This window comes from Solanum stenotomum, chromosome 6 (genome assembly GCF_019186545.1).
Source record: "Solanum stenotomum isolate F172 chromosome 6, ASM1918654v1, whole genome shotgun sequence".
Taxonomy (NCBI): domain Eukaryota; kingdom Viridiplantae; phylum Streptophyta; class Magnoliopsida; order Solanales; family Solanaceae; genus Solanum; species Solanum stenotomum.
This window is the reverse complement of record NC_064287.1, coordinates 46,037,104-46,109,192: the sequence shown is the minus strand read 5'-3', so window position 1 is coordinate 46,109,192 and position 72,089 is coordinate 46,037,104. Positions and strand designations below refer to the sequence as shown.

The 72,089-nt window shown below is 31.3% G+C and overlaps 3 protein-coding genes and 1 long non-coding RNA gene across 6 annotated transcripts in view; 2 read left to right on the top strand and 2 right to left on the bottom strand.

The window, feature by feature from the left end:
- The window catches only part of LOC125869130 (nucleobase-ascorbate transporter 7-like), a 5,779-nt gene extending 5,723 nt beyond the window's left edge, over positions 1-56 (bottom strand). Inside the window, exon 1 of the mRNA XM_049549688.1 lies at positions 1-56. This exon is cut by the window's left edge and continues 340 nt beyond it. The gene's annotated coding sequence lies outside the window, so the exon portion shown is untranslated.
- A 24,220-nt stretch (positions 57-24,276) lies between these two features.
- Positions 24,277-47,818, top strand: LOC125867010 (protein NRT1/ PTR FAMILY 1.2-like). Of its 2 annotated transcripts, none has more exons than XM_049547426.1 (4): positions 24,277-24,387; positions 24,465-24,682; positions 26,756-27,306; positions 27,417-28,314. In XM_049547426.1, the coding sequence occupies exons 1-4, from the start codon at positions 24,297-24,299 to the stop codon at positions 28,312-28,314; spliced, it is 1,758 nt and encodes a 585-aa protein (XP_049403383.1). In that variant the 5' UTR covers positions 24,277-24,296. The 2 variants fall into 2 exon arrangements, with proteins under 2 accessions (XP_049403383.1, XP_049403382.1); XM_049547425.1 differs by lacking the exons at positions 24,465-24,682; positions 26,756-27,306; positions 27,417-28,314 and adding exons at positions 45,083-45,300; positions 46,206-46,756; positions 46,895-47,818 and having other exon boundaries at positions 24,284-24,387.
- Positions 47,819-48,984: 1,166 nt separating this feature from the next.
- LOC125867009 (protein NRT1/ PTR FAMILY 1.2-like) lies at positions 48,985-51,083 on the bottom strand. Its single transcript, XM_049547424.1, has 4 exons — positions 50,990-51,083; positions 50,699-50,916; positions 50,019-50,569; positions 48,985-49,908 (listed from the first exon to the last, which is right to left on the bottom strand). Exons 1-4 carry the CDS (start codon positions 51,081-51,083, stop codon positions 49,011-49,013), a joined length of 1,761 nt encoding a protein of 586 aa, XP_049403381.1. The 3' UTR covers positions 48,985-49,010.
- Positions 51,084-54,355: 3,272 nt separating this feature from the next.
- LOC125867057 (uncharacterized) lies at positions 54,356-58,895 on the top strand. Of its 2 annotated transcripts, XR_007446604.1 has the most exons (5): positions 54,356-54,711; positions 55,172-55,271; positions 57,953-58,078; positions 58,308-58,477; positions 58,802-58,895. It is a non-coding gene; the product is annotated as an uncharacterized LOC125867057 (long non-coding RNA). The 2 variants fall into 2 exon arrangements; XR_007446603.1 differs by lacking the exon at positions 58,802-58,895 and having other exon boundaries at positions 54,360-54,711; positions 58,308-58,760.
- The last annotated feature ends 13,194 nt before the right edge of the window (positions 58,896-72,089 follow it).

Sequence of the window (72,089 nt, the reverse complement as noted above, 5' to 3'; positions counted from 1 at the left end):
AGGACACCCCAGGTTGATATTGTGCTACAACCCCAAAATGCTAAATACACTCTTCAAGAAAACTTATACTATAAAAAAACAAAAGTAAATGTGAATATGACTTATGCTAAGCAAAACAAGAAAAAAAGAAAACGACAAAGAAAATCAAAAAGTGAGAAAGAAACCAAAGTAATCTTCCCAAGAGAATCTTTTTTTTTCTCTAACTTCAAAATATAATTACTAATTGAACATTTGGGGTTCTTAAATAAAATCCCTTTTTTCTTCTCACACGTTAAAGATAAAGTTAAAAAGCATCTCTTCTTCTCCATTTTTTCTTAATAAAGATCAGAATTTTCCAAATTTTTTTGGCACTTACATTTCAAATTTGAAGTGTAAAATAATAAAAAGAAGTACATTAGTACTCTTTGCGTCAATTTATGTGATATCTTTTGAATTTTGAGATTCAAATAACTATCTTTAACGATAATTTTTCATATATTTTGAATTATTAATTATTGCGATTTATAATATCTTATACGTAGTTTATAAATATAAAATTTTATTTCAAAAAATCTAAAATTTCAGATTAAATTTAAACTGTTTGATTATTGAAAAACTATTGGAAATGGGAGTAGTACCCTTTTATGAGTTCTTTTTTTTCTAGAAGGAAGGAATGAAAATGACAAAAGAGTAGCCAAAGTTTTATTCTACCTAGGCAGTTATTTTTCTATTTTTCTTATGAAGACAAAAGAGCAGCTGCAGAGAAAATGTGATAATTGAAAATTTGTAGAGAAAAAAGCTAAAATCTGGTAACTTGTCTGTTATCTCTAATTTGTAATTTTGTTGAGGAGTTTTTGCATGACCAATTTGGATTGAGGTGTGCAATATTTGTGTTTGCATTAGTCCTGTTTTTGTGGCATAGGCTGCAAATTGACCACTAGTAGTTTCTCATTGTTAAAAAAATAAAAAGGCTTCATGAATTAAATAGTAATTGTCAATTCTAATTTCAAGGAATTTTGTTATTAATATTTTCATCAAATCTATATTCATTTCATATGTAATTCTTTTAGTAGAAATTATAGCATTTATAGTACATATATTTCTTTTTTTTTTAAAANCTAATTTGTAATTTTGTTGAGGAGTTTTTGCATGATCAATTTGGATTGAGGTGTGCAATATTTGTGTTTGCATTAGTCTTGTTTTTGTTGCATAGGCTACAAATTGACCACTAGTAGTTTCTCATTGTTAAAAAAAATAAAAAGGCTTCATGAATTAAATAGTAATTGTCAATTCTAATTTCAAGGAATTTTGTTATTAATATTTTCATCAAATTATTTCTTGCGAAATTCAGGTTCTATATTCATTTCATATGCAATTCTTTTAATAGAAATTACAGCATTTATAGTACATATATTTCTTTTTTTTTAAATAACATTATTTATAAATAAAATTTTTAAAATTAAATGGAACCCCTAAAAGTATGGCCCAAGTGATGACTTTAGTGGTCTAAGAGGTAAGACGTCCCTGCATAAGTGATAAGTGATATGTCGATTTGAATGTCATTGAATGAAATTTTTAGTGAAAAATTATATAGTAGGATTATGCTTAATTTTGATTGATGTCGTTTAAACTTTGGAACTTTCATTATTCTATTGTGGTTGAAATATGTTTTGTGTAATTGATTATAGAAGAAAATTGTTTGTACTTTCTTTCGAATATTTTTATATGTGTAAGGTGTTAATCTAATATAATTGATCAAATGTTTCTTGAAAATGTGAAGTCATAATTCTTTATCATATGAGTAAATGTAAGTCAAAGTCAATCAAATTATAGCTGCCAATATACCATTTCGTAAAATGTCAAAATCGAACTTAAAAATACTGTATCATACCAAATTAATTTAGTATGATAATGATATAGTATCTTTTTTAAATCGAAGTTACCAAACCAAAATTTCAAATGACGTATTATGCCACCCCTAACTAAAATTACTCCCTCTACTTCAATTTATGTGGGAACTAAGTCAATTTAACTGAGGACTAATTCTTTTAGCAAAAATGAATTAGATCAACTTAATATTTTAAAATTAAAATTAAAATATTAAAAAAAATACACGAAATATATTACAAATTGCAATGTTCTTAACAAAAATAGTTTGAAGCTCAAAATATAAAAAGTATCACATAAATTGAAGCATAGGAAGTAAAACTATTTTTATAATAGTAGAATCAATGAATTAATATTTGCAACATAAAAGTCAGAAAATAAACTTTTTGCGCTAGAAAATAACATGTCATCACCATATCGTTATTTTTCCCACTATATTCATTCCATAAAAAAAATTATTATTTAAGAAAACCAGATTATCATAATTTATATTTTTATCACACTAATATCTTATTGCACACTTTATATATCATCCCAAAATTTGACATTTCGTATATATGTCCCGTGCTATGTGAATGAGAGTTTATAATTTCCAATCCAATTGTAATTAATATACATACTAAATAGATAATCACATGACAACTCTGTATGTTTAATAAAATTCTCATTGTATATTTGACTTGTGATATTTAGTTTTGAGTTGAATGTTCAAAGATTTTTAGAGAAGACAAGTAGACAGTAAATTTTCAAGTACACATTTGTATAGATTTGTGATCTTTAATTTGATAAAAATGTTCATTTGTAACTTGTAAATAAGTGATGTACTACGTGTTAAAATTTTGCCTTTAACTTTATTGGATTCTAAAATGTAGGACTGAACAATTTGGTTCTTTGACCTATCTTTTATTTTATTTTTTAATTCTAAGGTTCTTTGACCTATTTCTTGGTTGCTAAGTTCTTAGTAAGCATAACATGAATAGTTTAATGCACTTTCTCTTCATACCAAAAGTTAAAGAATCAGTAAACTTGGAGAAAAAGGAAGAGAAAAAGGGTTGAAAAAGGAGATATGAAAGTGCTTAATATAATATAAAATAAAGAGCATAAAGTAATGCATAATGTTTTTTTTTTCCTCTTTAAATTTTAATGAGGAAATAAATTATACGAGTTTGATATTTGGACGTACTAAGAGATGACATATGGAAGTTAAAGTTTAATCGGATTCACCTTAGTAGGAATGATATTGGGTGCAATATTACTCGATCAAATACCATGATTAGTATATATGCTCAAGATTTAGAGTGACGATTCAAATCAACTTAGATTTGAAATCATAACAAGATATCTAATAGACATTCAAGATTTGGAGTGACAATTCAAAATCAGCCTAGTGTGAACATCATAACAAGATTGAAAGTGCATTTGTAATTGACCAGGATAAGATTCTTCAGTAACCATTCCTGAAGAACCTGAGGTTCACTTCAATAGGCTCTCAACCACATACGTAACGGCCCAAACGTGCAGATCATGATTATACTACAAGCTTGAAGCGATAAGTCGTTAGTTAGGATTTAGATCGTAAGATATGTATCTCCTTCTCATTTATAATCCATCTAATTCTGATTACAAGCACTAAATTTTAAATTGTTAATTTAGTGAAAATTTGAGTACAAAAATCATTTTTAAGATTTCAAATTCAGATAAACGTTCAGTTTAATAAATCAACACCTTTTTGGATAACACAATTTCAAAATTTTGAAATAAAATCTAGTCCTCCTTTCCTTTCTTTTTCCTCCCTTTTCATTAAAAGCTACTCCAAGTCATATATCTTCCCTTTATACGTTTGAACATAAAAGTTTGAAGTGGAATATATTTATTTATTTACATTTACACTATGTAAATAATTTTATTTTAAAATTACTTAAATATTAAGAAAACAATTATTAAACTGGTTTGTTTCATAAAGTGGGAAAAACTTCTCTAAATCATTTCAAAATCCTCCTCAACATGCTAGTTACCAAAAACATATTTTCTTAAAAAAATTGACTGATCTTATTGATATAAAACAAAGTTCAATGACTTTGTTAGATTTTTAAGATATTAACTATTCGAGGAATATAGATAATTTCACACATAACAAGTACATTAATAAATTCAAATCACACATTTTAATTACTTTTCTCATAATTTGAATCAACTAGTTAAGCATGCAAAGTTTGTTACTTCCTAAAATATATTATGAAACATATATAAAACTAGTAGATTAAATCATAGAATTTAAGTGCATTACTAGAATTCACAAATGTACAAGTTGAATCTCCATACTCAAATCAAGTTCTAACATTTTATAATATATATAAAAAAAACAGAGACTCTATTTATATTGTAAAATGAGCTAAAATATCAATTTATAATAAGATCTTAACTTAGGTGAAAAAAATACAATATAAAAAAGTACTTACATTAAGGGAGTATTAATTGACATATATAAGCTCTTTTGTAAAGTTCAATTTATGTTTTATTTTATCAATTTAATATTTTACGTAAGTAGTAACTTTATTTCTTTTTACCGTATGTTTTATTTGGTAAATGCTACAATTATAATTATTAAAGTTATACTGTCACAGCCATGTCACTAATCTACCAGAAAGTACACGTGTCAATACTTGTATGAATGAAAAAAACTTTATTTTTCACAGGTCTCTCTGAAAAAAGCTGAAAATGCTTTTACTGTCATACTTTTTTTACTGGCACAGTGTATAATGACTAGTTAGTTCTCTTTATGTTCCAGTCACACTACACTTTGACTTTGCCATCAAACAGTATTTATCGATACGAGGGATTGCTTAGATGATAAATATTTTTTCGTGTTTATAGATTCAAATTATCAAGAAAGCAAAAAAACTCTCAGTTCATTAGGATGAGCTCAAAAGAAAAATTATTGTAGTCATTTCCGAAAGAATTTACAACTTCTAATTAATTAAGTAGGCGTTTGAACATATATTGAGTGATAGTTAAGGACCCGTTTGACCATAAAAACTTGTCACGATCCAAAAATGAATGTGATGACACTCGTCTTATCCCACCAAGACAAGTAAGCCTAAAACTCAACCATTACAATAAAATGCGGAAATTTCATAATCAACTCAAAAATACCCTCAAAATCTGATTGTCATGTGTACAAGCCTCTAAAATATTACAATTGATTCAAAAGAAAACACAAGTCTCAAATGACCTTGTTTCTAGATTAGAACAAGATCATAATTAAGAAGAAAGAAGGTCCGCTGAAATGACAAGCAACTACCTCACAAACCTCCACAAGAAGCCTCAGACAAGGAGAAGAGAAAATATCTCAAAGGACCGGGCTAGTAACCTACAAAAAAAAATGTAGTAACAAGGGGTGAGTACCAAATCACATGGTACTCAGCAAGTAAACCTCTAAACACAAGCTAAGGAGATAGAATACGACTTACATCCCAACCGAACCTCCACAACTACAACCTGCATAAAACCAGCCCAACCTAACAGTTCATAATTCACATAGCACACAACTCAACAACAACACTTAACAATTACATATCCTAAACATCAAGTTCAATGTTCATCAATCAAAGTTCCACAGAAAGGCACTCACAAGATCAGCAAAACACAATATCAAGTTCACTAATGATAAATATGTGCAATGCAATGTCAAATATAGTGATGCATGTCTGACCTAGTGATACACACCCGTTGTCTCTCAGTCCGGGACCCATGAGGGACATATCTGCCCATGCATCCATCGCGGCGCATGATACGACCCTCGATAATAGTAACCATCGCGGCGCGTGATACGTCCCTCGAAATATAATATCCATTACGGCGCGCGATACGTCCCTCGAAATGGTACATCCTCTTTAATTTCTTATTCTTTCTCAATTCACATAACACTTGTCACAATCACGTCTCAGAACAATGCAAATGACATGTTCACACAAATAATGAAGAGATGACCATTTTTATAACATTGCACAATTCACAACAACACAATCATGATACAACATCAACAATGATTCAACAAGTCTTTCAAACCATTCTCAACTCATCACACACAAACAATTAATCACCTTGGCTTTTATTACCCCTTTTTCTTCATTAGAATTAATCAATGTGGACAATTCAACCCATCACCAAGTCTCATTATCCCCAAACACATATTACAAGGAAATACAATAATTTCATACACTTAACTAAGGTTTAGAAATCCACTTGCCTCAAATAACCGAACAATCACTCCGAGACTTGAGCCTTCCCTTTTTGTTGAGCTTCCCAATCAATGCAATCTATTCAAGTACATATTCACAATAAGATTTTGAAACTAACAACACTCACATTACTATGTGTTTAGCCTTAACCTAAAAATTCGCTAGGCTTAATAATCAAGTTCGTAACTCTTGATGCCAATTAACATTTCACTATCATATATTTCCAAGTTTCAAGTCTTGGGTTAAGTCCCAATTTTTCCAATATCCTAAATCTAATGGTATTCACATAATACCTTACATCATATCTCAATATTATTAAAACTTGATTTATGAGGTAACTATAACAATAAAATAAAAGGAGAACCCTAAAGAAAATGACAAACCAGTAACTTAGATTCGCTACCCAAAACAACCATCCATCCATACTTCAAACACTATCCAATCACCCTCATTATTATAAAATTATTGTTTCATAATTGTCCTTAAATTAAATGGTCACATTAATTCTTAATTTGACACCAAGAAAAATAGTACAAGCCACGGTTACAACAATAATCAATTCACAATACAATACCCACAATTAGGGGTGTTCACGGTTTGGATAAAAATCGATTCAAACCGAAAAATCAAACCAAACTGATAAACTAAAACCGATTTTATTTGGATTTGGTTTGGTTTGATTTTAGATTTTTGAAAACCGGTAGTAATTGGTTTGGTTATGGTTTTATTCGAAAAAACTGAAGAAATAACCGAACCGAACCGAACCGATGAATTATATACATATATTTTATTAATATACATACTTAATATATTATTTTTATAAACAATTTTAAAGATCTTATATATGTTTTCATTAAAATTTCTTTATACTTTACTTATTGAAAGCAAGAATGCCCAAGGCGAACACATTTATCTTATTGATTTCATGTAATATGAGTGTCCATGACAATTCTTTGTGGGACTGAAAATGTTATTGTCTCTTCCTTCTAGGCCAATATAGTGAATTTTAAAATTTTATTGATAGTAAATTCAGTGATCGAAAGTTCGGTAATTTAAGTCATTCTAACTATTTTTGTTTTGAATGGATTGTTGTCACTTTTTTCACATGTTGAATGAATTGTTTCTTTTATTTTTGTGTATGGTTAATAACTGAATAACCGAACCAAACCGAAACCGATAACCACCAAACCGATAAATGTATATTATATTTGGTTTGGTTTTGATAATTTTAAAACCGATTAGGTTGGTTTGGTTTTGGTTTTGACCAATAACCGATCCAAACCAACCCATGAACACCCCTACCCACAATATAATACTATATTTCCTCTAAGAACCAATTCCTAATTTGCTAACGATTAATCCTAAAAAGGCACTCGTTGCCAAATCATTCTCTCATTGATAGCTATCAATTGTTGGTAAGGAATTAAGGTTTAAAAAAACGATAAAAGGCACCTATCTAATCTACAAATTCAAGAGGCAACCCATTATATGAAGCTGCTCATAATTTGATGCCGCCACCGTCCGTTCCTCCTTTCCCTTTCTATTTCTTTTCCAAATTAATTGTTTATTAAAACTGACAAAATCCACTAACTTATTTTTAATACATGGGCCTAATGGCATAGGTCTTAAATAAATGATCACTTTAGCTCATTAACTGTCAATTATCTACAATTACCCATCAATTAATTAACTCAAGTTAAACGAATAATCCAAATTTAAAAAAATCCTTTCGGGTCATTACAAAACTATTCACTTTTTTTAAGAATAAGTTTTCACTTTATTTTAAAAAAATTATTTATGATTATGAAAATTCCAAATTTAACTTGAAATTATGTTTTAAATTTGATAAACAAGATATAACTAACTTTTTGATTTACTTTGGAAGTTGTATTTAAGTACGTCTAAGTATGAACATACAAATATTCTTTGCAAAAATGATGACTAAACATAACTCCAATTTCAACTCCAACTGCATAAATTCTGAATAAAGTGAAAAATATTAAAATCTATCATCAAAATGCTTACTTGGCACTCCATTGAAAGTTGAAGTTGAAAAAGAATATTTAAAAATTAAAGTTGCATTAACAGATGCATTTCACTTGAAAATTAAAACTGTGTTTGAATATATATTTATCGATAATCTCTTTAATATATCTATTTTTACCATCTGAAAGATCAAAGTTTCAAGCATATTTATATACTATATAGTATATATATTAAAAATATTTCATGTCTGTTTGCTTAACATAAAAGCACACAGTTAGGAATCACACAAAATAAAAAGAGGAGAAAAGGAGGGACTTATAGTTCATTGTTCATGTCCCTTTTGAATTGCATTTGTGCAAGCATATGCATATCTAGCTAGCTACCTTTGATCTTTTTATTCTTTTTATCATCTCTTTTTAGCTTAAAATGTAGCTTGAAGTGGGGTTGAAATGTGCACACTTTATATGTTTGTGATTAAGGGTGATATAAATTAGTGTATGAAAAGATGATTTGTTCAATTTATTTAGATTTAAACAGAGTAAAATTTTTTTTTGAAAAGTTTCGTGAATTTACGGTTTTGCCCTTTTCGATATTGACCCCGAGTCTTTTATGTTCGAGTTTTGAAAGTTGGTTTTGAACTTTAAATTAAAAGTTGAGAATTTGGTAATTAGTTTGTGCTTTAGAAAAGCTAAGTTGCTTAAAAGTGATTTTTAGAGTCTTTTGGAGTTTTGAGTGTCGGAATGAAATTCCATCGTGTGGTCGTCTTCTTCTCCTATTTTTCGGGGCTTGTTAAAGGATTACTGAGAGGTAGTTTCTTGTCATCACGGCGGACCCTCTTTTCCTTTTCTTTATACTTTTGTTCTATTTGAGAAACAAAGGACGAGACTTGTAATTATTTCAATTCCTCACTTTATCTTTTAGTGGTTTGTACACGTGACAATCAAATTTTGGCGAATTTTTAGTAGAAATAATAAGGTTTTCGCTTTATCTTTTTCATGTTTTATTTCTTTCCGTTTTTCTTTTGTTCTTGTTGGGTTGAGGTTGGCTTGTCTTGGTGAGAATAGAGAAGTGCATCACGTCCATTTTTGGGTCGTGACAAGAGCTTAAGCTTGATCCATTGTTCCAATTAGGGCTGTTCATGGTTATGGTTAAAAAATCAAATCGAACCGCAATCCGAACCAAATTGATTAACAAAACGATATTTGGTTAGGTTTGACTTTAAATTTTGAAAAATCGATACTATTTGGTTTGGTTTTGATTTTACTAAAAAAAAACTGCAAAAATAACCAAATCGAACTGATAAATTATATATATAAATTTTATACTTATTTATATATTATTCATAAATAAAATATAAATATTTTGTTAAATTTTAAGTAACTTAAGTCTTTAACTTTACTAATTTCTTAAGCCCAACACTTAAATTTTGGCCCATCTATTACAATCATAAGTCCAAGTCCATCAAAATTCATTACTTTAGTCTTTACCTACCATACCTTTCATAAGATAGTTACACCTTCTCTTAATTGAATCACTTTGTTCGTGTAATGATAACTTTAGTATTGCTTAATTGAACCAACAATAGTTTTTTAGTGGATTGTTCATGTACTATGTGTTTGTGTCTATCAAGATATGTATGTCCTCAAAAATTTATTATCTTCAAACTGAAAAAACCAGAAAAATTGAACCAAACCGAACCAAACCGTCAATAACCAAACCGACGGTTATTTTTTTTGTTTGGTTTGGTTTGGTTTTAGATATTTAAAAAACCGACTAGGTTGGTTTGGTTTTGGTTTTAACCAATAACCGATCTAAATCGAACCACGAACACCCCTAGTTCCAATAGTTGCTTCGCAAAAACTAAGGTTCTAATAAAAATTATGTAAGTTTGGTACAAATTTACAAGTTCAGCGTGATAGACAAAATTAGCTATAACATCTCAATTGGATATGTTCTATACAAAATATTTAGATGAGATTGTCACACACTTCAACATGGGGCCAAGCATTTGGAAATTCTTTTTGATATGGGTGGCGTTGAGATTCGATCTCAGGACATTTGTTTGCTCTAATACCAGATTGAATTGTGTGACTATCTCATAAAAAAACTTAAGCTTTTAGATGAGATTGTCACACCCATAAAAAAACTTAAACTTTTAGATGAGATGGTGACACACTTCAATATAACCCTAATCTGCCAACTTGTCAACTTATATCAATGATGTAATTAGCCTATCATAAAGAAGAAGATTCTTTTTTCTTGGTTTTTTTCCATATGATGTGCTAGTAATGTTTTTTACCAAGAATTTTTTTATACTCTAAATTTCAACCCAAGATTTCTACTTAAGAAAAAAAACTGTTTCATTAATCTACTACATCATATTCTTTGCTACTGTAAAAAAATAGGCATCAAATGGAGTATACTTAAACATTCAGACTTTCTACTCTTTTTTTAAAAAGAAGGGGTTAGTACATGGGCGGCTCTAATAAATCGGTAGCCTAAAATCAAATTGAATGGAAATCTTAAATTCGAATATATATTTTTATGAAGTTTATTATAGCCAATTATTTAATCTTTCTCGAGACATAGTATTCATAATTTGTCAAACTTCTATTATTTCTTTGCTCTTTTATGAAAGTTTTTATTTTGGGATAATTGTACATAATGGAAAACTTATAATCTAAAATAAATGGAGTAGCTACTGTTTGATTTAATTGCGCCCCGTAGCGAACGTTTGCCAGCCGCTTCTCTCCCTCCAAATTCTCACTCGCCACCCTCCCTTTCTCGCTCGCTCCCTCTGTGCTCGCCTCTCTCGCTTTATACAACAGAATTGTATAAAGTGTGTTTCTGTTTGTATAAAGCGAGAGAAAATTGTATATACACATGCAAATACATATATATTCGTCCTATATGTTTTATTTAAAAAGATATATAAAAGGAAAATGACTTAGTTTTTGAAAAATCGATTAAACTTATAGTTTAAGAGAAATCGAATTTCCAAAGGGACAGAGTCGCCACTTAATTTTTTAGTAAAAATCAAGAAAAAAACTATAAGGTTTTCAAAAAATTTAAATAGATAAAATCAATTGAAAATAAAAGGGTTCGAGTTCAAATGTACATTCCGAGAAGGTGTTAGGCCCTCGGAATGCCCGCTAACTTGCGGTTGACTGACGATTTGACCAAAATGATTTTGACTAATTTTAAAATTTTAACTTAAGTAAAAGAATTCATTTATTTTAACTAATTATTTAAATTTTAACTAAGTAAAAAAAAAAGACTCATTTATTTATTAACCATTTTTTCTTTAATTTCAGCTAAGCAAATGAGCTCATTTGTTTTAACTTATTCATTTCTTGCTATTGTTACTTTTATCACTTTATTTTTTATTTTATATATTTTTTTATTGTCATTTTAATTATCTTAAAGGGAAACGAACCAAAAGGGGAATTTTTCTAAAGGGGGAAGGGCCGACTTAACTATCGACAAAACTAAAATAGAGATAAGTAACAAATAAGTTGTATATATAAGAGAGAATAAATATTTTAACCTTTGAATATAAAGAGAAACGACTATCTTCGAAAGATTAATTAAGTTAAAACCAATTCATATAAAGAATTAGTCACTAAAATAACAAATAAATATAAGAGGAGAAAGGAGAAAATTTGCACACGGGCTTTTGCCCAAATCCGAAAAAATAATAGACTTTGCAACTAACTTTGAAGATTAATTCGAGAAAAAGGGATGTAACCAAAAATAAGTCATTTAACTTAAATGTTTTGAAATCATTTAGAACGAAAAGCAAACTTTTTCAAAATGGTCAAGTAAAGAAAACTAATTAAATGAGACGAAATAAGTTATCATAATCAAAAGTGGTTCATCTTTAGGGGATTAATTAAGTTAAATAACCAAATCAAATAAAATGGGTTCGAGAATTAATACAAATAAGTAAATAATGGCAATAACGAAGAGGATGCCCAAATTTGGGCCAAATCTGATGGACTTTAGGCCCATTTTAGCCCCAAAGACCTGTGTATACCAAAGGCGTATATCGATGTATATAAGCCATATTTCGGTCCCTTTTTGTGTATATCGGAATGTATATCGAGGGTATACGACCTATCTTGACCCCTGCGACCTGCATTTATTTTTTTTGGACCTGTACATCGCTATTTCTGCCATGTATATCAGTGTATGCGGCTGTATACAGCCTGCTTTTAGCTTTCCAGAGCACATTTCTGATTTCCAGCCCCTGTAGTCAAGCTATTGATCGGCATTCCTTGCGTCATACATCAGTCCATTGGGACTCAGATTCAAATAAGGCTCGAGGAAATGCAATTAGGCCTCAATGGCCCATTTGGAATGGAAAAGAAAGGGAGGCAGTGGAGCTCGAGGAACGCACTCGAGATCACATGAAACAGCAAAAAGAAAGATTAATGCATATTTGTAACAAAGGAAACTTAGGACTAGAACTTAATCAATGAATGAGCAAAACATACCGATAACAATACCACTTGACAATTAATAAACACCGTATTATGTACTTATTAAAACCATACGTCCAAATCAATAACCAATTAACTAAACCTTTTCCATAAGCATAAATGGGTCATTGGAAGATAATTTTAGTACTAGTTCCAACGTTTAAGAGAAACAAAGACTTGTTGGCAAATGAACAACCAAATCCAACTTGAAAACAATAATTTCCCAAGGTAATATAACTACCGATCTAAATAAATAAAAATAAGACAAAGAATGAGAAGTGAAACAAATGCAACCCACATCTTAAACTAAGGGGGAGGGGCAAGAATATGCTTGCAAGAAACACTATTTAAAGACTCACAGACTCAGCAAAATTTTAATTATTTGTGACATGAATCAGATTATAAAACGAGGAAGAGGCTATGAATAAATTAAAGCAAAACGGGCAAAGTAAATACTCTTCTGAAAACTAACAGAGGCGACTTGAAGAGAAATGATTCGAAACAAAAATGATAACTATAGATGCAAAGAAATTGAGGCAGGCGACATCAACGAATTCAAACAGTAAGTAATCGTAGACTAAACATGGAAGATTTGATCAAAACAAAGCTTAAACTAAATCAACAACACATTCTATCAGCAGGATGGATAACAATTAACTATATTCAGGTGCTAAAACGATAACTCGGTATCGACATCAAAGGAATCTGCGAGCGAACAGTAGCAACATAATCGAAATGGAGAGGAATTTAACAAAGGGAAAATGGTATTACCTTTTTCCGAGCAGCTGAACCGGGACAGCTACGAGCAGAGAGTCAGCAGCAACTTCAAGACCACACCGAGATTCCGGCAAGCTTTGCAAGCGGCGACCACAAAAAGCAAAAATCTCGTCGATAGCTACTGATTTTGTATATGTATTCTTATAGTTAGTATTATTATTATTTTTTAAGCAAACTCCCCATCTCCTCCCCTTTCACAATGAATAAAGAGGAATATATAGAAGAAAATTAGGGTTCGGATTTTGGGGGGGAAATCGGATGAGAATCGGCTCCATTCGAAATTCAAATTTTAAAAAAAAAACTTTCACCATTAAAGGAATACAACTTTTCTGAAATTTTGGCCATTTCCGGAAGAGGAAGGGTAGAAGGACGGTTGGGATCGATTCCCATGTCCTTGGCGAGCAACGTGGCCCGATCCCACGCCCCCAAGGACGGTTCTTGGCTGGAAATAGCGCTGGAACAGCACTGCTGGAACAGTACTGCGTTGTTTTTGCCGTGGAGAAGATGAATTTGGGAAGTGGGGTCGCGTGTGTTGTTGTACGTATGTGTCACTGTATGTCTGATGGGTATTGTTGGAATTGAATTTGGGGCAAGGAAATGGGTGGGCTGTTGAGGTTGGGCTAATTGAATTGGCATAAGGGAAATTGGGCCAAAATTGGTTTNGCTGTTTGGTATTGTTAGTTGAAAGAATTGGCAAATGTTGATGGGTCTTTGTGGGCCGGTTTTGGTATTAAGAAATGGCCCAAAATGGGTTTAAGGTAAGGTAAGTTAGATTGGAATTAGGAAATAGTTTTACAAATTACGAATTTGGCCAAACTAATTAAGAATTTAGCCAAAATTGGATGGATACTCATGAATTTGGTCAAAACTAAATAAGACAAATTAATATTAATTAATTAACGAGCTTCTTACTCTTAACGATATAAAATAATTAAATCAATTGTAAATCAATGATTCAAAATTATAACCACAATTTAAACTAAACTAATTTAATAAAATACTTACTAAAATTAAAATCCTTTTGAAATGATTTTCGAAATGTTTATAAAATATACTAATTATATATAAAATTACATGAAACATATTTATCATTCCAAATAATATAAAAATAGACTGGAATTACTTAACATAACCTTGAAACTATTTTGAATTATATAAAGCTAATTATTTTAAATCGTTTAAAAAATTAAGAAGCTTGGGAATTAATTACTATTGAGGAGGGCCAAAATTGGGTGTCAACACTATACACTTATAATTATACAATAAAAATATTCCCCTGCCCAATTCTCTTTTGCCTTTCTCTCTTTCTCGTTTTATACAAACACAGATTATACAATATAATGTAAAATTTATGTTTGTATAATGTATAATTTATGTTTGTATAAAGCGAAAGAAAATTGTATATATACATGCAAATACATATATATTCGTCTTATACACTTATAATTATACAATACAAATATTCCCCTACCCAGTGCTCTTTTGCCTTTCTCTCTTTCTCGTTTTATACAAACACAGATTATACAAATATAATGTATAATTTATGTTTGTATAAAGTGAAAGAGAGAGCGATTTTTGAAATACAAATATTTTTGTCAACGATTTATACAAACGAGAGGCTAACAACAATTTATACAAATGGCCTGCCAGCGAAATTATACAAATCTGAAGAGGAGCCAACGAATTATACAATTGTTTCTTATTTATATATGTATAGTGAAACAGACATAGCTTTCAATTGTATATGTATAGCGAATTATACATATATATGTTTGCTATGTAGCGCAATTATGCAAACTTTGTTATAGCATACAAATATGATTTTTTTGTTTGCTATATGTGAAAGTTGCTCTTTTATTTTCTACAAGTAATATTCAATATATTTTTAAAAAACTACTTATAACCTATTATTTTTAAAAAAATGAGGCCCTCAAATTTTGGGGCCTAAAAGACAATTGTTTTTTTTTTCCAAAGTTGTAGAGCCGCCCCTGGGTTAGTATATGTCAATATTAAAATCAAACTAATCATGTCACGTAGATGCGGTTATTCTTTATCGTTGTGGCATACACCATAATATTTTTCAGTCGAAATGTCAACATTTAAAGAAGTGAATAACACGATGAGTGATACAAGAAAAACCAAATTACAAAAAGAAATAGCTAGAAAGAAAACATACTTTATTTAGGCATAATACATAAATATGCTCTTTAACTTGACTTCAACTGATATTTATGACTTCTAATGTTGGGTGTATACAACTAGATACTTAAACTTATATAGAATTAAACAAGTAGACACACACGTCTTATGCGAAATAATACACGTAGAACATATGTAGAAAACTCCGTGGAAAGAATGTGTTTATTTGTTTAATTTTATATAAATTTAAGTATTTACTTTTGCACACATCACACTCAAAGTTGAAAGGTATAGATGTCAGTTGAAATCAAGTAACACATTTATATATGATGTCCATTATTTATTGATACTATAGTAGGCTAGTGTGACTAAAAATGATAACTTTGTTTCTTGAATAAGAAGTTATGTTAATGTTTGTAGTGCATTTGAAGAATAAATAAGAAGTAATGTTAATGTTTGTAGTGCATTTGAAGAAGAAAAGTACTTATTTTCAAAACTGTTTTTCTTTCTTCTATTCTTATTTTCAAATCTGATGCCAATTCAAATACTCTGCATCACGTAAAGAATAAAGAAATTAAAAGTTTGAAGTTTAATTTATTAATAGAAAATGGTCAAAATTACTTCTGAACTATGCGAAATAGAGTATTTATACCCTTCATTATATTTTGAGATAAAAAATACCTCCATGGGACTAAACCCCCACCTAAGCGTTAACAAGGATTTACTTAAAAAAAAACTAGACCTTTAGCAACGATAAAAGTTGCCACAAAATTCCAAAATATTGTCACTAAAGTTTTTAAGTGATTTTTAGCAGCGACTAAAGATGTCATAGCCATTCAATAGTAAAAACTATTTTTTCAACAAAAAAAATGATAATTAATTTTCGATTGCAACCTAATTTTTCTAAAATAAACAACATGTACTATCAATATTAAAAACATCCAATATTATTAGGAAAATCATCAAAATTACTTCTCAACTCAAATTCCCTACTACATAATGCATTATTGTACATTTTATGCATTTACATATGACATAAAAATAAAACATATAGTGTCTTCAAACTCCTCTTTGATCGATATTATTTATAATTTTTCAAAAACAATGAAGAAAAAAAACACAAAATCATAATTTAATGCTCAAAATCAATGAAAATTTTAGTGGTGATACTCTGGGCTTTTGTGGCGACTTTTGTCACCGCGAAAAGTCTAGTTTTTTAAAAGTGAATCCTAGTTAGCAACACTTAGGTAGAGGGATTAAGTCCCACATGGCTAGCCACATCATTAAATTTTTTGGCTATTAACTCTTTAGGGCATTTGTTGTCTCTTAGAATAACGGCATAAACATTTTTTTATCCCAAAATGTAATAAAGGATATAAATGGTCTGTTTCGCATAATTCAGAAACAATTTATAACTCTTTTCCGTTTTATTTATATTGACATGTAAAGAGCCGCTACAAAATCACCAATTTATTCCAAGATCATTTAATTTATAATTGTTCTAATTAGATTCAATGCTCAAATATGTAATCTATATATCATATAAAGCCTAATGTAGGCAAGGATGATGTGGCACCTCTCTAAGGCCACCATTGCTATTTATCTTTTTTCTCATTTTTTGACATTTTTCTCTATTTTTTCTTATTTTTTAATCAAAGAACTAATCATATTCTATCCTATTTATTAAGTTTCATTAAATTTTATAACAACCATATTAATTTATTATGGCACAATCGGCTTTGCCTCGCTGCATATATACTTTCTTTTAGTATTCCTTACAGCTATTCTCTAATCACCCGAAAGCAGTGGCGAGGCGGACATTGAGCAGAAAGACTGACTTAAGACTTTATTATTCACACCTCTTTATGGCCTAGAATATTATTTATCTTTAGTCTTCCCTTCTTTCTTTCTTTTATTTTTTTAAAATCCTTTCATTATTTTCATTATTAATTTGTTTAATTATAAAAGTTTATATATATATATATATATATATTAATTATTGTATTGTAAAAGTAAATTACTTAATTTATTATAATTTTTTTTATTAATGTAGAAACATTAACATCAAAAAAACTCTCCACATTCTTTTTTGTATTTTTTGTCTCACTTCTAATCATGAAATGATAATTTTTTTATTTTTTTAAAAAAATATTTTTCACTTTATTTTTTTAATTTATTCACAAGGAGTTATTACCCATGACTTGCCCCTCTTTAATTTTTACACTTAATAATATTCATAACTCCCATAATATTTTTGTCCATAACCTCCAAACTTAAATTTGTAAGTTTATGATGTCTTATGGTATTCCTCTATTTTGCCTATAAATTCATATTAGTTTCATGAAGACTCACATTCAAATTTATCTTTTCTCTTCTTCATCATATTTGTTTGGTTTGTAACAAAATATAAGTACATGAAAGTAAGAAATATTTCATTGCAATTTTTTATTTTTTTCATTTCCTCTATTTTGTATATATAAATTCATATTTATTTTCATGAAGATTCACATACAAAATTATAATTTCTCTTCTTCATCACATTTGTTTGTGAATTAACTAACAAGTAACAAAAAAGAAGTACATGAAGGTAAGATATATTTTATTCTCAAGTCTTTCTCTTTATTTTTATGTACTTAGACATGCTTTCTTAATATTTTATTTATGTTTGTATTATCATCCATCAAGCAAGTATGATTAAAAAAAATGCCTCTGTAATTCTTAACAATGTGTTGTCTGTGCAATTGCTCTTTCTAATAGTTAATTTTCTGGATATAATATAGTTTGATTATAATATTTGTTAGATTTCAAGAAATGATGATTATTTAGTATTGTTAGTACTATTTAAAAAAACATATACAAATATACTACATATAGTTTAAATTTCTTTATTTCTTTTGATATAATTATTTTTAATTGGCATATGATATTTTTTTATTCAGTTGGTCGCATATAATGAAGAGTTTGACATATGGAGCAAAATATGGTGGCGGATCTACTTGCAAAGTAAGATGGTAGAAGGAAAAAAAATGAAGCATAATTAGAGATTATTTTTGCTAGATTTTTTTTTTTCACTTTGACTTGTATTAGTAACTTAGTTACTTTTGCTAGAATTTTTTAAATTTTGGGTTGTATAAATAATTTAGCTAAATGTATTGTCAACGCTAATCATGATCCTTTACTATTCTACTTTTTCTTTGTTATGAAGCAAAATTAATATAATTATCACATTTCAGCAACAAAAAACTATGATGATTGGGAGTTTCATTTTTATTATACTTGCAAAAAATGTAATTGAAAAATAAAATATTAGTTTCATGATGCCATTTTATTTTTTGCGTATGTAACAATCTGTTTTCGTCATCATCCTTTTTGGTTTGAAATGTATTTATAATTTTTATGCAGTCACCGATTATTATAATTTCTTTGTTCATTTTTTGTATTTTCACCCCTTATTTTTATTTATTTATTTTACAAGTAAAATCAATGCGTAATTAGTAATACATTTAATGTCTAATAAAATTATAAATTTAAATTATTTATAACTCATGTCTCTTCATCTTACTTGTAACTTCTAATATTAAATATTATTCATAACTATTGTATGTTTCATTTTTCATAATTCTTAATAATATTTAATTAATGTTTAAAAAATTATAATAAACAAATGTAATAATAAAGACATAATAAAAATTTCAATTTTGTTTTTATGAAATCAGAGTTTGTATAGAAAATTAGTACTCCTACAAAAGATAGAGGAAGTTAAAACATATAAAATATTTACAACGTAATACAATATATTATTTTTCAACATATTACCTCTTATTCCATTTACTCACCACGATGAATATTTTGTTCTACTATATACATATACAAAAAAATACATTATATTTTATATGTTTAAAAAAAAAAGAAAAAACCGTATGATATTGCAGATGAAGAGAAATATTAATATTATTTATATATTCGATACTAACCTAAATATAAATATTACATATTATTATCTTATAAATATTTTGTATAGCCGCGCGAAGCACAAATACTTTCACTAGTTGTTAATAATTCTAATATAATGAAAGATATCACTAACATGGAATAGTGGCCGATTTACTATGTCTCACAAAAATTAAATAAATTGATTATATTATCAATCAAATAAGAATCATTAGAAAAACTGATTATAATAGCAACTTTACTTTTTAAAGAACTTGAAGATTATATATACTTTATGAAAAGATATATTTTGCTTTAATTTTTTAAAAGTCGAAAGTCTATTTAATTTTATCTTTAAGCCATTAATTTATTTGAGTAGAAATATTTTGGCCAATTTTGAAAGCAAATAAGTGTAAAAGTAACAAGCCTCTATCTTTTAGTTTGAGAAACACACTTCAATATTAATTGAATTTTGTTTTATCCACGTGACTTTTTTTTGTCGATACGTCTAAGTTATGTGTTTCATTTTTAGTTGAGATTGTTATATGTGTTAGTAATGTGTTGTCACTTTTGCTACGATGGGATTCCAAGAATTATATATGCAACGTACATATACGTTAGTTTTTTCACAATTTCTAACAATATATCGGTAGGTGGGGGATGCTCACAGCTTTGTAACCCTCCTCTGTGGCTGGCTGGAAATCAAAGATGACACGAGTTATTAAATGAGCAAAGGTAAATTGACGTTTTAAAATTAAATTGTTACGATATATAGAAGCTATAATGTAAAATATGTGTATTTTTTCTAGCATGAGTTGTAACGTAATGGTGAGACTATTCCATTTTTTTATCAGATGTCTCAAATTCGAGCTTTATATATGGAGCAAAATTTTATTAGGAGTGTCACCTCCAAATGAGCCTTGTGGTGACAATTCAAATTTAGTCGATGCTTCCATATGAGCTCTAGACACTGAGCGAGAAATCAATAAAAAAACATATATATTTTAAATAATTGATTTTTAGGGAGTTGATTGTATACCATCTATGTCATGTCTTGACGGGTGAATATGAAAAAGAGATTGTAAGTGCATTTTACTTTACTATTTAATATAAATAAAGATAATAAAATATCTATTATCTACTACTATCTTATAAATGAGAATAAGCACACACCTTGTCAATCGAACCCATGACCCCAACCAAAGCTAACATAGGTGAAATCCTGAACCCCATCAACCGTTGAGCTACTCCTTTGACATATGTTCAGGGGGTTTAATTTTAAATATATACACGTACACAAAAATGAGTTAATATCTCAAAGATCACTCAATTTTGAGAATTTATCTAGCAAAGTCATTGAACTTTGTTTTGTATCAATAAAATCACTCAATTTACACTTTTGTAACAAAAAAATCACTCAATTAAACTTTTGTATCAATAAAATCACTCAATTAAACTTTTGTATCAATAAAATCACTCAATTAAACTTTTGTATCAATAAAATCACTTAACCAAATTTATCATTGAATTTTTTTGATATCACAAAATAGTATTTTTTATGGCAAGTATACATTAATGGAGTTTAATTATTATGCATTTAATTAAGCAACAAATAAAGGGCTCCTGAGTTGGATATATATCACTGGTAAAGTGTTGATTATGTGTGTTAATCCTATTAAATTAAGCGAATACATAAATAATTATGGCAGTCATGTCTCATTTGCCGTGGAAGTTTTGTAATTAAACTTCATTTTTTTACCATTGAGCTACTCCTATTAAATTGATTTAATTGTACCTTATAGCAAACTGTTGCTATTTCACCTCTCTCCTGGTGAATCTCGCTCGTCACTCTTGTTCTCTCCTTCGTCTCTCTCACTTTATACAAAAAATGCAAGTGTATAAAGTGCGTTTGTGTTTGTATAAAGCGAGAGAAAATTGTATAATATACATATATTTTCGTTCCCCTCTCTCCCCTCTCACAGATCTCGCTCGCCACTCTCCCAGATCTCGCTCTCTCACTCGTCTCTCTCACTTTATACAAAAACGCAAATGTATAAAATGCGTGAAAATTGTATATATACATATATTTTCGTTCCCCTCTCTCTCCTCTCCCAGATCTCGCTCGCTCACTCACCTCTCTCACTTTATACAATTGATCTTTTTATATATGTATACCAAAGCAGATTGTACAACTGTTTTTTTGTATATGTATAGCAAATTATACAAATATATGTTTGCTATGGAGCGCAATTATGCAAACTTTGCTATAACATACAAATATGAATTTTGTATTTGCTATATTTGAAAGTTGCTAAAAAAAAATCATGTGTAAAGCGCTGACTAATTTGTTTATCAAACTTCTCAATATTCACTGCTAGGTTAGGTTTAAGACTTTAAATTATAACCAACAAATAAGGGCTCCTGGGTGGGATATATCACGGGTAAAATATTGGTTTAGTGTGTTAATCCTATTAAATTAATAATTATCATTGAGCTACTCCTTTGACATATGCTCAGAAATTCAAGAGGCATGTTGACAAGCACACTCTTATAAATGCCTCTTGGCTTTTAAGGAGTATTTATGTCATTTCATATTAGAATAAAACAATATAATTGGACCTAAGAAAATCTTACTATAACAACTATGTATACTTTTTGTGTGTGTGGACTAAAGTGTCCTCTGAATATGTCACGTCCCCAACCATCCCCCACTATTTCTTCCTTATATGTATTTAGAATTTAACATTGTCTTTTATCAAGATAAAAAATAAAAATAAAAATAATTTTTTTATAAAATTTCAACAAATTTTAAGAAATGATTAATTATTATTATTATTCAATATTAATAAGTGGCTAAAAGCAATACTTTCGAAATTTTTTCTGTGTTAATTTATTTGTCTTTATTTTTAATTTGTTATATATTTGATAATCACATGAAAAAGATTATAAATCACAATATTAAAATTATAATAATTTGTTCATAAAGTTTCAACATTTTTTTAGAAATAATAAATTAATTATTATTGTTATTGTTAAATAAATATTAATAAGTGGCTAGAAGCAATACTTTCGAAAATTTCTTTGTGTGAATTTATTTGTCTTATTTTATTTTTTAATTTTTTTCATATATTTGATAAATTCACAAAAATGACTATAAATCAGAATAATAATAATTTAAAATATAAAATAATTTATTTTCTTGGTTGACTCTCGAATTTTTATTTATGCCACGTAAATTGGGATAAAGGGAGTAACGTATATCATGTGGATAATGCATAAGGAATATTATAGATCATAAAATATCTAAATGACTCGGGAAATTTTGTCAGTGAGAAAAATGGAGTAATATATATTATGTAAAGTTACATAAAAAATATAATAAGTTACAATAATTAATAACTTAAAATCTTTTTAAAAGTACAAATTTTTGGATGACTCCCTATTACATTTGCATCACATTAATTAAAACGAAAAAGTAATATATATTAGGCCCATGCTAGCACGGGCACCTTAAGTGCCAATTTGCACAATCATGTGCACGCGGACAAAATAAATTTGAACAATCATGTGTAGGCCGGCAAAACAAACTCCAGACCGACTCGACATCTCAAATGAAAGTAAAAAAAAAAAGCCGTCAGCGAAAAAATTGAAGGTCTCCAAGAAGATATAATCCATAGAAATTGAATAAAGGACGAATCAGTAAGTATAGTCAGGAAATTACATTGGAAGCGAAAAAAAGCAAAATTTATATTAAAAGTAGAAATCACACCGAAAGATTTTATACCTAAAAGTAGAAATCACCATGAAAGTGAAAGTAGGCAGAGTTTATACGAAATTGAACAATTCACAGTTAACTCGGGGTCAGAAAGGGTGATTTGGATAATGCAGAAAACTGAAAGAAAATATCTATGGAGAAGTGAAGGCTAAGACGGTGAAAGTTGTGGAATGTGCCCCAATTGCTTTCACTGTGATTTCTACTTTTAGGTATAAATTATTTTTTGCTGTGATTTCTACTTTTAATATAAATTTAGCCTGTTTTCGCTTCCAATGTGATTTCCTGACTATACTTGCTGATTATCCTTTGTTCGATTTCTATGGGTTACATCTTCCTGGAAACCTTCAATCTTTTCGCTGACTTTAGACGCTGCCAATTTTATTTTTTTTTACTTTCGTTTGAGATGTCGAGTCGGTCTGGAGTTTATTTTGCTGGCCTACACATGATTGTTCAAATTTATTTTGTCGGCGTGAACATGATTGTGCAAATTGGCACGATCCGCTTCTTTCTTTGTTTTTGTTCTTGTTGTGCATTTTACTTTACTTATTTAACATATATAAAGAGATAAAATATTTCAAATGATGGCAGGTGGAATAGCATGATCTCATATAAATACTTGTCAAATTTTTAACTCATCCCACTAATAAAATATGCGAAAATTTATACATGTCATACGCTTAATTGTGTCATATCTCATCTACCATCTTATATTTTATTCTGTATTTGGCACGGAATATTATTTAGTCCGAGAATTATTTTAATATAAATAATAAGATTAATTATTTTATTAAAATAATAAAAGGTGAAAAAACATATTTATCTAACTCATCTCACTAATAAAAATATGTCAAAAGTAAGATAGGATAAAATTTATACGTGTCCGCGACTTACTTAATGGTGCATAACTCACATGCCCCTTTTATAATTGCTTGTATATACGAATCAAATGCTCTAGAATTCCGCGCTGATAGCCACTAATTAGATGAACATTTAAAAATATAAATTTGAGAAAGTTTACCTCTTCAACAAGTATATTTTTATATCTATTGAATCATAACAAGATCTGTTCCAAGAGGTTAGACTGAAAGAAGAAGAAAGAAAATGGAAAACAATCCAGATAAAGAAGAGTTTTTACTGAATCACTCACAAAATTCAACAAAGGGAGGTTTAAAAACCATTCCTTTCATCATAGGTATGAGTTATAATTTCTCTTTTTTGTTTACTCTTTCTTTGTAAATTGTTTAATTGATTCCTTGTGTTGTATTGTAGTAAATGAATCATGTGAGAGATTGGCAAGTTTTGGTTTGCAACCAAATATGATAATCTACATAACAAAATTTTACAATATGGATGCTGCTCGTGCTTCAGTTTTGATTAATTTATGGTCAGCAATTTCAAATGTATTGTCTATTTTGGGAGCTTTTATTTCTGATTCTTACATTGGAAGGTTTAGGGCTGTGGCTATTGGAACCATCTCTAGTCTAATTGTAAGTTCACTTTATTTGCCATATTCTTGTTTTTCAATTTGTCCTGTTTAGCTTGCTATTTAAATGTTCTAAAGATTAAAAATTTGACATACTTAAAACTCTCTTTATGATATAATCACCCATCGGTTGCTCATTAGCGAAAGGGATGACAATGAGGCGGTACGAAGCGGGTTGAGCTTAACCCGCAAAATTTTTAATCTGCTCTGCTCCGTCGTCCGGCATAACAACTTTTTCCATTTTCAACTCGCCCTGCATAGACCCGCTCCGCATGAGCCCGCCTGACATAATTTTTTAATTATTTTTTTCTAGTTAAGCTTGATACTAAAAATAAAAGTCATAAAAATAAATTCATTTTCCATTAAGTTGTATTAATTTAATAGATAATGACGTAAAACTTTATTTTTCAGAGGTCAATTGGGAAACATGTAAAAAATTTGTTATTTATTATTGAACAATTTTCATTTATTATCGTGAATATTTTAGTAGCTTTAAATAAATTATTTTATAAATAATGCTCCATCACTCTTATACATGTAAAAAATTAAAATTGAGTTTCAACCAATATATAATCACATATACCTGCAACCCGCACCCGTGCATTAATTTTAGTAAAAATTTTAGGAATCTCATAGTGTAAGGATAAAATTACATTCTATTCCTACTCTTTTTCAATTTACAAAACCCCCTAAAATTATTGTCATACATCTCATCCTTTCGAATACATCACATTTCATACATTATATTACTAGTTTGTTGAGATTAAAAAGGAAATTAAATATAAAATTAAATGTCAGTTTCCCAAATCATGCAAATCAAATTGATATCAATCTCTCCCAAATAACAGCTCCAAACAATTCAAATTTTAAATGTTCTTCTCTCAAATCTCTCCAAAATCGTAACAGATTAAAAAAATCGACAATTTTATATAGTTATGTATCATATACAAAAGGCGAAATGGTCTGATGGATCATTATACTTGTATGCGTTTGTATTCTGGACCTTCTAACTTAACACTTTGTCAACTGAACCATTTAACTCAATGGAACTCAACATTTTAAATCCCTTTGGATTTGTGTGAACTTCAAACGCCCAATGAAAATGACATGTCATCATCCACATCAGATTTTATATGACATGTCATTTATTATTTTGAAAAAATAACTTTTCTTCTTCTTTTTCACTTCATTATTCCCTTCATTGTTACTTGAGCAACTTCTAAAACTCTTTCCTCCATTGATACCAATGAATCGCCATTAAAATACCTTAATATATCTTAATATTTACACACAATTTTACATAATACACTTCATATAATTTCATAAAGATATTCAACAATTACTTTTCACCATTCAAAACTACCATCTTGTCACTTTACCCTAAAAAAATGAAATAAACGACAAATCAAGAACAATTTTGACAACGAAAGAGGTCAGGATACTTATGAGACATATTTCTCCACAACTATGTTTATCCCATTAATTTCTGAATTTTCCTTTGCTTATTATGTTCAGTTTTTTTTTGCACAATTTTGTTTTTTAATTGGGGGAAAAGAAAACGAAAAAGAAAGAAGAGAAAAAGAAATTGGAAAGGAGCGGGGAGGGGAGAAAGAGAGAAATGAGGGTCTGGGTGGGGAAGAACAGGAAAAGTGATGGTTGAAGAGGAAAAGAAACGGGGATGGGTGGGGGAAAGAAGAAAGAAGTGAAACATTTATTTTTAATTTTTTTCTTCTTTTAATTATTTTTAATCTAAATTCTTATGTCTACACTCCTTTTGCACGTGGAATCACATATTTGTTCCAACTCATTAATTAAGTTTTCACATAAGACTGGTCAACGGTCAGAGAGATTTAAAATGTTAAGTTTCATTGAGTTAGAGAGTTCAATTGATAAAGTTCTAAGTTGAAGGTGCAAAATATAAATACATACAAGTACAAGGGTCTATTAGACCATTTCGCCTATAAAAAAAAAAAAAAAAAAACTATGAATAATATAAATTAAGCGTTATATGACTTATTCCTGTTTTCATCTCTTGACCTTGTTTAAATGTAGATGTTTATTCCTTTTATCTCAACAGGGAATGATTGTTCTTTGGCTCACAACAATAATTCCACAACTCAGGCCGTTACCCTGCGGTCAGTATCAACATGATTGTAATGGAACAACAGCAGTCCAACTTGCTGCAATTTTGTGTTCTTTTGGGCTTATTTCCATTGGTGCTGGTTTTGTTAGACCTTGTTCCATAGCATTGGGTGCCGACCAATTGGAGAACAAAGAAAATCTAGATAACGAGAGACTTATTGATAGCTATTTCAACTGGTTCTATGCCAGTGTAGGAGTTTCAATTGTTCTTGCAGTTACTGTAATTGTTTATATCCAAGATCATTTTGGTTGGCAAGTTGGGTTTGGTGTCCCTGCTTTGCTCATGGTTTTATCTGTTTCTGTTTTCTTGATCGGATCTCCTCATTATATCAAAGCAAAACCTGAAGGGAGTTTGTTCACTGGATTGTTTCAAGTAGCAGTCGCAGCCTTCAGAAAAAGACATATCAATGTTCAGTTGAATTATAATGACGACTGCTACTATAAAACACCTGAATCAAAGCTCCTCGAACCATCCACAGACTTCAGGTATACGTGCCTCCATCTTTTCCTCAATGGTATAAACATCTTCATTTACCCACAACTTCAAACTCATTTGAAATTTTGTCTTTTTTCACTCCATTCATTGTATATTGTAGGTGTTTGAATAGAGCTTGCATAATTGAAGATCCTCACATGGAGTTGAAACCTGATGGAAAAGCTTCAGATCCATGGAGTCTCTGCTCTGTGGAACAAGTCAAAATAATGAAGTGTTTTCTTACCGTTGTTCCCATGTGGTCCACCTGTATTATGCTTCTTGTGTCATTCAGTCAGCCACTTTCGATATATCAACTACTGACCGTGGATAGACATATTACCCATCAGTTTGAAATCCCAGCAGGATCATTCGGAATGATTACTGTTGTTTCTTTGACAATTTGGATTGCTTTTTACGATCGTGCATTGGTGCCTTTACTGTCAAGGTATACTGGACTGCCGACTGGGATTAGTCCATTTTCCAGAATGGGGATTGGCTTATTTCTGGGCATTCTGGCTACGGTACTTTCAGCTATAACAGAAACCATACGACGCAATAAGGCAATCAATGCAGGGTTTGAGGATGACCCAAACGCTGTGTTAAACATGTCCTCTATGTGGTTTGTACCACAGTTGGCACTATACGGGATGGCTGAGGCATTAAATGCGGTTGGACAGATTGAGTTCATATACAGTCAATTTCCAAAAACCATGTCCAGCTTTGCAGCAGCTCTTTACACTTTTGGCCTTGCGCTTGCCAACTTAATTAACAGTCTCTTGGTGAGCATGGTGGATAGTATTACCTCAACCGGAGGCAAGACAAGCTGGCTCACGACCAACATAAACAGAGGTCATCTAGATTACTACTGCTGGCTAATGACTTTCTTATGTGTGATTAACTTCCTCTATTTTTTAGCCGTTTGTCGGTTTACTGATCAGCATCACCATGATGGTAGGAGTTGCTTATTTCCTGAGGCAGAAGAGGAACACTCCGCGAATAAGCGTTTCCATGGTGCTTAATTGTAATTGAACAATGTTTGAATAAAGAATCTCAACACAAATACGTTATTATCGTTCATTTCATCAAAATTTACCACTCAAAATAGTTTTTCCAACTTTTTTTTTGGGAACCAACAAAATTTGATGAATTTTACTGTTGAAAAGATTCAGAGGCAAAGGTGAAAAGCAAGACATAAAAAACATCTCCTCCAAAGATTCAAGAAATCTCAATTCACAGATTCGAAACATAACTTGTCACTATCTTCAACTTTCTTTTATTACATAATAATACATAAATTTATGTTTGGTTGGCTTAAATGTTTTGGAAAATGTTTTCAAAATTAACTTGTATTCCTCAAATTTAAGGAAAGTGACTTTCCTTCAAAAATTAAGAAAAACATTTTTCAAAACTCTACTTCATTGTTCAATATTTTTTTTCTTAAAAAACTTTATGAGGATCTTCATAATGAGTTGGAGAACCATCACATATACTCACATCATTTTTCAATGCATATTTTCGCATTTGCAGGCCATCTTTTAGGAATTAACCAAATCCCTCGATTTTTCGTGTGTTAATATTAGCCCATGGATCTAACTCACTGGAACACCCAAAAAAAATTTCTAAAAAAACTTTATTAGGACCTCCGTAGTGATTTGGGAACCATCACGTGTACACACACCATTTTTCTAACGCATATTTTTGCATTTATATGCCATATTTTAGGAATTACCCAAATTTCTCAATTTTTCGTGTGTATTAACCCATGGATGTGGCTCACCGGAGCACCTAAAATTTTCCTGAATTCTTTTTATGAGGAACTGTGTAATGAGGTGGGGAACCATTGCGCATACTCACAACATTTTTTAACACATATTTTTGTATCTACATTCCATTTTTTTTAGAAGTTATCCAAATTTCTCAATTTTTTGTGTGTATTAGTCCATGGATCTGATTTTTCAGGGCACCCAAAAAAATTTTCTGAAAAAATTTAATAAGGAACTCCGTAATGAGTTGGTAAACCATCACACATACTCACACAATTTTATAATGCATGTTTTCACATATATAGACCTTTTTTTAGGAATTACCCAAATTCCTCAGTTTTTCATGTGTATTAGTCCATGGATCTGGCTCCTCAGAGCACCCAATTTTTTTTCCAGAAAAAACTTTATGAGAACCTTCGTAATGAGTTGGGGAACCATCATGCTTACTCACACTAATTTTTACAAATATATTTCCACAGTTACATGCCATTTTTTAGAAATTACCCAAATTTCTCAGTTTTTCGTGTGTATTAGCCAATGGATATGACTCCCTAAAGCAACCAAAACTTTTTTTTCTTAAAAACTTTATAAGCACCTCCGTAATGAGTTGGGGAACCATCATGTATACTCACATCATTTTTACGTATATTTTCGCATTTACATGTCATTTTTAGGAATTACCCAAATTTCTTGATTTTTCGTGTGTATTAGCCCATGGATCTGGCTCCCAAGAGCACCCACTAAATTTTTTTGAAAAAACTTTATGAGGACCTCTGTAATGAGTTGGGAAACCATCACATATACTCACACCATTTTTTTAACGCATATTTTCACATTTACATGCCATTTTTTAGAAATTACCAAAATTTCTTAGTCTTTTGTGTATATTAGCCCATGGATCTAACTCCCCGGAGCACCCAATTTTTTTTCTTAAAGAACTTTATAAGGACCTCCGTAATAAGTTGGGGAACCATCACGTATAGTCACACCATTTTTGAACGCATATATTCGCATTTACAGGTTATATTTTAGGAATTACCCAAATTCATTGATTTTTCATGTGTATTAGCCCATGGATATGGTTCCCCGGAGCACCAAAATATTTTGTCTGAAAAAACTTTATGATGACCTCCATAATGAGTCGGGGGACCATCACATATACTAACACCATTTTTAACACATATTTTTGCATTTACAGGTCAATTTTTAGGAATTATCCAAATTTCTCAATTTTTCGTGTGTATTAACCCATGGATGTAGCTCCATAGAGCACCCAATTTGTTTTCCATAAAAAACTTTATGAGGACCTCCTTAATGAGTTGGGGAACCATCACGTATACTCACACTATTTTTAACGCATATTTTCGCATTACAGGTTTGTTTTCTTTAATTACTCAAATTCTTTGGTTTTTCGTGTGTAGTAGCCCATGGATCTCGCTCTTTGGAGCACCCTAAATATTTTTCATAAAAAACTTTACGAGGACCTTCGTAAATGAGTTGGGGAACCATCACGTATACTCACACCATTTTTAACGCATATTTTGCATTTACAAGTAATTTTTAAGGAATTACCCATATTCATCGGTTTTTCATGTGTATTAACCCATGGATCTGGCTCTTCGGAGCACCTAAAATTATTTTTTGAAAAAACTTTATGAGGACCTTCGTAATGAGTTGGGAGACCATCACGTATACTCACATCATTTTTTAACGTATATTTTCTCATTTACAGGTAATTCTTTTAGAAATTACCCAAATTTCTCAGTTTTCGTGTGTATTAGCCTTTGGATATGGCTCTTTGGAGCACTATTTTTTTTCTGAATAAACTTTATGAGGACCTCTCAGTAACAAGTTAGGTAACCATCACGTATACTTACATCATTTTTGTTACACATATTGTCGTATTTACATGCAACTTTTTAGGAATTACCCAAATTTCTCAATTTTTTGTATGTATTAACACATAGATCTGGCTCTTTGAAGCACCAAAAAAAATTTAAATTTTTTTATAATGACCTCAGTAATGAGTTGGGGAACATCACATATACTCACACCATTTTTAACGCATATTTTTGTATTTACGTGTCATTTTTTAGGAATTATTGTTGAATTCCTCAATTTTTGTGTGTATTATCTCATTGATCTGGCTCTCCAGAGCACCCAAATTTTTTTCTGAAAAAACTTTATGATGACCTCTGTAATGAGTTGGGGAACCATCACGTACTTATACCATTGATCTGGCTCTTCGGAGCACCCTAAATATTTTGCTTAAAAAACTTTATGAGGATCTCCGTAAATCAGTTGGGGAATCATCATATATACTTATACTATTTTTAACTCATATTTTCGCATTTAGAAGTAATTTCTAAGGAATTACCCAAATTTCTTAGTTTTTCGTGTGTATTAACCCATGAATCTGACACCCTGGAGCACCCCAAAAAAATTTCTGAAAAATTTTATGAGGACCTCCGTAATGATTTGTGGAACCATCACGTATACTCACACAATTTTTAAGGCATATTTTTGCGTTTACAAGCCATTTTATAGGAATTACCCAAATTTCTCTTTTTTTCGGTGTATAGCCCATGGATATGGCTCCTCGGAGCCACCAAAAACTTTTTCTAAAAAAACTTTATGAGGATCTACGAAATGAGTTTGGGAACCATAACATATACTTACATTATTTTTAACGCATATTTTTGTATTTACATGCCATTTTTTAGGAATTACCCAAATTTCTTGATTTTTCGTGTGTATAATTAGCCCATGTATCTTGTTCTCGGGAGCACTCAAATAAATTTTTTTTATAAGGACATCCGCAATGAGTTGGGGAATCATCACGTATATTCAACCCATTTTTAACGCGTATTTTTGCATTTACATGCCATTTTGTAGGAATTACTCAAATTCCTCATTTTTTTTGTGTATTAGCCTACCTAGATTTTTTTTCCTGAAAAAACCTTATGACCTCCGTAATGAGTTGGGGAACCACCATGTAAACTCACATAATTTTTTAACGCATATTTTCGCATTTATAGGCTATTTTTTAGAAATTACCCAAATTCCTCAATTTTTCGTGTATATTACCCCATAGATCTGGCTCGTCGAAGCTCCCAAAGTTTTTTCTGAAGAAACATTATGAGGACCTCCGTAATGAATAGGGAAACCATCACGTATACTCACTTCATTGTTAACGTATATTTTCACATTTATAAGCCATTTTTTAGGAATTACCTGAATTCCTCAGTTTTTCGTGTGTATAAATCAATGGATCTGGCTCCCTGGAGTAGCCAAAAAAATTTCTGAAATTTTTTTATAGGGATATCTGTAATGAGTTTGAGAACCATAACGTACACTTACAATATTTTTAACACATATTTTTCTATTTACTTGCCATTTTTTAAGAATTACCCAAATTTGTCGATTTTTCGTGCGTATTAGGCCATGTATCTGATTCTCCGGAGCACCCCTAATTTTTTTAAAAATTTTTTTAGGACCTATGTAATGAGTAGGGATACTATCACATATACTCACACCATTTTTAATGTATATTTTTGTATTTACATGCCAATTTTTAAAAATTACACAAATTCCTCAGTTTTTCATGTGTATTATATCCATGGATTTGGCTCCCGGAGCACCCAAAATTATTTTCTGAAAAAATTTTATGAGGATCTCCGTAATGAGTTGGGGAACCATCATGTATACTCACATCACTTTTAACGCATATTTTCGCATTTATAAGTCATTTTCCAAAAAAACTTTATAAGTACCTCCATAATGAGTTGGGAAACCATCACGTATACTTATACCATTTTAACGCTTATTTTCGCATTTACAGACCATTTTATTGGAACTATCAAATTACTCAATTTTTCGTGTATATTAACCCATGGATCTAGCTCTCCGGTGTACCCAAACAAAATATGAAAAAAATTATGAGGACCTCCGTAATGAGTTGGGAACCATCACGTATAGTCACATCATTTTTAATCCATATTTTTGTATTTATATGCCAATATTCTCAATTTTTCGTGTGTATTAGCCCATGGATCTGGCTCCCAAAAGCACCTATTTTTTTTAAAAAAAACTTTATGATGATCTCTTTAATGAGTTGGGGAACCATCAAGTATACTCACATCATTTTTAACTCATTTTTTCGTATTTAGATGTCATTTTTAGGAATTACCTAAATTCTTTCATTTTTGTGTGTATTGGCCCATGGATCTGGCTCCTTGGTGCACCCAATTTTTTTTTTTTTAAAAACTTTATGATGACCTCCTTAATGAGTTGGGGAACTATCACGTATACTCACATTATTTTCTTAACACATATTTTCGTATTTACATACTATTTTTTAGGAACTATTCAAATTCTTCGATTTTTCGTATGTATTAGCCCATGGATATGGCTCCTCGGAGCACCCAAAAGAATTTTTGAAAAAAAACTTAATGAGGACCTCCGTAATAAATTGGGGAACCATCACGTATACTCACACCATTTTTTAAACGCATATTGTTGTATTTACATGTCATTTTTAGGAATTACCCAAATTTCTCAATTTTTTGTGTGTATTAGCCCATAAATCTGGCTCCCTGGGCACCAAAAAAATTCTGAAAAAACTTTATAAGGACCTCCGTAGTAAGTTGGGTAATCATCGCGTATAATCACACCATTTATTTAACGCATATTTTCGCATTTACTAGCCATTTTTTAGGAATTACCCCAATTTTTCAGTTTTTCGTATGTATTAGTCTATAGATCTGGTTCTCCGGAGAATCAAAATATTTTTTTGAAAAAACTTTATAATGATCTCCACAATGAGTTCGGGTACCATCACGTATACTTACAATATTTTTAACGCATATTTTTATATTTATATGTCATTTTTTAGGAATTATCCAAATTCGTTGGTTTTTAGTGTGTATTAGCCCATATATCTGGTTCTCTGGAGCACCCATAAGTTTTTTCTGAAAAAACATTTTGAGGACCTTCGTAATGAGTAGGAAAACCATTACATATACTCAAACCATTTTTAACACATATTTTTGTATTTACATGCCAATTTTTAGAAATTACACAAATTCCTTGATTTTTCTTATGTATTAGCCCATGGATCTGGCTCCTAAGAGCACCCACTAATTTTTTCTAGAAAAACCTTAATGAGGACTTCTGTAATGAGTTGGGGAACCATCACGTATGCTCACACCATTTTAAACGCATATTTTTGCATTTACATGCTATTTATTAGAAATTACGTAAATTTCTCAGTTTTTCGTGTGTATAAGCTTATGGATCTGGCTCCTCGGAGCACCCAAATTTTTTTCTGAAAAAACTTTAGGAGGACCCCCTTAATAGGTTTGGGAACCGTCATGTATACAATCACCATTTTTAACACATATTTTTGCATTTACAGAACATTTTTAGGAATTACCTAAATTTGTCGATTTTTCGTATGTATTATCCCATGGATCTAGCTTCTCGGAGCACCCAAAATTGTTTTCTAATTTTTTTTTAGAATCTCCGCAATCTGTTGGGGAACCATCACGTATATTCACACCACTTTTTTAATGCATATTTACGCTTATATAGGTCGTCTTTTAGGAATTACCCAAATTTCTCAGTTTTTCATGTTTTTTTAGCGGATGGATCAGGCTTCCCAGAGCACCCAAAAGTTTTTTCTGAAAAAACACTGTAAGTACCTCCGTAATGAGTTAGGGAGCCATCACGTATACTCACACCATATTTTCGCATTTACATGTCATTTTTTAGGAATTACCCAAATTTTTTGTTTCTCGTGTGTATTAGCCCATGGATTTGGCTCCTCGGAGCACCAATTTTTTTTTGAAAAAACTTTATAAGGACCTCCGTAATGAGTTGGGGAACCATCNACGAACACCCCTAGTTCCAATAGCTGCTTCGCAAAAACTAAGGTTCTAATAAAAATTATGTAAGTTTGGTACAAATTTACAAGTTCAGCGTGATAGACAAAATTAGCTATAACATCTCAATTGGATATGTTCTATACAAAATATTTAGATGAGATTGTCACACACTTCAACATGGGGCCAAGCATTTGGAAATTCTTTTTGATATGGGTGGCGTTGAGATTCGATCTCAGGACATTTGTTTGCTCTGATACCAGATTGAATTGTGTGACCATCTCATCAAAAAACTTACGCTTTTAGATGAGATTGTCACACCCATAAAAAAACTCAAACTTTTAGATGAGATGGTGACACACTTCAATATAACCCTAATCTGCCAACTTGTCAACTTATATCAATGATGTAATTAGCCTATCATAAAGAAGAGGATTCTTTTTTCTTGGTTTTTTTCCATACGATGTGCTAATAATGTTTTTTACCAAGAATTTTTTTATACTCTAAATTTCAACCCAAGATTTCTACTTAAGAAAAAAAACTGTTTCATTAATCTACTACATCATATTCTTTGCTACTGTAAAAAAATAGGCATCAAATGGAGTATACTTAAACATTCAGACTTTCTACTCTTTTTTTAAAAAGAAGGGGTTAGTACATGGGCGGCTCTAATAAATCGGTAGCCTAAAATCAAATTGAATGGAAATCTTAAATTCGAATATATATTTTTATGAAGTTTATTATAGCCAATTATTTAATCTTTTTCGAGACATAGTATTCATAATTTGTCGAACTTCTATTATTTCTTTGCTCTTTTATGAAAAGTTTTTATTTTGGGATAATTGTACAGAATGGAAAACTTATAATCTAAAATAAATGGAGTAGCTACTGTTTGATTTAATTGCGCCTCGTAGCAAACGTTTGCCAGCCGCCTCTCTCCCTCCAAATTCTCACTCGCCACCCTCCCTTTCTCACTCGCTCCCTCTGTGCTCGCCTCTCTCGCTTTATACAACAGAATTGTATAAAGTGTGTTTCTGTTTGTATAAAGCGAGAGAAAATTGTATATACACATGCAAATACATATATATTCATCCTATACACTTATAATTATACAATAAAAATATTTCCCTGCCCAATTCTCTTTTGCCTTTCTCTCTTTCTCGTTTTATACAAACACAGATTATACAATATAATGTAAAATTTATGTTTGTATAAAGCGAAAGAAAATTATATATATACATGCAAATACATATATATATTTGTCTTATACACTTATAATTATACAATACAAATATTCTCCTACCCAGTTCTCTTTTGCCTTTCTCTCTTTCTCGTTTTATACAAACACAAATTATACAAATATAATGTATAATTTATGTTTGTATAAAGCGAAAGAGAGAGCGATTTTTGAAATACAAATATTTTTGTCAACGATTTATACAAACGAGAGGCTAACAACAATTTATACAAATGGCCTGCCAGCGAAATTATACAAATCTGAAGAGGAGCCAACGACTTATACAATTGCTTCTTTTTGTATATATGTATAGCGAAATAGACATAGCTTTCAATTGTATATGTATAGCGAATTATACATATATATGTTTGCTATGCAGCGCAATTATGCAAACTTTGTTATAGCATACAAATATGATTTTTTTGTTTGCTATATGTGAAAATTGCTCTTTTATTTTCTACAAATAGTATTCAATATTTTAAAAAAAAACTACTTATAACCTATTATTTTTTTTAACAATGAGGCCCCTCAAATTTTGGGGCCTAAAAGACAATTGTTTTTTTTCCCAAAGTTGTATAGCCGCCTCTGGGTTAGTATATGTCAATATTAAAATCAAACTAATCATGTCACGTAGATGCGGTTATTCTTTACCGTTGTGGCATACACCATAATATTTTTCAGTCGAAATGTCAACATTTAAAGAAGTGAATAACACGATGAGTGATACAAGAAAAACCAAATTACAAAAAGAAATAGCTAGAAAGAAAACATACTTTATTTAGGCATAATACATAAATATGCTCTTTAACTTGACTTCAACTGATATTTATGACTTCTAATGTTGGGTGTATACAACTAGATACTTAAACTTATATAGAATTAAACAAGTAGACACACACGTCTTATGCGAAATACTACACGTAGAACATATGTAGAAAACCCTGTGGGAAGAATGTGTTTATTTGTTTAATTTTATATAAATTTAAGTATTTACTTTTGCACATATCACACTCAAAGTTGAAAGGTATAGATGTGAGTTGAAATGAAGTAACACATTTATATATGATGTCCATTATTTATTGATACTATAGTAGGCTAATGTGACTAAAAATGATAACTTTGTTTCTTGAATAAGAAGTTATGTTAATGTTTGTAGTGCATTTGAAGAATAAATAAGAAGTAATGTTAATGTTTGTAGTGCATTTGAAGAAGAAAAGTACTTATTTTCAAAACTGTTTTTCTTTCTTCTATTCTTATTTTCAAATCTGATGCCAATTCAAATACTCTGCATCACGTAAAGAATAAAGAAATTAAAAGTTTGAAGTTTAATTTATTAATAGAAAATGGTCAAAATTACTTCTGAACTATGCGAAATAGAGTATTTATACCCTTCATTATATTTTGAGATAAAAAATACCTCCATGGGACTAAACCCCCACCTAAGCGTTAACAAGGATTTACTTAAAAAAAAACTAGACCTTTAGCAACGATAAAAGTTGCCACAAAATTCCAAAATATTGTCACTAAAGTTTTTAAGTGATTTTTAGCAGCGACTAAGGATGCCATAGCCATTCAATAGTAAAAACTATTTTTTCAACAAAAAAAATGATAATTAATTTTCGATTGCAACCTAATTTTTCTAAAATAAACAACATGTACTATCAATATTAAAAACATCCAATATTATTAGGAAAATCATCAAAATTACTTCTCAACTCAAATTCCCTACTACATAATGCATTATTGTACATTTTATGCATTTACATATGACATAAAAATAAAACATATAGTGTCTTCAAACTCCTCTTTGATCGATATTATTTATAATTTTTTAAAAACAATGAAGAAAAAAAACACAAAATCATAATTTAATGCTCAAAATCAATGAAAATTTTAGTGGTGATACTCTGGGCTTTTGTGGCGACTTTTGTCACCGCGAAAAGTCTAGTTTTTTAAAAGTGAATCCTAGTTAGCAACACTTAGGTAGAGGGATTAAGTCCCACATGGCTAGCCACATCATTAAATTTTTTGGCTATTAACTCTTTAGGGCATTTGTTGTCTCTTAGAATAACGGCATAAACATTTTTTTATCCCAAAATGTAATAAAGGATATAAATGGTCTGTTTCGCATAATTCAGAAACAATTTATAACTCTTTTCCGTTTTATTTATATTGACATGTAAAGAGCCGCTACAAAATCACCAATTTATTCCAAGATCATTTAATTTATAATTGTTCTAATTAGATTCAATGCTCAAATATGTAATCTATATATAATAAAAAGCCAAATGTAGGCAAGGATGATGTGGCACATCTCTTAGGCCACCATTGCTATTTATCTTTTTTCTCATTTTTTGACATTTTTCTCTATTTTTTCTTATTTTTTAATCAAAGAACTAATCATATTCTATCCTATTTATTAAGTTTCATTAAATTTTATAACAACCATATTAATTTATTATGGCACAATCGGCTTTGCCTCGCTGCATACTTTCTTTTAGTATTCCTTATATCTATTCTCTAATCACCCGAAAGCAGTGGCGAGGCGGACATTGAGCAGAAAGACTGACTTAAGACTTTATTATTCACACCTCTTTATGGCCTAGAATATTATTTATCTTTAGTCTTCCCTTCTTTCTTTCTTTTATTTTTTTAAAATCCTTTCATTATTTTCATTATTAATTTGTTTAATTATAAAAGTTTATATATATATATATATATATATTAATTATTGTATTGTAAAAGTAAATTACTTAATTTATTATAATTTTTTTTATTAATGTAGAAACATTAACATCAAAAAAACTCTCCACATTCTTTTTTGTATTTTTTGTCTCACTTCTAATCATGAAATGATAATTTTTTTATTTTTTTAAAAAAATATTTTTCACTTTATTTTTTTAATTTATTCACAAGGAGTTATTACCCATGACTTGCCCCTCTTTAATTTTTACACTTAATAATATTCATAACTCCCATAATATTTTTGTCCATAACCTCCAAACTTAAATTTGTAAGTTTATGATGTCTTATGGTATTCCTCTATTTTGCCTATAAATTCATATTAGTTTCATGAAGACTCACATTCAAATTTATCTTTTCTCTTCTTCATCATATTTGTTTGGTTTGTAACAAAATATAAGTACATGAAAGTAAGAAATATTTCATTGCAATTTTTTATTTTTTTCATTTCCTCTATTTTGTATATATAAATTCATATTTATTTTCATGAAGATTCACATACAAAATTATAATTTCTCTTCTTCATCACATTTGTTTGTGAATTAACTAACAAGTAACAAAAAAGAAGTACATGAAGGTAAGATATATTTTATTCTCAAGTCTTTCTCTTTATTTTTATGTACTTAGACATGCTTTCTTAATATTTTATTTATGTTTGTATTATCATCCATCAAGCAAGTATGATTAAAAAAAATGCCTCTGTAATTCTTAACAATGTGTTGTCCGTGCAATTGCTCTTTCTAATAGTTAATTTTCCGGATATAATATAGTTTGATTATAATATATACAAATATACTACATATAGTTTAAATTTCTTTATTTCTTTTGATATAATTATTTTTAATTGGCATATGATATTTTTTATTCAGTTGGTCGCATATAATGAAGAGTTTGACATATGTAGCAAAATATGGTGGCGGATCTACTTGCAAAGGAAGATGGTAGAAGGAAAAAAAATGAAGCATAATTAGAGATTATTTTTGCTAGATTTTTTTTTTCACTTTGACTTGTATTAGTAACTTAGTTAATTTTGCTGGAATTTTTTAAATTTTGGGTTGTATAAATAATTTAGCTAAATGTATTGTCAACGCTAATCATTTGATCCTTTACTATTCTACTTTTTCTTTGTTATGAAGCAAAATTAATATAATTATCACATTTCAGCAACAAAAAACTATGATGATTGGGAGTTTCATTTTTATTATACTTGCAAAAAGTGTAATTGAAAAATAAAATATTAGTTTCATGATGCCATTTTATTTTTTGCATATGTAACAATCTGTTTTCGTAATCATCCTTTTTGGTTTGAAATGTATTTATAATTTTTATGCAGTCACCGATTATTATATTTTCTTTGTTCATTTTTTGTATTTTCACCCCTTATTTTTATTTATTTATTTTACAAATAAAATCAATGCGTAATTAGTAATACATTTAATGTCTGATAAAATTATACATTTAAATTATTTATAACTCATGTCTCTTCATCTTACTTGTAACTTCTAATATTAAATATTATTCATAACTATTGTATGTTTCATTTTTCATAATTCTTAATAATATTTAATTAATGTTTAAAAAATTATAATAAACGATTGTAATAATAAAGACATAATAAAAATTTCAATTTTGTTTTTATGAAATCAAAGTTTGTATAGAAAATTAGTACTCCTACAAAAGATAGAGAAAGTTAAAACATATAAAATATTTACAACGTAATACAGTATATTGTTTTTTAACATATTACCTCTTATTCCATTTACTCAGCACGATGAATATTTTGTTCTGCTATATACATATACAAAAAAATACATTATATTTTATATGTTTAAAAAAAATGAAAAAAACGTATGATATTGCAGATGAAGAGAAATATTAATATTATTTATATATTCGATACTAACCTAAATATAAATATTACATATTATTATCTTATAAATATTTCATATAGCCGCGCGAAGCACGAATACTTTCACTAGTTGTTAATAATTCTAATATAATGAAGATATCACTAACATGGAATAGTGGCCGATTTACTATGTCTCACAAAAATTAAATAAATTGATTATATTATCAATCAAATAAGAATCAGTAGAAAAATTGATTATAATATCAACTTTACATTTTAAAGAACTTGAAGATTATATATACTTTATGAAAAGATATATATTGTTTTAATTTTTTAAAAGTCGAAAGTCTATTCAATTTTAACTTTAAGCCATTAATTTATTTGAGTAAAAATATTTTGGCCAATTTTGAAAGCAAATAAGTGTAAAAGTAACAAGTCTTTATCTTTTAGTTTGAGAAACACACTTTAATATTAATTGGATTTTATTTTATTCACGTGACTTTTTTTTTGCCGACACGTCCAAGTTATGTGTTTCATTTTTGGTTGAGATTGTTATATGTGTTCGTAATGTGTTGTCACTTTTTGCTACGATGGAATTCCAAGAATTATATATGCTACGTACATATACGTTAGTTTTTTCACAATTTCTAACAATATATCGGTAGGTGGGGGCTGCTCACAGTTTTGTAACCCTCCTCTGTGGCTGGCTGGAAATCAAATATGACACGAGTTTTTAAATGAGCAAAGGTAAATTGACGTTTTAAAATTAAATTGTTATGATATATAAAAGTTATAATGTAAAATATGTGTATTTTTTTCAGCATGAGTTGTAACGTAGTGGTGAGACTATTCCATTTTTTTTTATCAAATGTCTCAAATTCGAGCTTTATATATGGAGCAAAATTTTGTTAGAAGTGTCACCTCCAAATGTGCCTTGTGGTGACAATTCAAATTTAGTCGATGCTTCCATATGAGCTCTAGACACTGAGCGAGAAATCAATAAAAAAACATATATATTTTAAATAATTGATTTTTAGAGAGTTGATTGTATACCATCTATGTCATGTCTTTGACAGGTGAATATGAAAAAGAAATTGTAAGTGCATTTTACTTTACTGTTTAATATAAATAAAGATAATAAAATATCTACTATCTACTACTATCTTATAAATGAGAATAAGCACACACCTTGTCAATCGAATCCATGACCCCAACCAAAGCTAACATAGGCGAAATCCTGAACCCCATCAATCGTTGAGCTACTTCTTTGACATATGTTCAGGGGGTTTAATTTTAAATATATACACGTACACAAAAAAATGAGTTAATATCTCAAAATGTCACTCAATTTTGAGAATTTATCTAGCAAAGTCATTGAACTTTGTTTTGTATCAATAAAATCACTCAATTTACACTTTTGTAACAAAAAAATCACTCAATTAAACTTTTGTATCAATAAAATCACTTAACAAAATTTATCATTGAATTTTTTTTTGATATCACAAAATAGTATTTTTTATGACAAGTATACATTAATGGAGTTTAATTATTATGCATTGAATTAAGCAACAAATAAAGGGCTCCTGAGTTGGATATATATCACTGGTAAAGTGTTGATTATGTGTGTTAATCCTATTAAATTAAGCGAATACATAAATAATTATTTGTGCCACGTAAATTGGGACAAAGGGAGCAACATATACATGTGAATAATGCACAAGGAATATTATAAATCATAAAATATCTAAAAAAGAAATTAATTTTTTTGGGTGACTCTGGAAATTCCGTCTGTGTAACATAAATTGAGAAAAATGGAGTAATTTATATTATGTAAAGTCACGTAGAAAGTATAATAAATTACAATAATTAATAACTTAAAATCTTTTTAAAAGTATAAATTTTTGGATGACTCCCAATTACATTTGCATCACATTAATTAAAACGAAAAAGTAATATATTAGGCCCATGCTAGCACGGGCACCTTAAGTGCCAATTTGCACAATCATGTGCACACCGACAAAATAAATTTGAACAATCAAGTGTAGGCCGGCAAAACAAACTCCAGACCGACTCGACATCTCAAACGAAAGTAAAAAAAATTACGGAAAAGGGTCAAAATTGCTCCTGAACTATACGAAATAGACCACTTATACCCTCTGTTAAATTTTAGGATAAAAAATGCCCCTGCCGTTATTCTAAGAGACTACAATTACCCCTTAAGACTTAACATAAGTGATTTGGCAAGCCACATGACACTAATGCCGCCACATAGGCTTGCCAACTAGGATACCCACTAAAATTTTTGACCCAATTAATAATTCAACCCTAACCCATTTTTGCTAGATTCAGCCCACTCAAATTAGGAGGAAACATCATGTTTTTCACCTCAATCGTTTTCACTATTCAATTCACCCCATAGAGGAGAATTTTTTCTTCACTCGAAATTCATTAAAGCTGTAAACTTTGAAACTCAGAGATGGAAATATGGACTTCACCATCTTTCTCAGGTCTTGAAAATCCTTATTCTTCGAAGCCACAAAATGAAAATAAACATTTTCTGGGCAAGATGAATGCTTGAGAACAGAGTGAACTGCTGCTACTGATCCTCTAAAATATTTGACATTAACAGTCATGGCTACATGTATCAAATTTGGGTCACAAATTAACAAATTCGAATCTAAAATTGGACATTTTTGGCTATTACGATATTCTGGAGATTTTTGCTGCAAAGATGTATCAAATTTAGGTCGATTTCTTGCTGCAAAGATGCAGTACTACTGTTTATTTTGTTCATCTAATATTGGACTTAGACGAGCTTATATAAAGTAGAATGGACACTACTCTGATAACTAGATACACCACAATTCTAGTTAGGTATTTTTGCTTTTGCTAAATTCTTTTGCTTCCTCGCAATCATCGGGATTGGTTTCAAGGCTAAAGCAGAATCTCATGGCTGTCTGTTATACATCAAAATTTGGACCAGAGAGATAGCTGATCTTCACAAGAGAGGCAACAACCCAGTTTTTGTGGTATATAGGGATGTCAGATTTCAGAACCTTCCGCAGTAATTTTGTGAAATGAGATGCATTTACTTTATGACAGAATTGCTCAAAGTCCAGCAGTCTTGTAAGTAATCTGGATGCTGCAGATGGGGTGAATTGAATAGTGAAAATGATTGAGGTGAAAAAGATGATGTTTCCCTCCTAATTTGAGTGGGATGGGTCTAGCAAAAATGGGTTAGAGAATGAATTATTAATTGGGTCAAAATTTTTAGTGGGTATCCTAGTTGGCAAGCCTATATGGCGAAATTAGTGCCATGTGACTTGCCAAATCACTTTTGTTAAGTCTTAAGGGTAATTATGATCTCTTAGGATAACGGCACGTGCATTTTGATCCTAAAATGTAACGGAGGGTACAAGTGGTCTATTTCGCATAGTTCAGGGACAATTTTGATCTTTTTCCAAAAAAATTAAATGTGTAGGCGTGCACATGATTGAGCAAATTGGCACGATCCGCTTCTTTCTTTGTTTTTGTTCTTGTTGTGCATTTTACTTTACTTATTTAACATAAATAAAGAGATGAAATATTTCAAATGATGGCATTGATCAATGAACTTCTCCTTCTTTTCTTTAGTTAAAGTGTATTTGTGCTTTAAGTTATCAAATACTTAATGGAAAAAAAGGGTGTTTTGTGTATTGTGATTGTCATAGTGAATAGCAAATTACAATTATGGATTTTTGGAGGCCAAAAAATGAACATACAGTGCTAAAAATTATTAAGTAAAATGGTGCACTTAAAGTGTGTGATAAATTGTCTGAATGAATTTTTTAGAGATTTTTGTCAAATTTGAGTAGCAATCTGATACCTAATCAAAATGTAAGGAGTCCCTTAAGTGTGGATCGGATTCATTGATCGAGAACCTTCGAACTTAAATTGCATTCGACTTTTACAAGTGTATACTCACCCATCTTGCCAAAAAAAAACTTCATTATAATTTTTTTTCGCAATAACAAAATTTTTTATTAAATGTCACTTGCATTTTGCAGTGAACAACAAATAATGCAAAAAAGAGGGGAAAATTGTTGAAAAAAATATAAAGAGGGTTTAATTGTCCTTTCAATGTTTTTTTTACTGTTGGGCCCCTCGAATTTTACATCTGACGCGCCTAATTTGAGTTTATTTCACGCATTTTGCCAGGTAGGATCCGAGTGTTTTTTTATTTAAGTTTTGGATAGTTAAAGTGCCTATTTGTGCACTCGCAAAGTTAGTCTTTCTTTGTAAATTGTTTAATTGATTCCTTGTGTTGTATTGTAGTGAATGAATCATGTGAGAAAGTGGCAAGTTTTGGTTTGCAACCAAATATGATAATCTATATGACAAAATTTTACAACATGAATGCTGCTCGTGCTTCAGTTTTGATTAATTTATGGTCAGCACTTTCAAATGTATTGTCTATTTTGGGGGCTTTTATTTCTGATTCTTACATTGGAAGGTTTAGGGCTGTGGCCATTGGAACCATCTCTAGTCTAATTGTAAGTTCACTTTATTACCTATATTCTTGTTTTCAATTTGTCCTGTTTAGCTTTGCTATTTAAATGTTCTAAAGATTAAAAACTTGACATACTTAAAACTCTATTATGTTATAATCACCCATCGGTTGCTCATAAGCGATAGGGATGACAATGAGGCAAAAATTTTAATCTGCCCCGCTCCGCCCAACATAACAACTTTTTCATTTGAACTCGCCCCACCCTGCCCTGCATAATTTTTTTTATATTTTTTTTCTAGTTAGTTTGATACTAAAAATAAATTTATTTTTCGATAAGTTGTATTAATTTAATAGATAATAACTTAAAAATTTATTTTTTAGAGGTCAATTGAGGAATATGTAAGAAATTGTATTATTTTTTATTGAATCATTTTCATTTACTATCTTGAATATTTAAGTAGCTTTAAATAAATTATTTTAATAAATAATGTTCCATCACTCTTATAACATGTAAAAAAAAATTAGAATTAAGTTTGAACCAGCCTAAAATCACATATACGTGCACCCCGCCCCACATAAATTTTAAGAAAACCAACTTCAACCCACCCGCACAAGCTTAAACTCACCCCGCATCCGCCCCATCTCCATCCCTAATTAGCGATGGCAAATGAAAGACTTTGCTAGGTCCCAGCATAGCTTCAATATTCTTCTGCTTCTATTTAAGCCATATAATTTTGGATTTGGATCTTCCTTGTTTCTCTATTTAAGTCATATAATCTGGTCGGGGTACATTACACAACTACCACTTTTACCCTATCCATCCATTTGATTGCAAGCAAACCGGCATCCCTAGCTAGGATTTCTTAAGAATGTTTTCAAGCAGATTATTCCTGATCTCATATTTTGGCCTTGTTTAGTTGCAGAGGTTTATTCCTTTTCTTTCAACAGGGAATGCTTGTTCTTTGGCTCACAACAATATTTCCACAACTCAGGCCGTTACCCTGCGGTCAGTATCAACATGATTGTAATGGAACAACAGCAGCTCAACTTGCTGCAATTTTGTTTTCTTTTGGGCTTATTTCCATTGGTGCTGGTTTTGTTAGACCTTGTTCCATAGCATTTGGTGCCGACCAATTGGAGAACAAAGAAAATCTAGATAACGAGAGGCTTATCGATAGCTATTTCAACTGGTTCTATGCCAGTGAAGGAGTTTCAATTGTTCTTGCAGTTACTGTAATTGTTTATATCCAAGATCATTTTGGGTGGCAAGTTGGGTTTGGTGTCCCTGCTTTGCTCATGGTTTTATCTGTTTCTGTTTTCTTGATCGGATCTCCTCATTATATCAAAGCAAAACCTGAAGGGAGTTTGTTCACTGGATTGTTTCAAGTAGCAGTCGCAGCCTTCAGAAAAAGACACATCAATGTTCAGTTGAATTATAGTAATGACTGCTACTATAAAGCACCTGAATCAAAGCTCCTTGAACCATCCACTGACTTCAGGTATACGCGCTTCTATATTTTCCTCAATGGTATAGACATCTTCAACATCCATTCATGCGCTTATTATCATACAATATTTGATTTACCGACATGAAATTGTGCAATGCATATAGTTATTCATTGTATATTATATTATAGGTGTTTGAATAGAGCTTGCATAATTGAAGATCCTCACATGGAGTTGAAACCTGATGGAAAGCCTTCAGATCCATGGAGTCTCTGCTCCATCGAACAAGTCAAAATAATGAAGTGTCTTCTTACCGTTCTTCCCATGTGGTCCACCTGTATTATGCTTCTTGTGTCGCTCAGTCAACCACTTTCGATATATCAACTACTGACCGTGGATAGACACATTACCTCTCAGTTTGAAATCCCAGCAGGATCATTTGGCATGATTACCCTTATTTCTTTGACAATCTGGTTTGCTTTTTACGATCGTGCATTGGTGCCTTTACTGTCAAGGTATACTGGACTGCCAACTGGGATAAGTCCATTTTCCAGAATGGGGATTGGCTTATTTCTGGGCATTGTGGCTACAGCACTTTCAGCTATAACAGAAACCATACGACGCAATAAGGCAATCAATGCAGGGTTTAAGGATGACCCGAATGCTGTGTTAAACATGTCCTCTATGTGGTTTGTTCCACAGTTAGCACTATATGGGGTGGCTGAGGCTTTGAATGTGGTTGGACAGATTGAGTTCATATACAGTCTACTTCCAAAAACCATGTCCAGTTTTGCAGCAGCTCTTTACACGCTTGGCCTTGCGCTTGCCAACTTAATTAACAGTCTCTTGGTGAGCCTGGTGGATAGTATTACCTCAACCGGAGGCAACACAAGCTGGCTCGCGACCAACATAAACAGAGGTCATCTAGATTACTACTGCTGGCTGATGACTTTCTTCTCTGTGATTAACTTCTTCTATTTTTTAGCCGTTTGTCGGTTTACTGATCAGCATCACCATGATGGTAGGAGTAGCTTATTTCCTGAGGCAGAAGAGGAACACTCTTCGAATAAGCGTTTCCATGGTGCTTAATTGTAACAATCAAGTGTGTACGCTATGTTTTATGTCTGAATCATTTGCATTTCTTGTGACTTCCTTCACCTGAAATATTAGAAGAGTTAATATTTTTTTTTAAGAATCTCTACAATGAGTTGGGGAACCATCACGTATACTCACACCACTTTTTTAACGCATATTTACGCTTATATAGGTCATCTTTTAGGAATTACCCAAATTCCATAGTTTTTCATGTCTATTAAGCACATGGATCAGGCTTTCCGGAGCACCCAAAAGCTTTTCTGAAAAATCGTTGTAAGTACCTCCGTAATGAGTTAGGGAACCATCACGTATACTCACACCATATTTTAATACATATTTTCACATTTACATGTTATTTTTTAGGAACTACCCAAATTTTTGGTTTCTCGTCTGTATTAGTCCATGGATTTGGCTTCTCGGAGCACCAAATTTTTTTTTTTGAAAATTTTTTTTGAGGACCTCCGTAATGAGTTGGAGAACCATCACGTATACTTACATCATTTTAGTGCATATTTTCGCATTTTACAGGCCAATTATTCGAAATTACCCAAATTCCTCGGTTTTTCGTGTATATTAGCCAATAGATTTGACTCTCCCGAGCACCCAAAAGTGTTTTTTTGAAAAAAAATATGAGGACCTCTGTAATGAATTGGGGAACAATCATGTATACTCACTATTTTTAACGCATATTTTCGCATTCACTGGCCATTTTTTTGGAATTACCCAAATTTTTTCAGTTTTTAGCGTGTATTAGTCCATAGATCTGGCTTCTCGGAGCACCCGAATTTTTTTTTGAAAGAACATTACGAAGACCTCCTTAATAAGTTGGGGAACCGTCATGTATACTAACACAATTTTAACGCATATTTTCTCATTTACAGGCCATTTTTTAGGAATTATCCAAAAATATGTTTTGACATTTGATCAATGAATGAGAAATATTTCTTGATATTTGTTTGGTAAATGAAAAATATTTTACAAGTAATAATAATTTTAGCAAATGGAAGAGTGTTTTGGTAAAGATTTTGAGTACAGAAGATTGATATTGCATAAGTATTTGTTGGAACCAGTACTATGAAATTAAACTAGTTTCTATAAAAATAACTTCCGTAATATTAATATTAACTCTTCTAATATTTCAGGTGAAGGGAAGTCACAAGAAATGCAAATGATTCAGACATAAAACATAGCGTTCACACTTGATTGTTACAATTAAGCTCCATGGAAACGCTTATTCACGGAGTGTTCCTCTTCTGCCTCAGGAAATAAGCTACTCCTACCATCATGGTGATGCTGATCAGTAAACCGACAAACGGCTAAAAAATAGAGGAAGTTAATCACACATAAGAAAGTCATTAGCCAGCAGTAGTAATCTAGATGACCTCTGTTTATGTTGGTCGCGAGCCAGCTTGTGTTGCCTCCGGTTGAGGTAATACTATCCACCAGGCTTACCAAGAGACTGTTAATTAAGTTGGCAAGCGCAAGGCCAAAAGTGTAAAGAGCTGCTGCAAAGCTGGACATGGTTTTTGGAAATAGACTGTATATGAACTCAATCTGTCCAACCGCATTAAAAGCCTCAGCCACCCCGTATAGTGCCAACTGTGGTACAAACCACATAGAGGACATGTTTAACACAGCGTTTGGGTCATCCTCAAACCCTGCATTGATTGCCTTATTGCGTCGTATGGTTTCTGTTATAGCTGAAAGTGCTGTAGCCAGAATGCCCAGAAATAAGCCAATCCCCATTCTGGAAAATGGACTTATCCCAGTCGGCAGTCCTGTATACCTTGACAGTAAAGGCACCAATGCACGATCGTAAAAAGCAATCCAGATTGTCAAAGAAAGAACAGTAATCATTCCGAATGATCCTGCTGGGATTTCAAACTGATGGGTAATATGTCTATCCACGGTCAGTAGTTGATATATCGAAAGTGGCTGACTGAACGACACAAGAAGCATAATACAGGTGGACCACATGGGAAGAACGGTAAGAAAACACTTCATTATTTTGACTTGTTCCACAGAGCAGAGACTCCATGGATCTGAAGCTTTTCCATCAGGTTTCAACTCCATGTGAGGATCTTCAATTATGCAAGCTCTATTCAAACACCTACAATATACAATGAATGGAGTGAAAAAAGACAAAATTTCAAATGAGTTTGAAGTTGTGGGTAAATGAAGATGTTTATACCATTGAGGAAAAGATGGAGACGCGTATACCTGAAGTCTGTGGATGGTTCGAGGAGCTTTGATTCAGGTGTTTTATAGTAGCAGTCGTCATTATAATTCAACTGAACATTGATATGTCTTTTTCTGAAGGCTGCGACTGCTACTTGAAACAATCCAGTGAACAAACTCCCTTCAGGTTTTGCTTTGATATAATGAGGAGATCCGATCAAGAAAACAGAAACAGATAAAACCATGAGCAAAGCAGGGACACCAAACCCAACTTGCCAACCAAAATGATCTTGGATATAAACAATTACAGTAACTGCAAGAACAATTGAAACTCCTACACTGGCATAGAACCAGTTGAAATAGCTATCGATAAGCCTCTCATTATCTAGATTTTCTTTGTTCTCCAATTGGTCGGCACCCAATGCTATGGAACAAGGTCTAACAAAACCAGCACCAATGGAAATAAGCCCAAAAGAACACAAAATTGCAGCAAGTTGGGCTGCTGTTGTTCCATTACAGTCATGTTGATACTGACCGCAGGGCAACGGCCTGAGTTGTGGAAATATTGTTGTGAGCCAAAGAACAAGCATTCCCTGTTGAAAGTGAAAGGCCAAAAATTGAGAACACGAATAAAGTAGAGAGTTTTAAGTATGTCAAGTTTCTAACATTTAAATAGCAAAGCTAAACATGACAAATTGAAAACAAGAATAAAGTGAACTTACAATAAGACTAGAGATGCTTCCAATAGCCACAGCCCTAAACCTTCCAATGTAAGAATCAGAAATAAAAGCTCCCAAAATAGACAATACATTTGAAATTGCTGACCATAAATTAATCAAAACTGAAGCACGAGCAGCATCCATATTGTAAAATTTTGTTATGTAGATTATCATATTTGGTTGCAACCCAAAACTTGCCAATCTCTCACATGATTCATTCACTACAATACCAACACGAGGAATCAATTAAACAACTTACAAAGAAAGAGTTAACAGAGAAATTATTACACATACCTATGATGAAAGGAATGGTTTTTAAACCTCCCTTTGTTGAATTTTGTGAGTGATTCAGTAAAAACTCTTCTTCTTGTTCAGTGTTATTCCCCATTTTTTGTTACTTCAATCAGAATGAAACAAAGAAAGGAATTTTGAGTATGAATCTCCCAACAGAAAAGATGCATAGTACATAAAGGAGTCTAAATGGAGTGACAAAAAGTGTATATAAACAGACTAAAGTTTCATAGTGGAAGTTTCTTTTTTTCGTCCATTTCAAAAAAAATGAAATCCACCCCCTACCCCATCTTTTTTAATTTCATTTTTTTTACTTTTCATATTCAATACGACAAGATTAAAGGATACTTTGATATATCTTTATTTTAAGATCACAAAATTTCAAAATTTTTATTTAATTTTTTAAATTTTCTTATCAAATCAAAATAGGTCAATTAAATTGAGACTGAGGAAGTAATATTTTTCATATAAATATACATTTAGCTTATGCTTACTAGTACTAGAATAAGATCCTTTTTCCGTACTGTCTTACTTTTAAAAAAATAATAGTAATAGTTATAAACATATTTAAGACAATTAAATATAAGGTTTAACTTAAATTGATTTGAAAAATAATATAGCGTTTGTATCAAGTTAAGTATATTACTTCCTTTAGAAAATAATAATAATAACTTCTTCTTCTTTTTTAAGAAAGCAAAAAATATGAGATTTAGATTATGCGTACTAAAGATAATATGTTATTTATATCAATTTAAGTATTTTAATTTTCTTTATAAAAAATAATTATAATCATTTTTTAAGACAATAAAAAATATAGGAAAAAATCATAAATACCCCTTATTTATAGTTACACTTTTTCCCCATTATTTTAGTTTATTTTACTTTATTTTCCCTTAATTAGGTTCTGAGTTTGCGTTACTTCAAATTTCATTAAATATTGAACGAAATAATTTTAAAAAAATTGTATTTGACTTGAATTATCAATTGAATTCTTTTTATTCACAATTTTATCAACTAAATATTTAAACTTAATAAAGTGCAATCTTTTAAATTCCTTTAACCGTTGATCAAGCCTCACTACAAAAAAACTGCTAAATTATGGCGGTTTATTTATAGGGGTCTTAAGAAACCCCCACTACACATTCAATTTGTGGCGTTTGTGTCAATCCCCACAAAATAATTCCTTTTGTGGCGGCTTAAGTGTGGAGGTTGTAAAAGACCCCTACTATACATTCAATTTGTGGCGTTTGTTTCAACCTCCAAAAAATTATTCTTGTTGTGGCGATTTTTTTGTGCAGGTTTTGTACTACAAAAGAATGAAACGATCTCGACAATTTATTTTGAGTATGACGGTGGTTTATAACCACCACAACGAGCTTAAAACGACGGTTTTTTATGCCGCCAACATCCCTTCTATTATTAATACTATTATAGCGGTTCAAAACACCCCCCATAAAATGCTACAAGTTTATAATGACTTTTAAAATTTGTATTACGACAGTTTCAAACCGCCATAAAATTCACATTTTATAGAAATATAATTGTATAAAACAATATTTTGGTAGTTTCAACCTGTGCAATATTTGGTCATGCAATACAACTTACTAAAATAATTCCTTACACTAAAATAAATCATACACTATAAATTTCTAAACAATGACCTGAAGCAGGGTACGTAATTCCAATATCTAAAATATATGTATCCCAAAATTACATCTAGATTCAAGTAAGAGTTTTAAACTATTCATCAACAATACAAAAAATAGTTTTGATCCTAATGATGATACTAACTGGCACTCGCTCTATCTCCATTATTGGTACCTCTATCATAGGATCTTCGTGCGTCCATAATTGGTAAAGAAACACTTTATAAATCTTGTCTCTGTCAAAGAAATTAAGAAATAAGTCGTATAATGATAAATATTGTAAAGAAAATTCATTGAAGAAAGATTGTCATGTGTGCTCATTGAAATATGCATGTGTACAGAAGAATAACAAAAATATTTACTTCCAATTTCAATCAGTTTCAGCAAAACATTTGTTGCACATTTAAACACCACAACTTCAATTTACAACACAAAATGACGAGATGTTTCATCCCATTGAGCTCTTCATTCAGCACAATAAAAAATAACATTCATAATGAAAGATTCCAACTGATTGAGCTCTTCATTTCAGCACAAACTGGCTACATATTTTAGTTCCAGTCAAAGACAAAATTGCAAAATAATTGATGATTTTAGCACATTGAGCAAACCAATTCAACATGTAATGACTATAGATTTATAGGTAGAGCTAATTGAATTACCTTATGCTTTCTCTAGCTCATCTATTCAACAAAAGAGGGAGCATCATAATACTTCAAATATATAATGAAGATAAAATAAGTACTTGTACTGTAGAGTCGAAAATAAGTGATTAAACACCTGTGGGATATTCCTTATGTTTATTCAATATAAGCCTTTTTTTTTCTTTTTTTTAAGTCGAAGTCGAATAAATTATGGTTATCGATTTACCGTGTCGCAGAAAACCTAAACTGAATGTAAAAATCAAACCATATGAAATGGTATAGTATTAATAGCTCAACTATTTGATGTCTCCCAAATCAGAGAACTTAGGAAGAATTTCTACATTGCACTATTTGTCAAAGAGTTTCTGCAATTTCTATTTTGCAGTGCAAGGGTGGCGCCTCGACTAGTTGCTCACATATTTTTGGTGAGATAGAACAACTTCCACCAGGCCAACGTTTTCAACAAACATGGAAATGAAACAATGCAGGACCATGGCGCTCCTTCAGAGTATCCATTTGATGTCTTTTCTCCACTTCTGAAACTTCAAGACGAGATCTAAGAAGACATTTCCACCATTGGAAACATAAAAAACAAGCCATAGTTCACCCAGCTATCAAGACCCTCAACCTTGCTCATTTTACCATGCATAGAAATTCAAAAGTTTGTGAAAGGACAAGAATCTTGTTGATCCTCAACATTTGAGTCACTAGTTGGATACTGAACATCTGAACTTGCAAGTGTTCGTCGTAAGTCTTGGCTGGACTGCCGAAGAGGATCATTGGAATTTTAATTGTGTTAATTTTGATAGATTGATTCATACTGGTGAACGTGAAGAACATGAGCTTTACATCGAAGCATCTCAAGCACAAACAGTGTACTATGTGGATGATATTGTCATTATAGGGTGGAGTGTTGCTATGCATCTAAAGCCAAGAGATTTATATAATATGGGAGAAGTAATGGAAGAACAAGTATATGAGAATGAACCATACCAAGAGCAAGAACTAGACCAATTTTTCGCTGATGGTGATGAGTATGTTCAGCTAGCTATGCTACTAACCTAGCAACAGATGCAATGTCTGACTGAGTTTTACCGAAGATTTTTGTTAATTCTATTTTTTTATTGAAATTTTCTATGTTGATATATTTATTGGCTTTTAATGGATATGTTTGATTCACTAGAAAAAGATTGAACTTTTGATTGGAGAAAGATTTTCTTTTAGAGATTTGATTTTAAATTTCAAAGGACTTGATTATGATGAAACTGTGCATAGTTCTTTCTATAGATAAATTGTAAGTTTAGCCAAGTCTAGTTAATTGTGGTGTTTAACTATCTGCTCAAAGCAACCGCGAGCGACCAGAGAGAAAGGACATGTCTGCTCGAGGAGATGGACTGACAGATCAGTAGTTGAAGACTTATTGTATGGCTATGAGGTTCGTATACTTATTCTGATATTTGTTTAGAATGTTCATTAACTGTGAAATTCCTTTTCGAAAAATATATTGGAATCCTTTCCTTTTCGAATACATGTTATTTGATAATTGGACGGGTGTTTGGAATAAGTATTCCATGTCTATAAGCAAGATTGTATTTCATCTTGAAAGAGGGTACGTAAGTCTCAGTTTGTGATCCCCATAATCCATTCCCTGTTTTGAATCCTCAACTATATAATAATGGTTCCAACTATGGTATTTCTCATAATTAATTTCTCACTATAGCTTCTGATATATCTCGACATGGTGAGATACATGACGTGAATGGTGAGAAGGTTGCTGTAATTTATTATGATGGTGAAAAACAAATCATGGAAGAAGAGAAAGACGAGAAACCATCAATATCTTGCTCCTCTGGATTTTAACTTCCTTAATTTATTGGTGTATTGTTTTTTTAAAGGTCGTACTTTAAAGCTCCTTCCTTTGATGTGGTATTTGGGAATAGTGAAGGCTGGCTACTAAGTTGCGGACAATATTGAGGAATCAAGATGTGTTTGAAGGTACAAACATCTTCTACATTTTATTGGTATTAAGTCTATATTGTGACCTGCTGAATTGATCTTATACCTATTTACTTTTATTGCGCTCAGTATTACTTAATGATAAGAAATCCTTGCTCGACATTTATTTTTTTAAAACCTAGTCAATCTGCCGCATTTTACTTTCAAAAAGGCCTTGAGATACTTAATACAAGCAAATAAAGCATAAAACAACCATAGTCAACATCAGGGGAGTTTTATCACAGACTCGTAGTGCCTGTGAAAGAGTCAGAATAGCAAAAGGGTATCTGCACACAAGGTAAGTTATTTTTCAGTTTCATAAAGAGTAGTTTACACATGAAAATATGAAATAAATAGCAGCATAGGCTTGCAATGCTCATAAAGCATCTCTGGCAGCAATTCTGGAGGTGATAGCATCTTCAAATGATGATACCTCTAGTTCCAAATTAGATATCTTGTTAATGTTTGTGAATCTAACCTGGTTTATTCTTTTTTCTGATTCCGTCAAGTCAATTTCATTATCCTTTATGACTTTTTCTGTGGGCTACCATCTCATCAGTCGATAACTCAAGCACGTTGCCAAGATGTAGTATGTGTTGTCTGTGATACCACATGTTTTAAAAGACTTCAAAATATGATAAAATCTCAAGTAGTTGAAAACATGCTCAAAATAGAGGGTTCACGAAGTCAGTGAATCTCGTGATTTAGCTTCAAATATCTTGTGTACTACTGTGAAAATAGATTAAAGTATAGAACAACCATAGTCAACATTAGAGGAGTTTTAGAGTTTTATCACAGACTCGTAGTGCCTGTGAAAGAGTCAGATTAGCAAAAAGGGTATCTACACACAAGGTAAGTTATTTTTCAGTTTCATGAAGAGTAGTTTACACATGAAAATATGAACTAAATAGCGGCATAGGCTTGCAATGCTCATAAAGCGTCTTTGGCAGCACTTCTAGAGGTGATATCATCTTCAAATGATGGTACCTCCAGCTCCAAATTATATATCTTGTAATGTTTGTGAATCTGGCCTGGTTATTCTTTTTTCTTATTCCGTCAAGTCAATTTCATTGTCCTTTATGACTTTTTCTATGGCTACCATCTCATCAATCGATAACTCAAGCATGTTGCCAAGATATAGTCTATGTTGTCTATGATACCACATCTTTTAAAAGACTTCAAAATATGCTAAAATCTCGAGTAGTTGTAAACATGCTCAAAATGGAGGATTCACGAAGTCAGTGAATCTCATGATTTAGCTACAAATGTCTTGTGTGCTACTGTCAAAACAGGCAAAAATACATCTAGGATAAGTGATGAATTCATAGATGCTACTTCTTGCTCTAGTGTTGCAGACTGCATTATGTCCAGCAGTTCTTTCTTTTGCAACTGGACTTGCCCATTTTTTCCAAGACATAACTCCCTTTGACTGTAGTAGGCAGTTGGTGGTAAGTGTAAAAATGTTGAGTTTCATCAGTGTTGTGACTGTCTTTTGAGAGGAAATCTGCAGTACTATTAGCCTTTCTAAATGTGTGCTTGCACTGGAAAAACTCAAGTTGGTTGATGAGTCTGTGAATGTCCTTGATCTGCTCCTGCAACTTCCAGGGACGTTAGTTGCTGTTTGTGATCCATTTTGTAAGTTGCTCCGAGTCAACCTCTAAGATGATTCTTTTGTATCCATATTATGTGCACCAGTATAAACCATGAGCTGCTGCCTGAACCTCTGCCAAGTTATTGGCACCAGTTCCTAAGGAAACAGTGTATGCATAAATCATGTCACCTTGTGAATCTCTAAAGATACCTCCCCCAACTATTTTTCCAGGATTACTCAAGGCACTCCCATCAGTGTAAAGGTGAAAGGTGTTAGGTGGAGGTCTTTCCCAGTTAACTTTCCAGACCCTCAACTCATGTCTGCATCCTTCTATAAGCTTGATCAGATCAATCCAAGAACTAGGCCAGCTGATATATGGATATACAGAGTGGAGTAAGTAAAACATAACTTTAAAAGTGAGGCACTTGACCCTTGCAACACTTGATTTCCCTGAACACCTATTTTTCCATAGGTTCCAGCAAATAAAGAGAGGAATGGTGTATGTTATGAGTTTCTGTACTTCATTCTTGCATTCAACATCCCACCAGATCAACAGAAGGTTTCTCAAGCAAGTATGTCTATGGTGAATACCAACCATAAAGAGAATTTGGTCTCAATATCCATCACTTACAATTAGAAATAGTGTTATACTTGATTTTGGTTCCTTATATATGAAAACCGTGTTAAGTTGTGCTAGAGATGCTTTATGTTTCTTAAGACGAATGTAATATTTGTGCTAGTGAAACAGTTTGGTAAGTTAGTCATGATAGAGATGTATCAATTCTGCATGTTCCCTGCAAAAGACTAGCTGATATAGAGGATATGCAGATCACATGTCTCAATCATCACTATGAAACAAACTATAGTAAGTTTTCTTATAAACGGAGTTAAGCTTTGGTATAAAATATCAAAATCTAAGATGTCTACCAGTTGTGGTTAATTGGTGATTTTCAAGTTAGGATTTGTTACCTGGTAGTGATTTAATGTATAATTACTTTCATTAAAGGCACAATTATAAGTATATTACAGTCTGATTCTGGAAGAGCTAAAAGTATGTTTCTACTATTTATCTTTTGTGTTGCACTTGCAGATTAGACCTCCATTCCCATGGAGACACTACTTTCAAAACACACATCGTCTCATCTTTGTGGTTGATAGAAATGACAACGACCATGTTGTTGAGGCAAGGGACAAGCTTCACAAGGTGTTAAATGAGGTAATTTTGATATTACTATAGTTTTTTTTTTGGGTATTTTTTTAAAGAAGATATATATTAACGACCAACTATTACATCCAAGAGCATGTGCCCCAAATTCCAAAGGACAGTCTCAAAAGGTTGCGATACTAGTAGGAGTAGTAGAAGTTGTAACAACAACAGTATTTACAAGCTCAAAATGGTAGGCACCACACTAACTATTTCTTGACATATTCAATAAACTAAGCAGGTAAGTACTTTCTACTTTATCAGCCCGGGTGCCTCAAGTGTACATTTTGGATCATGCTAAAAAACTTCCAGTGGAGTAGGTTGTGGGGATTGGGTACCCATACACACTAACTTGTCAGCCACTGATGAATTATACAGTGAAGTACAAGCACTCGCAATCATTAATAAGATGTGAGTAAAGCTCATTTGGTGTTGTAAGCATCTGTATAACATCTAAGAAGTCTCCTTCAATTTGTAATGACCTTAGGTGGTAAGACTTGGCATAAAGTCCTTGCAGTAGAGCATGCATTTCAACAATAGTTATGGATTCTTTTGGTATTGTTCCAGCAAGTCGGGAATCCAATCACTCAAAGTTAAATGTTTGTTCAGTCTATTTTGTTAGTTCAAGCAGTCATATGTGAATAATTTTATTCCTTTCTTCGATTTTGTTATTTCTTTAACTCTAGACCACTCATAGTCATGTTTAAGTCTCCTCTAGATTATTTGATTTTGTAGGTAAGCTTTGTTGGAATTTTTGAAGACCCCGGAAGTAAGCATACATGTCAGTGGGATTTTGCATAGGTCCTGTGCATAAAAAGAATGTCATGAAAGCTAGTGCTATGCTTGAGAGGAAGAAAGAGTATGCAACCATCTTGGCCTTTGATGTTAAAGTGACATAGGAAGCTCGGGAACTTTCAGATGAACTTGGTGTCAAGGTTTTTATGGCTGATTTATATATCACTTATTTGATTAGTTTGGAGTCTACATTGACACTATCAGGGAAGAAAAAAAAGGAAGGAAGTTGCTGAAGAAGCAGTCTTTCCCTGATTGTATCGAATTGTGTCTTCAACATGAGGGAAAATATATAATTAAATTTTAAATAAAAAGTAATTTTCAGTAGCAATAATATTGTGGCAGATATAAGCTGCCACTAATTATTTATTTTAATTTATTCGTTCATATAATTAAATTTCAAATGGAAATAAATTTTCAGCAATAAAAATATGAAGGCGAAATGAAGTTGTCACTAATTTTTTTTTCTAAAACATTTAAATCATATTGTAGCGGTCGAAAACTTCCACGTAATCTTTTTTTTAAAAAAAATTGAAATTATGTTGTGGAGTTTTATAGACCCCGACAATTTTTTTTTTTGGTAACATTATGATATATTGTGGGAGTTTAAATACTCCCACAATATTTTTTTCGAAACATCAATATCATATTGCGAGGGTTCTAAATTGCCATTGATTAATTTTAAAACCCCCCACAAATTCAAAATTTTATTTTGTGGCATACGTCATGGAGGTTGAAAACAACCGCCGTTATATGCCCGTGGCAAGGCTAATTGTGGCACTTTTAAAAACCGCCACAATTCTTTTTGTTACAGTCAAAAACCGTCATAACTAGACAAAAAATCCGCCACAATTTAACTGTTTTTTGGTAGTGCCTATATGACAACTTGATAGTCAAATTTAAACAACTGTGTGATTTCACACATAAAAGGAACATAGAATTTTAGACACAAAATGCTTAAAACAAAAAGGAAATATATAAATATATATATATATATATATATATATATATATATTATAAAGTGATAGTGTTATTTAGGAACCAATAAGTGACTGGACAAAAAGTGTATATAAACAGACTAAAGTTTAACAGTGGAAGCTTCATAATAGTCCAAAGTTCCTTTTCGAAGTTCCTTTTTTCGTTCATTTCAAAAAAAAAAAAATCCACCCCCACCTCCTATTCCAATTCTTTTAATTTCAATTTTTCAAGTGTCATATTTAATATTACAAGATTAAAAAATATTTTAATATATTTAATATATCTTTAATTTAAAATACAAGATTCAAAACTCTTTAGGGCCTGTTTGAAAAGTCACTCTAGATATTGAATTTAGTGTACTTGGGTGTTATTGCATTATCTGTCCTGTTTGATTGACCATATAATTACCTGGTCAGCAGGTAATTGAGTGTAATTGACAGAGTGTAATTACACTCTCCAATTGGGGGGGGGGGGGGGGGGGGGGGGGGNGGTTGTATTAGTGTTGTATGTGATGGTGTAGTGAATATATTTTAAATGTTTAGCTTCTTTATTTTTTGTTAGGTGTGTTGGTGCATTTGATATATTTTAGATAATCTATATACACCAAATTTGTTTTAATATATTTATGATATACGTCATTGTGGTTAAATAACTTGATAGTTTGTAGTGTATTTGGTTTTTGATTAGATTAAGATATTGTAACATCTCGCAATTTGAAATAACTAGGAAGAATCTAATAATTGGAAATAATCATTTTTGGAAAGAATGAAAATCTGGAAAATTTTGTTCAAGTTAGAATAAGTTGAGTTTTGGTCAACTTCAAACGGCAATAACTCCTAGCTCAGGATGAGTTAGATGTATTTTCAGATATGGTTGGAAAACTCTTGGAATAACCTTTCCAACGCCGCTGAGTTTGCGCGATTCCGAGTTTGTATAAGTGAGTTATCCCCTTTGGAAGTTGGACTGTTTGAATTAGGAAAGCCTAATCCGGATTTGGTAGGGTAATTTAGTCTTTTCCTTACCTAATTATTCTAATTCATTTTTAGGAGTTAATTGGGGTAAAAATCAGATTTTTGCCAGTTTAGAAAAGTTGAAGTTTCACGCTAGGGCTTGGAGAAAAGAGAAAGGAGAAGAGGAAAAGCTAGATTCGCCAAGAACGATCGATTTTGGTTGTGGATTTCGCCAAGGAATTGATCCTACAAGGTATGTGAGTCTTTCATAGCGTTGGGTTCGTTCACCCACGCACCAAGCATGTTTATTTCAACGAAATTCTTCCTAAAAGAGTTTGAAAGTTGATGTTCTTGAATTTGAATGTCGTTCTTGAATTGGGCTGAATTAAGAAGTTTCTGAGATCTTTACGTTGAGTTTTAGAGTTTTTTTGAGTTAGGTTCTTGAGTACATATGTTGGTTATATGAATGTAAAATGAATTTGAGAACAATAGTCGAGTTTAGGCGAATTGGGGATGAAAAATAAAGAAGGAAAAAATCGGACAAGGAACAAATTCCAGACCGTATCGCGGACCTATTCCTTCAGGGTGAAAATTTTCTCTCCGCGAAAAAATCGGACAAGGAACAGATTCCAGGTCCGCATCGCGGACCTATTCCCTCAGGGTGAAAATTTTCTTTCCACTTCGCGGAGAGGAAGCGGACTCCTCTGTTTCAAAATTAAATTTCACGATCAATTATTTAAAAGCATCTCCGCGTCACGGACTTGTTCCAAGACGGTGATTTCTTGATCGTTTCTCATGTTTAGCTATCTAAAATCATTCCTAAACATCATGAGATCCTTCTTATCACAAATCACAATCCTTGAATCCATAATTCAATTTAAGGAAAGTTAAGAGTCAAGTCAAGAGAAGTTAAGAGTCAAGTCAAGAGAAGTTCATAAAGTTTTCAAAAGTCTTTTACAAATGTTTTAACTTTGTTTTAAGACTTAAGTTTTGAGTTGAGTAAAGAGGAAAGATTGAAGTCATTTCTTCAAAAGAGTATATCGGGACTATGTATTCCCAAAGATTAAATGTTTTCACATTTAAATAAGAAAGAAAACTGAGATTTCAAAAGGAGCCTTTGTGCTAGTTTATTTTTCAAGTAAAGAGGAAAGTTTGATTTCCAAAAGAGCATTTGAGCTAGTTTTTCAGTAAAGAGGAAACTGAGATTTTCAAAAGAGCTTTTAAGCTAAGTTTTGAGTAATTATCTCAAACCAATGAAAGAGTTTTGTTTTTACAAACATATGAGCTAAAGTATATTTTGGGAGTAGTATTGAGCACCGATATGGGGACGAGCTTGGGTAATAAATGATCATACTTTTTAGATAACTCATTAAGATGTTTTTAGCATAAGCTAGTGGATCCACTAAGTTAAGTGTCCTATATGACGGCAAAGTATAAGACAGTTCTGGCAGCGTGGGAAAGACATTGTATCACCACTTAGGCTTATAGTGGTGGTTGTCAATTTGAGAAACTCCCACATAAACTATATTACTTTGTTATATGAGTAAAGTTGAGTTTGTTATTGCATTTTCTTTAGCAAACTAAGTTGTTTTTACTATTTTATAAAGCTCTTTATATATTGCATGTGTTTCATTGCTTTATTATAAGTTGAGTTATTCATGAGTTAAGAAGAGTCAAGGTAAGTGTTTCTTTCAAAATCTTTTCAAACCCATGTTATGTTTAGCATTCCAACTCGCATACTCGTACATTCAATGTACTGATGCCAGTTGGCCTGCATCGTATTATGATGCAGACGCAGGTAACCAGGATCAACATCCAACGCCTCGTTGATCAGGTTCAGCACTCAGAGTCTGTTGGTGAGCCTCCTTGCATTTTTGAGGACTCCTTTTACTTTGCTTTTAGTATTTTTATTGTTAGGATGATTAGGGGTCTTGTTCTGACATCCCTCTTTGTTTTAGAGGCTTCATAGACAGCTAGTAGTTCAGTTGTCTTTACATTATCATCCAGATGTTGTGTAAAGACTTCAGTTGCCTTTTTGGCTAAGTTTTATATCTCTTTAAAGTTATGTTTTGAGGTTATCTTGTTAAGTTAAGTCTTCCGCTGAGTAAGTAAGCCAGCCCAAGGTTTCGCTTGGGGCCAGCAATGGTTTTCGAGTGCCAGCCACGTCCGAAGTGTAGGCTCGGGGCGTGACATATATATACATTGAAAGGTTAAAATAATTATGTTGTCTAAATTACTTATTAATTTATGTTGGTGTATTTCATACCAAAATAACAACCAACCTGTTATAATATCTTAATAGTTAAAGCCACTTTTTATAGTAACATGATTATCATCTTAATATAAATACACCATACAATATACCAAAGAATAAACCACCCATTTATACGGAATTAAATTGAAAACACCATTGTATGTCATCCATTATATATCAGATTGAAATGCATACCAATTTTTCACCACAATGTACACCTTAATTAAATTGCAATTGTGAAAAAAATTATAAATAATTGATTATATTCCGATTGTTACATATTAATATACGTTTGAATGTTTCTAACTATTTATGAAATTGTGCCGAAGGAATATATGTGAATTTCAAGGTTGCAGGAGTGATATATGAAGTAACGATCAGGATATGACTGATTGCTTCCCAATTAAGAGTCGAAACAACAATATTTGAGTTGATAATCAAATATGTTGTGCTAAGAAAAAATTGATACATAATTAATTAAATTATAGTGTAAATCATTCTAGTGTTGGGACATACACAAAATATCAATTTTACAACGCATTGTAAACCATTTAAATATATAGTTAATCATTGTAATGGCATAACATATAGTGAACATCAACGTTATACCATAATGTACACCATTATGGAGAATCAACTTATATACTAATAAAATTGTCTTGACAAATAAAAAAATATATTGAAACCAGATTGTATATCAATTAATACCACAATTTTAATTTTTATTCTTATAATATTAACTAAAAATATTATATTATCGGTATACAAATTAGTCTGCATAAATAATTATTAGGGTATGCAAATATTTTTTTTGCGTTGGTATTTCATATAATGAAATATAAATTGGTATTTCTTTAAAAAGGAATTGAAAACGAATTGGAGGGCGAGAAAAAAATTGAAGAGTAATTTGTATCAAATAAGGATTGTGTTTAATGGTAGAATTCCTGTTAATTAGACAATAAATTCTCCCAACAAATTAGCATTAAAATTCAAGAAATCAACAAAAAATAAAAGAGAAAGAACGTATATCCTAAAAAAAAAATTTAAATAAAGAATCATATGAAATTACAATTGTTATTGAGAATCCCAAAAGTACATGTACACAATAAATTATGAGTCCCACACTATTAGAACACTAACCCAAAAAATAGCAACAAAAAATGTGTATTATTGTCGAAATTAGTTCATTGTAGTGTTGAAACTAAAAGGTATTATTGTCAAAACGTTGGTTTTGACTATGGTAACTTTTAGATATAATTTTTTTAAAAATATTTCAACAGAATCTGTATAAAATGATATACATTAATATTAAGGTATTTTATTGGATTCAAATTGTTTTACTTAAAAATATATGTAAAAGAAAAATGACTAAGTTTTTGAAAAATCGATTAAACTTATAGTTTAAGAGAAATCGAATTTCCAAAATAACAGAGTCGCCACTTAATTTTTAGTAAAAATCAAGAAAAAAAACTTGAGGTTTTCAAAAGACTTAAACAGACAAAATCAATTGAAAATAAAAGGGTTCGAGTTCAAATGTACACTCCGAGAAGGTGTTAGGCCCTCGAAATGCCCGCTAACTTGCGGTTGACCGGCGATTTGACTAAAATGACTTTTTAAATAAATTTTCTAAATTTTAGATAAATGAAGGAAATTCATTTTTTATTATTTACATATTGCTATTATTTTCCGATTAATTATTTTAGGGGGGAAATAAACTAAAGGGGGACTTTTCTAAAGGGAAATAAATTAAGTGTCGACAAGACTAATATTAAAATAAGAACTAAGTAATATAATATATAGTATAAATTATAGGAACCACATATTATAAGTACTAAATAACATCCTATCCCTTCTAGTTTTCTATTTACCAAAAATCCCTTAAAAATAATGTTTGCGGGATACATAGCGTTGTGCACGGGATACATTAGGTTTGATACATTCCACATAGCGGGATACATAGCGTTGTGCATGAAATACATTAGGTTTGATACATTCCACATAGCGGGATACATAGCGTTGTGCACGGGATACATGCGGGATACATAATGTTGTGCACGGGATACATAGCGTTGTGCACGGGATACATTGTGTTTGATACATTCCACACAGCGGGATACATAGCGTTGCACGGGATACATGAGGGATACATAGGTAAAATAAGGGATTTTTGAAATTTTTGAAATAAGTAGGGATAAATGAATATTAAGGTAAGTAAATGAGTGTAGTTAAGTAATTTGTCCTAATATATATACTTCAATTTGAAAAAATAAAATAAAATGAAATGACCATCCTCGGGAATTTAATTAAATTAAACCATAAGATAATTAAGGTGTTAGTCAATACAATAAAATAAGTAAGAGAGGGAAGGGAAATATTCAAATTTGGGCCTAAGATGCTGATTTTTGGACTTTGAAATCCATTCCCGTTTTTTGTATACACAAGTTGTATATCGGCGCATACAACTCGTATATCAGTCCCGTTTCCTGTATCTCGAGCTGTATACCGAATGTATACAACCCACTTCAACTTCCAGCACCTGTACTTATGTTTTTGGCCGCGTATTTGCTGCATTCGACCTGTATATCATTGTATATTCTGCATATATTTTGCATATTCCTTTTTATATAACGTGCATACAGCCTACTTTTTGGACTTCCGGGGCCTGTTTCAGCTTCTTTTTCACCAAATATATGAGGAAGACTCGAAACGACTCAAGGATATGCAAGAGTGGAGTCCAAAGTGAACTCGGATGGAGTTTCATATGCAACGAAAAATGAGTATAAAAATTAGTGTACGAATTAAGGGAACAATTAAGACGCAACTTAAAATTAAGATGAAAGTGGCTTAAATATTTTTTGAGATGCAAATATTACTAGTCACTGTTAGACCAAATTAAGACCAAAAGGTCACTAAATTCAACACAAAATAGGAGGTAATAAACTTATACTAAGGTAATGAAAATCAAGCCACATGGAAGTTCCAAAGCACATGCCCACACATATGTATATATGACTAAAATTTATAAGCAATAATTAATGCAATCCAAAGATACATTAAAAAGCTAACATCACCTCATACAATACGAAACTAGATTTATCTATGGAGACTTAAGGTTGCCGATTTGTCATATCAAAGGATCAAAATTGAAGACTATAGCCAATTAACTCATTATAGGCAAAGGAAGAAGATAACTACATTTAAATAACTAAACTAGGCAACATAAGAAAATATGTTAAGCAATGGCGTAATACAAAACAATGTCCATATCACTGTTGAATATTAACATTCAAGTAAATAACTAAGTTAAACAACAAGTAAAAAATCAGAAAGATATTTTCAGATTTTGGACAGATATGGGGAGGGCTATTTTTTTCCAAAAAATAAGAGTAAGCTTAGTTAAATCGTCACATTAAATGGTAGAGTTACAAGCATCCCATCATGAGTTGAAACCCAAAGAGATATATACCACTCAAGTTAATCGAAAACAAAGGATAGATATATCTACTACCTGAATTCAAACAAGTATTAATAAGAAACCTTCACAATAAGAAACATCAAGGCAGACGACCAAGACTATGGTCACAATCTTATCATTCTAATGGAAGCTAAACTGAACAACGAATAAATCAAAACGACACAACCGATACACTCGTAGTTGAGACCAAACGAGCTTTGAGCCATTTTGAGCAACACCAAGTAGCAAATTAGCTAGCTTTATGGATACAAAATGGAACTAATGAATATTCGGACCAACATATAATACTAAAGAAGCTTTATCAAAGGTTGATTCATGCACCCATAAATTCACAAGAATGACATTAAAGAAAACAGTAAAAATGAGGAAGCAAATACACTTTAGCAGTGGATCATATAGTAAAGCTTGAACATACTACACACTATATCGAACTAGAATGTAAGAAGGGAGGATTAACTTCTTCGGAGCGGCGTTCCGGGACAGATACGAGCTTGATTTCGACTTTTCCACCACACGAATTTAAAGCTCGAACAACACAGCAAGAGAATCCAAATGAAACCCGAATAATAAACTTTTTGAAACTCTTGAACTAGAGAGTCTTCCAATAACTTTTCAAAATGTAAAGTCGATTATTCCAAACCTTTGTAAGGTATATTTCGTGGGTAAATTCTGGCCAACCTATATCTCTCAAAAAAAAAAAAATTCCCCCTCACTTCAAGAACTCGAAGGCCACCTTTATAGAATGGGAACTAGGGTAGAAATTGGGGGGGAAACGGATAAAATCCCATACAGATAAAGCCCATTCGAAATTCAAAATCGAAAATTCTTTTCACCATTCGGAGGAGACATCCTTTCTCTAAAAATTGGCCCCATTCCGAAAGAGGAAAGGGGAGAAACGCGTGCCCTGCTCCTCTGCTGCGATATTAATGTGGACAGGGGCGTTGGGAAGAAGACAAGGATCGTACTGTATACTGCTGCACGCCTTTCTTGCTGCTGGTTTTCCGTGAATCACCGTGTATCGTTGCCTCTGTTTTGCTGGGATGTACGTTGGAGTTATGGGTATTTTAGCTGGGAAAGGAATGGGCCGGGTCAAAGGGGAAATTAAGGAGCTTGGGTTGGAGAATTTGAGTGGAAGTAGGAATTGGCAGTGGGCCGGAGCTAATTGAAAAATGCAACTGTCATCTGGGCACTTGGATTAAAGTATGGGATGGGAGGTTTTTTTCTGGAAATGCAAAATAAAAGCCCAACATTTGGTCATTTAAGATGGGTATAGGGTAAAAATTGCATCGGTTAGATTTCGGAATTTAGGAAATAACCAAATTGAGTTGAATTGACAAATTTGGCTAAAACCTAAATAAGGTGAACTAATAAAAATTAATTAATGAGTTTCTTAATCTTAACGAAATAAAATAGTTAATTTAATTATAAGCTAAATATTTTGACAAAATAAACGACTAGATAACCAAATATTTAAATAAAGCTAAAATCCTTTTGAGACAATTTTCGAACACTCATAAAATATACTAATTAGATACATAATTATATAATAATTAACTTAATTATAAACTAACTAGTTAACTCAAAATTGTAAACTGTTAAATAACTAAACAAACTAACCGAATATTTAATTAAACAAAATATTTTGAGGCGATTTTTGAATATTTATAAAGCTCAAAAGTATACACATATTATTTAAAAATTATAAAAAAGTGACAAACCATTTAAAACTAACTTGAAAAATATTTTGAATTTTATAAAGTCAATTATTTTAAATCATTTGAAAATTATGAAACTCGGAAATTAATTATTATCGGGGAGGGTCAAAATTGGGTGTCAACACAAATATGGAGTGATACTCTTGCTAAACTGGTTGGCTAAACACCAACTTCAAACCATAATTTATATTTGTACGAAAATAATGTAAACGAGTGAGAAAAGGCTATAATTAATAACTTGATTTGATTGAATAAAAAATTAAGAAAGAGAAAATTAATATATGGGCAAAAAAATAATATAAAAGAGTATATTTATTGTTGAAAAGCCAAAAAGTAAATAATGTTTATCAATCTCACAAATTTAGATCATAACACCCCCCACCCCCAAAAAAAAAAAAAAAAGAAATAAATCGATAACAAAATATATATTAAAAAATTGAAAATTCAATATATGGGCAAAAAAATAATATAAAAGAGTAATTGTAAAGTCAAAAAGTAAACAATAATTATCAGTCCCATAAATTAGCACATAACCACCACCAACCCCCTCCCCCCCGCCCAAAAAAAGAAGAAGGGAAACAAAGCCGATACTAAATTATTATTTTTTTAAAATTAGGGAAAAAAATAATATAAAAAATATTATGGCTGAAAAACAACAATANCCCCCCCCCCCCCCCCCCCCCCCCTAAAAAAGGAAATCAATCGAATACTAAAATATATAAATAAAAATCAAAAATTAAAAATTATGTCATATTTGTAATTTAAAACCTAGCTTTGTAAATAAAAAGAAGTATATGCATATATTATTAATTAATGCATATTATTATTAAGGTCTTAAATAGTATATTCTTGTAATTTTTCTTTGCAAAAATATCTTTTATTTTTTATTTTTACTAAGAAAATCATTATTTAAGAATTATTTTGGGCACAAATAACAAATGTCCGCATTTAATGTCACACTTATATCATTGCGAATGTAACACATACACATATTATATTTTGATTGTAAAAAAAAAAGTCAAAATAACACATTGGATCCCTATATAAGGTGGTGTTGACACCCAATTTTGACCATCCACAAATATATTAATCATCGAGCTTCTGAAATTCAATACGATTTGAAATAATTAACTTTATAAAATTCAAAATATTTTTCAAGTTATTGTCCTTTTTTTATATATATAATTTTAAAATAATATATATGTTTTATATAATTTTGTATATAATTAGGATAGTTCATGAATATTCGAAAACCATCTCAAAAATATTTTTTTTTAATTAAATATTCGGTTAATTAGTTTAGTTATACAATAGTCATATTTTTAAATCATGTAGTTTAAAATTAAGTTGACTATTTTATCTCGTTAAGGTTAGGAAGCTCATTAATTAATTAATTTTAACTTGTCTCATTTAGATTTTAGCCAAATTTATTAATTTAACTCAATTTGGTTAACTTCTTAACTTAAGATGGCTAATTTGCAAATCGTGTGGCTATTTTCTTAATTCAAATTGACCATATTCTTTGCTTTATTTTCAAGACCCCAAATTCACACCAATACCCAAAAGACCCAATTCAACAATTCAATTCCTAACCCAAACCCACTCTTAAATTCCTACAACTATTTCAGCAATCCGTTTTTCCCTTGAAAAAACCCAACCCGTTTTTCCCTTGAAGAAACCCATTCCAGAAACCCATACAACAACGATCAGCAGAGCAATACCAAATACCCAACCCCTGTTACTCTTCTTCTTCGCGAGCAGCAGCAAGATCGAAACCCAACAACTCGACGAACGAGTCCAGAACACAGTCCAACCATTCGCGAGCGAGCCCAGCAGCCCACTCTCTGCGCGTGTCCGTTCTCTCCTAGTCTCATCCTTATCTTTCCGGTACGCAAATCGTACTCTAATCAGCCAAATGGAGCGATCTCACGCCTCATCTGTCCTTTGCTCAAAATTGGGCGGATACTGTTAAATTTGACAAGATTCAAAGATGAATTAATGTGAAGATTTGGTAGTTAGGAAGATAATTCTTCATTGGTACAAAAGTCAAGATAACATCTTTTGTAGGTTAAATTTAGGTGAACCATAAAATGGTTTCACAAGGTAAATCTTGACATTTTGATACATTGTGATGTCATGGATAACATCAATAGGAAGAATTCACTCCCATAAATAGGTAGTTCCTAATTCATTTGTAACACACCTCTCACTTGCCTTCTCATCTTCAAAGGCATTTGATCTTCTTTCTCTCTTGTAGTATTTCACTTGTACTCTTTTGGAGTGAAATAAATATTTGTTGGTTATGTCCGAGGAGTAGGCAAAAGAAAACAAAAATTTATCGAACCTCGTTAATTCCTGGTGTTCTTTTTATTGTTGTCTCATTTACTATTTATTATCTACCTTTAGATATAGCAGTTGTGATTCTATCACTCTTTATATATTCAGCTTCCACAACAATTGGCATCAGAGCCAAGGTATTATCTGAGTATGTTCTGTGGTTGCAGCACAGTCTGAACTTCCACATCATAAAAGATTTACTTTGGTCTTTGCATTGTTAGCTCGTAAATAGTATTTGTACCAAAAATGGGAGACAATAAAAATGATGAGTCCACATCGAATGTCAATAATACGCCATCATTGACATCTTTCCTTATGATACGAATTGTGTCAAATATAAAATTTGCAGTTGAAATTTTTGACGGGTCAGGACATTTCGGAATGTGGCAAGGCGAGGTCCTTGATGCTCTTTTTCAACAAGGGCTAGATATTGTCATAGAAGAAAAGAAACCAAACAGTGTATGAGAAGAAGATTGGAAGATTATCAACCGTGTTGCTTGCGGTACCATTCGATCTTACCTAGCAAGAGAACAAAAGTATCCATACACAAAGGAAACATCTGCAAATAAATTATGGAATTCATTAGAGGAGAAATTCTTGAAGAAAAACAGTCAAATAAACTTTACATGAAAAGAAGACTGTTACACTTCACTTATATTCCTAGTAGCACAATGAATGATCATATCACCAGCTTTAATAAGTTAGCGACAAATTTGCAGAATATGGACGTTACTTTTACGGATGGAGATATAGACTTAATGTTGTTAAGTTCACTTCTCGATAAGTTCAAGCACCTTGAAACTACTCTAGTGCATGGGAATGATGAAGTATCTCTCAAAGAAGTTTGTTCTGCCTTATATAGTTATGAACAAAGAAATAGAGAAAAACAAAAGGGCGGAGAAGCAGAAGCTCTGATTGTGAAAGGTCGTTCTCACAATCATGTGAGAACGAAGAATGGGAGATCCAAGTCAAGATCCAGACTCAGCAAAGATGAATGTGCCTTTTGCCGAGAAAAAGGGCATTGGAAGAAAGACTGCCCAAAGTTGAAAAGCAAAGCCAAACCAAATAATGGGAAGGTTGTCATGGATTCAAATGTGGTTGATTCTGATGACTCCGATTACTCACTAGTTACAACAGATACATCCAAATCATCTGATGTATGATTGATGGACTCAGCTTGTAGCTATCATATGTGTCCCAATAGAGACTGGTTTGTTGTTTTACAAGAAATAGAATGTGGAGTTATTCATACCGCAAACAATAATCCTCTTACCGCATATCGTGTTGGTTCAATTCAATTAAGGAATCATGATGGATTGACCAGAACATTAACAGATGTTCGGTATGTACCGAATTTGAACAAGAATCTCATTTCTGTTGGAGCCCTAGAGTCAAAGGGATTCAAAGTCATTGCAGATAATGACATAATGAGAATATGCTCCGGTGCGCTAGTGGTAATGAAGGCAATTCGAAGAAATAATAAAATGTACCACTATCAAGGTATTACAGTTATTGGGACAGC

Coding starts and splice junctions, on each gene's coding strand:
- LOC125867010 (XM_049547425.1), top strand. CDS start 24,297: ATGGAAAACAATCCAGATAAAGAAGAGTTTTTACTGAATCACTCACAA. Junction 24,388..45,082: donor AACCATTCCTTTCATCATAG/GTATGAGTTATA, acceptor GTTGTATTGTAG/TGAATGAATCATGTGAGAAA. Junction 46,757..46,894: donor GAACCATCCACTGACTTCAG/GTATACGCGCTT, acceptor ATTATATTATAG/GTGTTTGAATAGAGCTTGCA.
- LOC125867009 (XM_049547424.1), bottom strand. CDS start 51,083: ATGGGGAATAACACTGAACAAGAAGAAGAGTTTTTACTGAATCACTCA. Junction 50,570..50,698: donor GAAGCATCTCTAGTCTTATT/GTAAGTTCACTT, acceptor CACTTTCAACAG/GGAATGCTTGTTCTTTGGCT. Junction 49,909..50,018: donor GAACCATCCACAGACTTCAG/GTATACGCGTCT, acceptor TGTATATTGTAG/GTGTTTGAATAGAGCTTGCA.